Source organism: Cavia porcellus, unplaced genomic scaffold, assembly GCF_034190915.1.
Source record: "Cavia porcellus strain 051 isolate PalLab524CR breed Dunkin Hartley unplaced genomic scaffold, mCavPor4.1 scaffold_25, whole genome shotgun sequence".
Classification (NCBI taxonomy): Eukaryota; Metazoa; Chordata; class Mammalia; order Rodentia; family Caviidae; genus Cavia; species Cavia porcellus.
Window position 1 is genome coordinate 45,464,291 of NW_026947508.1, and position 60,948 is coordinate 45,525,238.

Below are 60,948 nucleotides of genomic sequence, written 5' to 3' on the forward strand. Positions count from 1 at the left end.
GCCTCCCAAGTACTGGGATTATAGGCAATGTACCACCATGCCCAGCCATGATATAATAATAAATACAACATGTTTCATTTTTTGCTATTGTATATATTCCACTTGAGGAAAATCAGGGCTAGCCTCATGAAGAAAGGGGTATATAAGGAAGGTTTTAAAAGATGCTGGATTTTGCTGGGTGAGGTGGCATACATCTATAATCATAGCACCTGGGAAATTGAAGCAAGAGAATCGCTAGGAGTTCAAGGCCAGCCTGAGCTGCATAGTGAAACTCTGTCTCAAAAAGAAAAAAAATAATAAAATTAAAAGATGCTGGATTTTAACAGAAGATAACACCGTGGCAATAGGCCAGGATGGAAAAGCATAGTGAAAACTAAAGCATCGCAGCAGTGTGATGTGGCTGGGGCAGGTGGATGCCTAATGCGACTGGAGTCACAGGGAAGATAACGGAGCCCAAGCCCGTCTGGCAAGCACAGGTCTTAGGTGGATCCCCAGTACCAAAAAAAACAACGGACCCAAAGCAAGGCTTTAATGACATGCTGAGCTTCACAAAGCTATGAATGTGCAGGTCCTCATCCCGCTCCCTTTTCTTTTTGAGTCAAGATCTTTCTGTGCAGTTTAGGCTGGCCTAGAACTCATGGTGATCCTTCCTGCCTCAGCTTACCTCGTCTGGGATTACAAGCATGCACCATCATTCCCAGCTTGAGCTCACTGCTAATGGTAGTGGGGTGGACGATGAATTGATGGTCAGAGCAAGGGCATCATTGGGAAGTCAGTGGCACTGTGTGAAAGAGACAAGGAAGATGGGAAAAGAGCGGGGAAAGGCAAATGCCTGAAATTTTCCTCCCAGAGGATCCAGTAAGGTCATTGATCTAGGCTAGAAAATTAAACAGGGATTGTGGGGATATGTGGAGGACTCTACTATAACACATCTTTGAGGATACATCTAGTAGTGGACACTTCTAGTGGACACCACCACACCTGGTGAATCATATATTAACTGGTAGGACAAAAATAATCAGAAAGGAAATATGTTAGAATTCATCTGTCAACAAAACAGCTATTTTCCACTAAGATAACATATTCACTATAATAATTCTATAGTGATTATAATCACTATAATCAGATATTAGTTTTCAAATTTTGAAATAATTTTTCTCAATTTTTTTGTGCAATTCCCAGTGTAATGGCTACAGATATCACCTACTTCTAAGTTTAATATGCATTACTTTTTCCCATAATTTTCTTAAGTGCAGACAATTTTTAGAAAACAATAAGTTAACTGGGTAGTGGTACATACCTCTAATCAGAGAACTCTGAGACTGAGGCACTGGGTCACAAGTTCAGGGCCAGTCTGGGCAAAGCAGAAAAAAACCTATCTCAAAAAAAGCCTTTTTTTTAATTTTGAAGAAAAAAAACAATAATGGTACAAAATTTCAAAATAAGATTTTTTGGGGGTAGCAATGGTTAGTACATGGTGCATTGTTACTTGCAAAGTAGTTGCTCCTATTACAAGCTACAGGCATGAAAAATTGATCAGGCAGTATAAGCACACACCTTTCTTTCCAACAAACTAACACGTATTAGTAATAAAACTATCTTAACTGTTTCTTCCTCCTCCTCCTTCTCCTTCTCCTTCTCCATCCTCTTCTTCTGGTATGGGGAATCAAACTCAGGACCTTGCACTTGCCAAGCAGGCACTTTGCCACTGAGCTGTATCTCCAGCAATATTTTTTATATTTTTTTCCTTTTCCCTTCATTCTTTTCTCCTTTCCCCCATTCCAGTTTCTCTTTCCTTCTGAATAACGTCCTCCCACTTCACAATATCTATCGTACCTTCTAGACCTATTTACATTTTCAGTTTCTTACACTAGGGAGACAATATAATGTTTATACATGTAAGCCTGATTTATTTCACTTATGAGTATGGTCTCAAGTTGCATTTATTTATCTAGAAATAGCTCCAGTTTATCCTTTTTATAGCTGAGTAGTACTCTATTGTATAAAAATGTCACATCTTTTTTATTCATTCCTTGGTTAATGGGCATTTGGGTTGTTTCCAAGATTTAGCTATTACACATTGTGCTGCAATAAACATTGGTGTACATACATCACTGCAATATGATATTTTTAATTCTTCTGGGAAAATACCCAGAAGTGGAATAACTGGGTCGAATGGTACCTCTGATCCTCGTTTTTTGAGGAATCTCCACACTGATTTCCACAGTGGTTGCACCAGTCTCCATTCCTACCAACAGTGGAGAAGTGTACTTTTTATCCCACCAGCATTTATTATTGATTTATGGATGGTAGCCATTCTTACTGGGGAGAGATGCAATGTCAGTGTTGTTTTAATTTGCATCTCTCGGATGGCAAATGATGTCCAAATTTTTTCATATATTTGCCATTTGTGTTTCTTCATCTGAAAAGTGTGCATTCATCTCAGATGCCTATTTTTGGATTGGGTCTTTGAAGTGAGGGGGGTCTGATTTTTTTTCAATTCTTTATATGTTCTAGCTAGAAGTCCTTTTTCTGAGGAACAGCTGGCTAAAATTTTTTTCCACTCTGTGGGTTGAGATTTTAGTCTGTTGAAGATTTTTGTTTTGATGTGCAAAATCTTTTTAATAAGATGAGATCCCAGTTGTTGATTCTTTGAAGTGTTTCCTGTGCTGTTTGGGTTTTGTTCATGAAGTCTCTGCCTACTTTTACGTCTTCAAGATTTTTATCTACGTTCTCTTTCAGCAGATTTAGTGTTTCTCTTTTAATATGTAGATCTTTTATCCATTTTGACTTTAGTTTAGTTCATGGTGATAGACATGGAACTAGTTTTAGTCTGTGGCATATAGAGAGCCAGTTTTTCCAGCAGCATTTATAGAAGAGGCTATTTTTTCTTCCAGTAAACATGTTTGGCCCCTTTGTCAAAAATGAAGTGGCTTAGTGTGTTCGTAGTTGTATCTGCATTTTCTAATCTGTTCCATTAGTCTTTAGGTCTGTTATTTTTTTTTGTCAGTACCATGCTGATTTTATAGTTTTGTAATATAATTTCAAGTCAGGCATTATGATGCCTCCTACCTTACCTTTGTTGCCCAGGATTGCTTTTGCTCTTGTAGCTCTCTTCTGTTTCCAGGTAAATTTTAGGAATATTTTCCCCAGTTCTTTGAGGTACACTAATAGTATTTTGGTTGAGATTGCATTAAATCAGGGGCTGGGGATTTAGCTCAGCAGCATAAGTGCCTGACTTGCAAGCAGGCAGTTGTGAGTTCAATCCCTGGTACGGATAAAAAAGAAAAAGAAAAAAAAAGAGAGAGAGAGAGAGATTGCATTAAATCTGTATAACAATTTTGGGAGTTTGAGCATTTTCACTATGTTGGTTCTTCCTATATATGAGCAAGGGATATTTTTCCATTTTCTGAATTCCTCTTTGATCTCCTTTTCAAGGTACTGTAATTTTCAATATATAAGTCCTTTACTTCCTTTGTTAGATTGATTCCCAAGTATTTCATTTTTTTTGGAAAGCTATTGTGAAGGATGTGGTTTCCCTAATTTCTCTCTCAGTTAGTTTCTTATTTGTGTATAGAAATGTCACTGATTTTTGAGTACTGACTTTGTATCCAGCTACATTACTGAATTCAGTTGTTACATCTAGAAGTCTTTCCATGGAGTTTTGGGGTCTTCTATGTAGAATACCATTTCATCTGCAAATAATGATAGTTTAATTTCTTCTTTTCCTATCCTTATTCCTTTGATTTCTCTCCCTTGTCTAACTGCTCTGGCTAATGTTTACAGAACTCTAGTGAATAGGAGTGGAGATAGTGGACATCCTTGTCTTGTTCCTGATTTTAGAGAGAAGATTTCAGTTTTTGACCATTTAGTATGATGTTGGCTGTTGGTTTATCATAGATGGCTTTTATCAGACTGAGATAAAGATCCAATTTTCTATAGGATTTTTTATTATAAATGAGTGCTGGACTTTATCAAAAACTGTTTCTAAAAAAAAAACTGCTTCTGCATCTATTGAGATGACCATATGATTTTTAAGTTTGGCTCTGTAGATATGATGTACTGCATTTATTGATTTGCATATGTTGAATCATCCCTGTATTCCTGGAATGAATCTCACTTGGTCATGATGTAGAATCTTCTTGATGATTTGCTGCATTCTGTTTGCTAATATCTTACTGAGGATTTTTATACCTGTGTTCTTTGGGAGACTGGCTTATAGTTCTCTTTTTTGGTTGGCTCTGTCTCTGGTTTTGGTATTAAGGTAATACTTGCCTCCAGGAATGAGTTAGGGAGAACTGATTCACTTTCAATTTTGTTAAACGGTTTTTGGAGTATTGGCATTAAATCTTCACTAAATTTCTCGTAGAATCTAGCAGTGAATCCATTAGGACCTGGGCTTTTCTTCATTGGTAAGTTTTAATTACATTATCAATCTCATTAACTGATATTGGGTTATTTAGACTTTTTATATCTCCTTGCTTTAGTCTTTTTTTGTTTTTGTTTTTTGGTCTTTTTGAGACAAGGTCCTGCTATGCAGTTTATATGCAGTTCAGGCTGGCCTTGAGCTCACTTTGTAGCCCGGCTGGTCTCAAACTCGCAACAGTCCTCCTGCCTCAGCCTCCCAAGTGCTGGGATTACAGGCATGAGCCACCACGCCCGGCTATATTCCTTGCTTTAGCTTTGGCACTTCATACATATGTAGGAATCTGTCCATCTCTTCTGTGTCTTGCACCCTAATAGAGTAAAGGTTTTCAAAACAGGTATTTATGATCTTCTGAATTTTCACAAGATCTGTAGTGATTTCACCCTCTTCATTCACAATGCATGGATTTGAGTCTTTTCCCTTTTTTTGATAAAGTTGCCTAAGAGTTTATTAATTTTACTTATTCTTTCAAACAACCAACTCTTCATTATTCTTTGTATTGTTTTCTTAGTCTCAATTGCATTAACTTTTGCTCTGATCTTTGTAATTTTCCCTCTTGTAAGGGTTTTGGGTTTGTCTTGCTCTTCTTTTTCTAGAAGTTTGAGATGTAACTTTCAGTTGTTTATTTGTGCTTGTTCGTTTTCCTGATGTGAGAATTCACTGCTATAAATTTTTCTCATAGAACTGCTTTCATTGCATTCCATAAATTCCAGTATGTTGTATCTGCATTCTCATTTAGTCATAGCTATTCTTTAATTTTTTCCTTTATTTCATCTGTGACTCACTGGTTGTTCAGGAGGATGTTATTTAATTTCCATGTGTTTATGGAGTTTTATCGTTTCTTTTGCCATTAATTTGCAATTTCAATGTGCTATGGTCAGATAATATGCATGGAATAATTTCAATTCCTTTGCATTTACTTAGCATGTTCTGTGGGCTAGTATATGGTCTATTTAGAGCATCTTCCATGTGCAACTAAAAAGAATATGTATTCTGATGATATTTGGTGAATACTCTGAAAACATCTACTAAGTGCATTTGTTCATAGGTTTGATTCAGTTCTGTTATTTTTTTTTTTTTTTGCTGGTTTTCTGTCTAGTTAATCTGTCTTTTTGTGACAATGGAGTATTGAGGTCTCCTTTTGCAATTGTATTATTGCCTATTTTTCATGTTTATTAATAATTGTCTTATGTAGTTGGGCTCTCCTGTTTTTGGTACATACATACATGGGATTATAATCTCTTCCTCTTGACTTTTCCCCTTAACAAGTATGTAGTGTCCTTCTTTATCTCTTTTGATCATTCTTGGTTTGAAGTTTGCTTGTCTGCAAACAAAACAGCTAACCCCGCTTTTTTGGGGGTGAGGGTTACTGTCACATGGAAGATTGCTTTCCATCCTTTGACTTCCAGTCTATGAATTTCTCTTTGAGTTAAATGTATTTCTTTTGTACAGCATATTGCTGGATCTTGGTTCTTGATCCATTCTGCCAGTCTATATCTTTTGATTGGTGAATTGAGGCCATTTACATTGATGGTTATAACTAATATGTATTGGCTTGTCTTTGTCATGATATTTTTCTGCTGTTGGTTCCACTGCTTTTCTCCTCTATTTAATTGCTTATACCACCTGGTAGTTTCTTTCTGTTGTTGTTCTTGCAATTGTGGACATTTTTATCTCAGTCCAGAATATCTTTCTGTACCCTTTGCAACACTGTTTTGGAGGTCATGATCTACTCAGTTGTTCTTTGTCATGGAAGTATCCTATTTCCCCATTAATTTTGAAAGATAGTTTTGCAGGGTACATCAATCTGTGTTGTAAGTTATTTTCTTTCAGGACTTGAAACATTTCACTCCAAGCTCTTCTTGACTTGAAGGTTTGTGTTGAGAAGTCTACCGTGATTCTAATGGGTTTTCCTTTATAGGTGCTCTATTTCATTTCCCTAATGGCTTTTAATGTTCTGTTCTTGTGCTGATCCTGGAATCCTTATTAATACATGTCTTGGCATAGCTATATTTTGGTTATGGCTGTTTGCTTCATTGATTTGTATGTCAAATTCTTTATCCATGTTTGCAAAGTTTTCTGCCATTATTTCTGTGGAGTGTTTTGTTTTTGGTATTTGTGCTGTTTCTGGCTTTCCCACTGACCCCAATCCATCTTATATTATTCTTCTCTGCTTTGACTTGTAGCTGTTGGACTGATTTCTCATGATCTCTTGCTATTTTTAAGATATTTTTCTTTTTATGTTCACTAGCTGCAATTCTGTCTTCAAGATCTGAAATTCTGTCCTCTCTGTTCAATCTGTTGCATGTACTTTCAGTGGAGGTTTTAATCACTAGATTTTCTGTTTGGATCTGTTTAATAGATTTCATTTCTTTCCTACATTGTGCATTTTTTATTTCCATCATTTGTCTAAGCTCATCTATTCTTTTACTTGTGTCTATTCTAATATCTTTGATTCTAAGCATTATTTCTGTTTGTGCTTGAGAGATTATTTTCGCTGTAGCCTTTTCCACTTGTTTTTTCACTTCTGTTGTTATCATTTCAGGAAATCCCAGTGTTTGACTTCCAATTTCATTTATCTCATTGAGTTCTGGGCTTGTCCTGGGTAGCATGAGGCATCTGGGGTTGCATTTTGCTTCTGTGTCTTGTCATTTTCTACCTTCTTTTTTCTTTTATTTTGTTTTTTATGTTGATGCTTGCCAATTTCTTTTTTTCTTTTCTTTTCTTTTTTTTTTTTTTTTTATCGGTACCAGAGATCGAACTCATGACTGCCTGCTTGCAAGGCAGGTGCTTATGCCGCTGAGCTAAATCCCCAGCCCCAGCCAATTTCTTATGATATATAACTTTATTACTATATTGAAGCTTCTCAAGAGGGAAGGAGATGTTTTTTTCTTCAGGGATGACCTGTAGATGTAGCTGCTTCTTTATAGCTATCCCAAGAACCTACCTTCCTAATTTGTAAAGGATATAAAATTGCTATTTGGCTTAGCTCCCAATCCTTTGGCACTTGGCTATGGAGCTGATTATGAATCCATACGATCACAGTGCTGTCATACACGGAGAAAGCTGTTTATAATATATATGACATCCTGGCTAAAATAGTAGTTAGTAATAACAATAGTTTCAAGTACAGCTTAACAACTGACTAACTATGGTAACCATTAACATGCTACCTCCATTCATAGGAACAGATTATATGGTTATATAATGAAATCAAATATGTACCATGCACTTGTATGCAGTGGTTTTCCCCTTCTGGAGTGATTTTACCCTTGTGCTGTGTAGGTATGGTTAAGATGGGTACGGGACAGGCCAAAGTGATGAATGAGGTCAGATATAGTAGAGTCAAGATTGGAGGTCAAAGGATGATTACCAGAGTTTTGAGAAACTAGAGGACACAGATGAGAAGGAATGAAACAGGATGCAAAGGAATAATCAGAAAGGGCACAATGATAGCTCACTTGAAAGTTTAAATTCAAGAGGTAATTGAGAAAAAAAAGAGAAAGTAGATCAATAGATGGAAACATAAAAGAAAGGTAAGAAACCTAAGCAGTGAGAACAAAGAAGAGAATGACAGTGAAAAAGAAAAAAATTAGAAGAAATAAAGATAAAGGAAACCTGAGACAGTGAGGAAAGAAAGCCATACTCTTCAAACTAATGAAACTGAAAGGGACAGTGTACTTCCTAACTCATTCTGGAGGCTAGCATTACCTTGATTCCACAGCCAGACAAAGACTCAATGAAAAAAGAAAACCAGAGGCCCGTTTCTCTAAGAAACATTGATGTAAAAATCCTCAACAAGATACTGACAAACAGAATACAACACATCATCAGAAGATCATATATCATGACCAAGTAGGCTTTATCACATGGGTGCAAAGATAGTTCAACCTATACAAATCAATAAGTATAATACACCACATAAACAGAAACATGGACAAAAATCACATGATCATCTCAACAGATGCAGGAAAAGCCTTTGACAAAACCCAATGTGCATTCATGATTAAAACTCTGAAGAAATTAGGTATAGAAAGGATCTTACTTTAATCTGACAAAAAGCCATTAAGACAAACCTACTACCAACATCGTATGAAATGGGGAAAAGCTCAAAGTTTTGTCTCTAAAATCAGGAACAAGACAAGATATTCATTATCATCACCCTTGGTCAGTGTAGTACTCAAAACTGAGCCAGATCATTCAGGCAAAAAGAAAGAAAGAAAGAAAGAAAGAAAGAAAGAAAGAAAGAAAGAAAGAAAGAAAGAAAGAAAGAAAGAAAGAAAGAAAGAAAAAAAGAAAGAAAGAAAGAAAGAAAGAAAGAAAGAAAGAAAGAAGAGATACATAGAGTAAAGGAAGTGAAACTATCATTATTTGAAAATGACATGACCCTTTACATAGAAGACCAAAAAGTTTCACCAAAAGATTTCTAGGCCAGGTGTGGTGGTGGATGCCTGTAATCCCAACACTCAAGAGGCTGAAGCAGGAAAATTGTTATGAGTTCGAGGCCAACCTGGGTTAATAGTGAAGCCTTGTCTCAAAAAACAGTAAACAAATAAGTAAGAATCAAAGATCTAGCCTTCTGGTCTTACCACAGGCACTGTTCTTACACTGACTATATAGAAAAAGGAGGAAGAGTAAACCTGCTCCACATATACCTCAGCCCAGGCCTTCTGCCTTATCTGTATTGTGAAGGAGGAAAAAAAAGAATCAAAAATCTAAATGTTAAAACAAAAATTCTTAATCTGATGGAAGATAAAAAAATTGTGAGGACATAAAATAGGTAAGGACTATTTATTTATTCTATTTTTAGTTTTAGTTTTGGTTTTTTGAGACTCCTTTTGTAGAGCCCAGACTGGCCCTGAACTCATGGCAATCCTCCTGCCTCAGTCTCTCAAGTACTAAGATTGTAGGTGTGAGCTACCATATTCAACTCTAAGGAGATTTCAGAAATAACCCCAATTGCACAAGAAATAACATCAAGAATCAACAAATGAGTTATGTCAAATTAAAAAACTTTTGCACAATAAAGGAAACAATAAAGCAAAAAGACAACCAACAGCTTAGGGAAAAATTATGCCAGTATTATTTGCACAGAGGACTAATTTCTTTTTTTTTTTTTTTATTTAAGAGGAAAAAGAGAAAAACACAAAACAAACCAAAGCGGCGTAAGGGTACACGCAATACAGAACTACAAAACAAAACAAAACAAAACAAAACAAAAAACCATAACAGTAAGAAATTACCTGCTAGTAGATTACACACTATTTTCTTGAAAATAGTTCCTCAAATCACAGTATCAAAGAACACAAGGTGGACATTCAAACAGGGAGACTGCAAACAGCTGTGTTCAATGTTCCAAAAACATTGATAAAGTCAGCTATTTAACACCCCCAAACACACTTGCTGTTATATCCGTTAGAGCTCCTTTTCTTTTTTTTTTTTTTCCCCTCTCTTTTTTACAACAAAATTTACACATCTTGGATTTTATTACTCCTTAGTGCTTATTACTTTCTTTGGGGGGGGGGAGAATACAGTCAAATATGGCAAAACAAAGCTGTCAGTCAATACCAAGGATAGACGTAGCACATGGTGTAGAACAGAGTACAAGTTTATCAACAATGGTTATCAACGTTGTCCCTTGTTTCCTTAAAAAGAATTGTCTATCTTATTAGATATTATAAAGTTGGACAAAACAGTAGAGAACAAGACCAATAAAACTTAGGCATTGTAAACATTACAGGACTTCCAAAGAAGACAATAGTCAAACCAGAATGGGTACCTTAGTGAATCTTATTGTCTTCAAAGTAGTTGCCTATGTCTTCAAACTTGATACTATCATATAGAATGGAACAGAGTCTAATCAGTCAAAACAAGATCGTGGGAGTACTACAGGACTTCAAAACAAGTTAATAGGAAATCGAAAAGAGTTACTATTTATATATCCTAATTTTTTTGAATTTTTTCTTTAATTAAGACAAACATAAGAAATGACTAAATAATTTTTTTTGAAACAATAAGGGGGAGATTGAGATAAAACAGGACATAACAATATAACAATAGAGGTCACAGCATGACTGTTTCAATAACCTAGTACTTTACCACCTTATAACCTGACTTAATAGTAGTTACCATAGTGTCTTTTTCCTTGAAATATTTGGGTAAAACTTCATATACTCTAGCTTCAAATATTTTCATATCAAGAAGCCCAGAATAAAGCCTTTCTAATTAATGAGTGAAAACTTTATAAGGCTTCAAGGCCACCTAATGGGGAATCATGATTACCACATATTTTTATATATTTGAATCATTACTTACATTAGGGAAACTATTCGGTATTCACACATGCGAGATTGATTTATTTCACTTATGAGTATGGTCTCAAGCTGTGCCCATTTATTGATAAATATCTCAATGTGATCCTTCTTTATAGCTGAATAATACTCCATTGTATAGAAATACCACAACTTTTTTATCCATTCCTCAGTTGATGGGCACTTGGGTTGTTTCCAAGATCTGGCGATTACAAATTGTGCTGCTATAAACATAGGTGCACATATATCACTGTGGTATGATGCTTTCAGTTCTTCTGGGAATATGCCTAGAAGTGGAATAGCTGGAATAAATGGGATTTCCAGTCCCAACTTTTTGAGAAATCTCCAGACAGATCTCCACAAAGGCTGCACCAGTCTACACTCCCACCAGCAGTGCAGGAGAGTTCCTTTTTCCCCACAGCCTCTCCAGCATTTGTTGTCGGTTTTCTTGATCCTGGCCATTCTTTCAGGGGTGAGATGGTATCTCAGTGTGGTTTTAATTTGCATTTCTCTAATGACCAATGATGATGAGCATTTTTTCATGTATTTATTTGCCATTTGCATTTCTTCATCTGAGAATTGCATATTCATCTCAGATGCCCATTTTTGGATTGGATCTTTGAATTTCGGAGGTCTGAGTTTCTTTAATTCTTTATATGTTTTAGACAAGAGGCCCTTGTCTGAGAGAGAGTTCACTAAAATCTTTTCCCAGTTTGTGGGTTTTCTTTTCACTATGCTGGAGATTTCTTTTGACATGCAGAAACTTTTTAATAAGAAGTGGTCCCAGTTATTGATTCTGGGAAGTATTTCCCGTGCGGTTTGAGTCCTGTTCATGAATTCTTTACCTACTCCTATGTCTCCAAGGTTTCTACCTATTTTGTCTTCCAATAGATTTAGTGTTTCTGTTTTAATATTCAGATCTTTGACCCATTTACATTTTAATTTAGTACATGGTGATAGACATGGGTCTAGCTTTAGTTTTCAGCAAATGGAGAGCCAGTTTTTCCAGCACCATTTATTAAAGAGACTGTCGTTCTTCCAGTGAACCTGCTTGGCTCCTTTATCAAAAATAAGGTGGTTGAGTGTGTTCGTAGTTGTGGTTGTATCTTCTAATCTATTCCACTGATCTTCAGCTCTGTTTTGATTCCAATACCATGTTGATTTTACTACTGTTGCTTTGTAGTATAACTTCAAGTCAGGGATTGTGATGCCTCCTGCTTTGTCTTTGCTGCTTAGAATTGCCTTTGCGATTCTAGGTCTCTTCTGGTTCCAGATGAAATTTAGGAGTGATTTCTCTAGATCTATAAGGTATGTTGATGGTATTTCTATTGGGATTGCATTGAATCTGTATAACAGTTTTGGGAGAATGGCCATTTTCACAATGTTTGTTCTTCCTATCCATGAGCAAGGGATGTCTTTCCATTTTCTGAGATCATCTTCAATTTCCTTTTTCAGTGTATTATAATTTTCACTGTATAAGTCTTTCACTTCTTTCGTAAGAGTAATTCCTAAATATTTCATTTTTTTGCTTGCTAATGTGAATAGTCCAGTTTCTCTTATTTCCCTCTCTGTAATTTTGTTGTTCGTGTATAGGAATGCTATTGATTTCTGAGTATTGATTTTGTATCCAGCCACATTACTGAATTTATTTATTGTATCTAAGAGTATTTCAATGGAGTTTAGGGGGTCTTCTATGTAGAGTATCATGTCATCTGCAAACAATGATAATTTAACTTCTTCTTTTCCTATCTTTACCCCTTTTATTTCTCTTTCTTGCCTAATTGCTCTGGCTAGTACTTCCAGTACTATATTAAATAGGAGTGGTGATAAAGGACATCCTTGTCTTGTACCCGATTTTAAAGTAAAGGCTTTCAATTTTTGGCCATTTAGTATGATGCTGGCTGTTGGTTTGTCATAAATGGCCTTTATTATATTGAGGTAAAGACCATTTATTCCAATTTTCTGTAAAGTTCTTATCATGAATAAGTGTTGGACCTTATCGAAGGCTTTTTCTGCATCTATAGAGATGATCATGTGATTCTTATTTTTGGCTTTATTGATATGGTGGATTACATTTATTGATTTGCGTATGTTGAACCATCCTTGCATTCCTGGGATGAATCCCACCTGGTCATGGTGTATAATCTTCTTGATGATTTGCTGGATCCTATTTGCCAATATTTTATTGAGGATTTTTGCATCTGTGTTCATTAGGGAGATCGGTCTATAGTTCTCTTTTATAGTTGGGTCTTTCTCAGGTTTTGGTACTAGAGTAATATTTGCTTCCAGGAATGACTTAGGAAGGATTGCTTCCCTTTCAATTTCATTGAATAGTTTGAGGAGTGTCGGCATTAGGTCTTCTTTATATTTCTTGTAGAATTCTGCAGTGAATCCATCTGGGCCTGGGCTCTTCTTGGTGGGCAAGGACCCAATTACATTCTCAATTTCATTAGCAGAGATTGGGTTATTCAACAGTTTTATATCCTCTTGATCTAGCTTTGGTACTTCATATGCTTCTAAGAATCTGTCTATTTCTTCTGTGTTATCAAACTTTTGAGAGTAGAGGTTTTCGAAATAGGTGTTGATGATCCTCTGTATTTCTATTGGGTCTGTAGTGATTTCTCCTTTTTCATTTCTTATTGCATGAATTTGAGCTTTTTCTTTCCTTTTTTTAATAAGGTTGGCTAGGGGCTTATCGATTTTATTTATTCTTTCAAAGAACCAACTCTTTGATTCGTTGATTCTTTGGATTGTTTTCTTAGTCTCTATTGCATTGATTTCTGCTCTGATTCTTATAATTTCCTCTCTTCTTTTGGCTTTGGGCTTGACTTGCTCTTCTTTTTCTAGCTGTTTGAGGTGTAGCATCAAGTTATTTACTTGTATTCGTTCTGTTTTCCTGATGTGGGAACCCAGTGCAATAAATTTTCCTCTCAGAACGGCTTTCATTGCATCCCACAGATTCCGGTAAGTTGTATCTGCATTTTCATTTTCTTTTAGGTATTGTTTAATTTCTTCTTTAATTTCTTCTGTGACCCACTGATTACTCAAGAGTGTGTTATTTAGTTTCCATGTGTTTGCGGAATTTTTGCAGTATCCTTTGTCATTAATTTCTAATTTCAGAGCGCTATGATCCGATAATATGCAAGGGATGATTTCAACTCTTTTGCATTTGCTTAAATATGTTCTGTGAGCTAATATATGGTCTATTTTAGAAAATGATCCATGTACTGCTGAGAAGAATGTGTATTCTGATGTTGTTGGGTGGAACATTCTGTATATGTCTATCAAACCCATTTGTTCACAGGTGTGATTCAGTTCTGTTATTTCTTTGCTCATTTTCTGTCTGGTTGATCTGTCCCTTGGTGTCAGTGGTGTATTAAGGTCTCCTGTTACAATTGTGTTACTGATAATTTGAGTTTTCATTTCTGTTAATAATTGTTTTATATAACTGGGTGCTCTGGAGTTTGGTGCGTATATATTTAAGATAGTTATCTCTTCCTCTTGGAGTTTTCCCCTTACGAGTATGTAGTGACCTTCTTTGTCCTTTATGGTCATTGTTGGTTTAAAGTTCACGTTGTCTGCAAACAGAATGGCTACTCCTGCCTTTTTTTGGATTCTTGCTGCATGAAGAATTGTTTTCCATCCTTTGACTTTCAGTCTGTGAGTATCTTTCTGGGTTAGATGGGTTTCCTGTAAACAGCATATGGTTGGATTTTGTTTCTTGATCCATTCTGCTAGTCTGTTTCTTTTGATTGGTGCATTGAGACCATTTACATTAATGGTTATTACTGTTAAATGCTGGTTAATTGTAGGAATGTTATCTCTCTGTTGTTGCATCTTTATCTTTCGGTTCTGTTTAATTATTTGCTTTGCTTAGTGGTTTTTTCCTTTGTGTATCTAAACTGTCTTTCAATATTTTTTGCAGGGTTGGTTTGTTGTTCATGAAGTTCTTCAGCTGTTCTTTGTCAGAGGACTAATTTCTATAGAGTATACTTTTTTTTTTTTTTGAGACAGGTCTTACCATTTAGTTGAGCTTGAACTGACTATGTAACCCAGACTGTGTGATAATCCTCCTGTCTCAGGCTCCTGAGTGTTAGGATTATAGGTATGTCACCATGCCCAGTCTACTTTTTTTTTTTTAATAGAATATATTTCTTAAACTCAGAAAAATCCGACTCCAAAATTAAGGAAAAAAAGAATAAAAACTGTGCAACAGAAATAAACAGGCACTTTGCAGAAGAAGTACAAATGGCCAATGTAAAAATGTGCAGCTTTTTGGGCCATCAGAGAAATACAAATTTAACACTGAACTCCGTTCTATTCCAGAAATGGTCATCACCAAGATTCAAAAAGAAATAAATGTTGGAGAGGCTGAAAGTAAAAGGAATCCTTCTACATCACTATGGGAATCTTAGCTAGTATGATCACTATAGAAATCAGTATGGTGAGTCCTCAAAAAACTAAAACTAGAAATTCCATTTGACCTAGCCATTTCCTTTCTAGGTATCTTTTCAAAAGAACTAAAGATATCATACTGCAGCAATATATGTATATCCATATTTATAGCAGCACAACTCATAATAAGTAAATTTTGGAAAGGACCTATATGTCCACCAACAGATGAATGGATAAAGAAAATGCAGTATTTATATGCAATGGAATACTACCCTGCCATAAAGAAGGATAAATTTGAGTTATCCATAAGAAAATGGATGCATCTTGAGGCCACAATGTTAAGTGAAATAAATCAGACACACAACTTATTTTATATGAGTTATATAAACTTCTTTTATATGAGAAACTTAAAGCACATATAATTTAAAGAGAAAAATGTCATATAGACAATAGGAAACAGAGAGATAGGTCTTTTGCACATGGGAAAAGGAAAAAGGGGATCTAGAGATGGAGAAAGGTGGAAGGATGCAACAGGAAGGAGAATAAGAAGAATTGAGATATGTTGTGTGTACATATCCACCCAGGGCCTTGTGTAGGGTGGGCAAGCTCTCTGCCCCCAGCTGAATGCCCAGTTCTGCAGATCATTTAATCCCTGGCATTAAGTAAACAGAAGTAAGCTAGTTAGGACAGCACTTGGGAGATAGCAAGCACTACGTTAAGTGAGAGATACAATTAGAGTCAAGTGTCACTTAAACATGGGAATACAGTCTAAGAAATATGTCATTAGGTTACTCTGTCATTTGTGAACATCCTAAGGAATAGAACTACACAAGCCCAGAAGCTGTGGCCTACAAAATCTCTAGACCAGCCTGGCAAGCACAAGGTCATGAATTTGATCCCCAGTAACCCCCCAAAAATCTCCAGGTTACTATGAATAGTCTGTTGCTACTACACTGCAAAACTATATGCCTGAGACTACTGAATACAGTGGGCAGTGGTAACACAATGGGCCATGTTTGCGTTTCTAAACATGTTTAAACACAGAGTAAAAGAACACAGTTCTAAGGGTAAAAAAAGAGAACAAGTCTATGGACCACTTACTGAGTGGAGCATGCAAGAAGTTGCAGTAGACAACAAAACAACAAAAACAAAAAAGAGTAAAGAATGGAAGCTGTTTTGGGTGAATCAAATTTGCAATCGGCTTGTCCTGGCCTGCTGAGGAGCTGAGATCCCAGATATGCACCACTATACTGGGGGTTTTCTTTCTTCTTCTTCTTTTTTTTTTTTTTTGGTACTGGAGATCGAACTCATAACTATGTGCTTGCAAAGCAGGCAGTTATATCACTGAGCTAAATCCCCAGCCCTGGGGTTTTTCAATTTATAGATTCTATTGGGATGTGGGGACTTACTGGGGATTGAACATAAGGCTTCGCACCTGGTAGGAAAGAGCTCTACCAGTGAACTGTGTCTCCAGTTTTTTGGGACCCTCAAAAACAGTTAAAAGCACAAACATATTGTATACAATTGTATACATTTTGTATATTGATGTGCAAAGTTCATTTCTTTCTTTATATACTTATTTTATAAATTTTGTTCTTTTTTAAAGTTTTTGTTTTATTTTACTTCTAAAATATTACTGGCAAGCACGAGATTCATGAGTTTGATTCCTAGCACCAAATTAAAAAAAGAAAGAAAGAAAACAAAAACAAACAAACACACATTAGCCTTGGCCCACAAGGGGTCAGGATTATCAGTATTACCATTTCACCCTTCCTCCTCTTACTGCAAGGTCTTCAAGAGCAGTAAGACTAACCTGGGATTTAGTTCAGCCAGCGGCATATGCGCTTGCCTCCCAAGTGCTAGGTAGTGAGTTCAATCCCCAGTACCAAAAAAAAGAGCAGTAAGACGCACAGAGCTCTCACCTCCTGTGACAACGCGGCCTCTGTCTGCAGGGTTTCCTGAGGAACCACCGCCCCCAGCTTTTCCTGCCGCAGCATCGTGCATCATAAATCTCTCCAACATGGTTTGTTTCTCTTTCATCACAGTTTTCCTTGTAAGGAGATACCGGGTGAACATGCCACTACTAAAACGAAAACCTCTCAGTTGTCAATTTCTTCCCCCTGGGAGACAGTTTCAGTATGTGACCCAGTCTGGCTTCAAACTCATGATTCTCTGGCCTCTGCCTCCCAAGCGCAGGGATATCAGGCATGTGACAAGACTTGTTTTCAGTTTAAGGAGCTTGTTGAGATCTGAAGAAAGCGCTGCTGAACCCTTCACTGTGAATTTTCTTAAGGAGTTTCTTTTTCTTCTTCAGTTGACTTTTTTTCTTGCCTCTTCTTCAGCTATGAATTCTTGTCCGAGTTCTAACAACTGCTGATTACTCATTTCCTCAGAACCATCTCCATGGGCCCCTCAGCCTGATCCTCTCCTAAAGCCACAGTAGGGTTGTGTTCATTGCCACCACCATAGCCATATTGATTTTTGCAACCTTCTCATCCTTGATAAGTTCTTTCAAATCACAGATGAACCTCCTGAATGTCTACCTCCCAATACCATTCATTCACACTTCGTGACATTGTCCCAGCCCAAGTAAGGTTCTTGACACAATCACAGATGTCATTCTTTCACTATGCAGTTCAGGGTAGCTTGAACTCACTTTGTAGTCCAGGCTGGCCTTGAATTTGCAATCATCCTTTTGCCTCAACCTCCCAAGTGCTGGGATTCCAGGCGTGCACCATCATCTCCAGTTTGTTTTTGTCTTTGAGACAGTTTCTCAAACTGCTCAGGCTGGCTGCCAATTTGTGATCCTCCAGCCCCACCTCCTGGGATTACACGAATGTGCCACCACACCTGGTTCCCTAATAATGACTCTTGAATATTTTTGTTTTTATATTATTATTAATTTATGGTGTTAGGGTCGAACCTAGGGTCTCACAATTCTAGCTAAGTTCTCTATCACCAAGCTACATCCACAGCTTTACTTTTGGGGACAGCAATTTGTTAATTTGCAAAGACTGGCTTTTAATTTTAAGATCCTCCTACCTCACCCTTTTGAGTAGCTGGGATTATAGGCATGTCCACCGCATCTGACTTGTTTCTTATTTTTGCAGTTCTGGAGCTCAATCTCAGGATCATACATGATAGGCGAGCATTCTATCCCTGAGCCACACTTCTGGCCTTAACTCTTAAACCAACCAGTGCTACCAGTAAATTTGCCATACATAGTCAGATCTAACCTTTTTTTTTTTTTTAAAGATAGGAACTTGCTATGTTGTCCAAAATAGCTATAAACCCATGGTCAAGTGATCTTCCTGCCTCAGCCTCATGAACGGGATACAGATCTGTGTCACCCTGCCTGGTTTCTGAATGACATTTTTTTTTCCTCTTAATGACTTTTCATTTCCAGGTCCATTGCCTGATGTGGTCTCCAAACAGCAACAGCTGCAATGGATTTTGTATGCTTAGGGGTTTTAATGAGCAAACTACCACAAGGCAAAATTACAGAGAAAATAATGCGACTCAGAGATGTGATGCCAGTGTGGAGGCAGGGGGCAGTGAAAATTTGAGGCTGGCCTAGGCATCTTACCAAGACGCTGTCTCAAAAAAATATAATGTTTTTAAGGCTTGGGGTTGTAGCTCAATGTAGAGCACTTGCCTAGCACGTGAGAGGCCCTGGGTTCAACTCCCCGTACTGGAAAAAGAGAGAAGGAGTAGAGGAGAGGGAGATGAGCCTGCTGCTCGTGCAGCATGGCAAACCTGTTTTACAGGAAACGTTCTTTATAGGTAGGTGTATACTTTAAAATAATAAAAGAATAATACATTAAATGCCTAAACCAATAACATAATTGTTTATTATCGTTGTCAAGTGTTATGTAGGGCATCTAATTGTATTGCTACACACTTACGTGGCAGCACAATAGGTTTATTTATACTGCCACTCCCACTGCTGAGCTACAATACTGTCATGGCTAAGAAATCACTGAGAGAAAAATTTTAGCTCCATTATAAGCTTGTTTTGTTTTGTTTTTTGAGACAAAGTTTTGCTTTGTTAATGCAGGCTGGCCTCAAACTCACAGCAATCCTCCTGCCTCAGCCTCCTGAGAACTGGGATTACAGGAAAGCAGAACCACACCCAACTCCATTATAATCTTACAGTACATGTGGTCTGTTGTTGACGGAAATATTATTACAATGATTATTGTGTTATTGCAATCTTATTAGCATCATCATCCAGGCCACATGTATCATTCTTTAAGCTACGTTAAAATTGTAGCTGTTACTCCATTCATCCCTAAGGGATAATGCTGAGGCTAGGAACATGGCTCAGTTGTTCAGCCCTTGCCTAGCATGCCCAAGGTCCTGGGTTCAGTCTCCAGGACTGGAAAGAAAAAGCCTCTTCCTGCAGAAATAATGATCAGTAGCTACCTTATTTTTCTAAAATTATCACTTCCATACTTTCTTTTGACACGTATGGGTTAGATGCTATTTCCTTATTAAGTCCCTATAGATTCTGATACAGAATCTCATGCTCTGTGGCTACTTAAAAAGTGTTGTATAATGAGGGGGCTGAGGCAGGAAGATCGCTGCAAACTCAGGGCCAGCTTGGGCTACCAGTGAGATTAAATTCAGCCTGAAGTACATAGCCAGATCCGGTCTTTAAAAATAAAAATGTGACTTACAACTGACTTAAATTTCTGCAAAAGGAGAAAGGAACTGATATTTCAACACTGTTCCTTACCTTACCAGTTGGTATCACTGGGCTCAGGAACATTCAATAGTTCTGTCACCAGACACAGAGATCTAAAGGTACTTTTGTGAGGTGGTGCTTTCTCTCTCTCTCTGACTCTGTCTGTCTGCTCTCTCAGTCTCTCTCTACATACATGCACACGCACACACGCACACACACACGATTTGTAAGTGAAAAAGAAAGAAAAATGTAGAATAAAAGCCTGAGTTTCTAATTGTCTTTTTATACCACCCCCTACTACACATTGAACTGTCTAAAGGCAGGCAGGGATCCTGTCCATCATTACTGGTTCTCCACATCTGCTAGCATACAACTAAAGCAGATTTTCTTTAATTTTCTTTTATTTTATTTTATTTTTGAGACAGAGTCTTGCTATGCAATTTAGACTGCCCTTGAATTCACTACGTAGCCCAGGCTGGCCTCAAACTCAGTGATCCTCCTGCCTCAGCCTTCTGAGTGCTAGGATTACAGGCATGTGTCACCAAACTTGGCAGGTATTGAGGATTAAACCTAGCCCCCTTTGCACTTTTTTGAGACCAGATTTTACTAAATCACTAAACTGCTCAGGCTGGGATCAAATTTGTGATCCTCCTGCTTAAACATTCCAGAGTGCTAGGATTACAGGCATGTGCCACAACATCTGGCTTTCTTTATTTCTTATTTTATTTATTTAGGCTTTTTGAGATGGTGTGTTGCTATGTAACTCAGGCTGACCTTGAACTCTTTGTGGTCTTCCTGCTTTAGCCTCCCAAATGCAGGGATTACAGGTGTGCACCACTGCTCTTGGCTTTATTTTTTGGTGTTTCTTGAGACAAAGTCTCAGTATGTAGTTCAGGTTAGTTTCAAAAAAACTAAAATCAAACCTGCAATTCTCCCGCCTCAACATCCCAGAATGCTGAGGTTATAGATGTGTGCCACCCTATTCTGCTTCAAGCCTTTATGATAGTGTTAAGTACCGGAGGGAAAACAAATTGTAAAACTGTGTGCAATGTCACACATCTGTAATCCCAGCACTTTTGGGAGGCTGAGGCGAAAAGATCACCATGAGTTTGACGCCAGCCTTGGATGACAGAAGATGACCCAGTCTCAAATTTAAAAAAATTGCAAAGCTAAAATGTTATTTTTAAAATGGAATTTGAGTGCTTTTTTTTTTTTGACAGTGCTGGAGGCTGACCCCAGGGTCTTGTGCATTCTAGCCAAGTAGGCAAGTGATCTGTCACTGAGCCATACGCCAGCTCTAAGATTTTGTAGAATTGGTGTTTCTAAAGTAAATTTTTTTTTGAGACAGTCTCAGCACGTTCAAAGTAAACGCTCACTCTTAGACCCAGCCTGATTTCACCCAGTAAGAGCTCTTAAGACTCCTTTCTGATTCTTACTCAAGTGAACTACTCTCTTCTGAATCTCTAAAAATCTCACATGTGCTCACCTTTTTGTCTTCCTAGCTGGTCTCTGGGCTCCAGGAAAAAAAGCCAGATCCTTCCTATTGCCTAGCATACAGCCTGGCATTAAAAAAAATAAAAATCAGCAAATGGTGAATAAAAGAAAAGGAGTCAAGGTCACAACTTGCCTGCCGGCTAGATGAATATAATTCATTTTCCATGCTTCTTTCCTTTGAGTGTGTTGTTGGAGCTGTTCAGTGAACAAGGAGAAAGCGTGTTCTACCTGAGCCAAGGTGCCAGGCCTCACACAAAAGGACGGATGATTCAGCTTCATCAGACTGCGACAGGGAAAAGTGTAGGGTCTGAGAGCACAGGGGAGGTGGCAGACCCACACTGGAAGGTTAGAGAAATGAAACTAAACCCCAAAAGGACATGAGAACAATAATTAGCCTGATGAGATGTAGAAGGTAGGAATGGGGAAGATTTCTTCAGAAGCTGAACATGTGGACAGGCCCCATGCGGATGGATCTGCCTTCCAGGTAACAAAAACAGTATGGGCAGCCTAGAGTTTAGTTTGTGGAGGAGATTGAAGAGGTAGTCAGACTTGTGAACTATTTGAAGATTGTGTTAAGGACAGTACCGGGGAGCCTCTGAAGGTTTTAAACAGAATTATATGACTAGATTTATATTTGTAAAGGTAAATCCCTTGGTTGTGCAAATAGTGGGTTGGATGGGGACAATAGCCAATGCTAGGCGATTCACCGTCTATAGCAGAAGGCGTGTTGACAGGCGCGTTGACACCGGACAGTGGCTTTACAGGTAGGAATGTAAAGAAAGATAATCTGAGACACACAAGTGGATTATCTCTGCTGTGTTGTAGGGTAGGAAAGGAGTGACTGGAGAGACAGGGAAGGTTTATTAATGAGCTTGGACTTTATTCCGAAGGGATAAAAGGGGAAGGCGGGTAACAATTTAACCGTGGGATTGATCCATTCTGACTGAGACAGGTTTATAAACAGAACAGAGCCTTAGCAGAAGGTGGTAAGACTGTCCAGTGTACAGTAGAGAGGCGAGGCTCAGACGGTGAACTGCTTAGAACAGCCTTCGTGGGGAAGCAAGGGGACCGCCGAAGGGCTTCGGAGTCAGGTAGGAGGAGACACCGCCTGGCGCAGACCCCGCGCGCCGCGGCCGGGGCGGCAGGAGCGCGGAGCCGTGGGCGGGGCCCGAGCACGCAGGGCGGGATGACGCAGGGCCCCGCCGGCCTCGTTCTGGCCGCTGCCGCCGCCGCCGCGCTGAGGCGGAGTAGGATGAGGCCCGCGGCCGTGGCTCCGGCGTCGGCTGGGGCAGCAGCAGCTGAGGCAGCAGCTGAGGCAGCCGCGACGGCCGCGCCCCCCCCTCCTGACCTGGATTAGGCCCAGCGGCTCCGTGGCCGCCGCAGCCCCGCGGGGGGGCGGGGTGGGGAAGCGCCTCGTCTCCCCGCCCCCGCCCCCCCCCCAGCAGGCTCGCCGGAGGCCACTGCCGCGACCCCGGCGGAGCCTGCGGCCCAGCCTTGAGTCCCCGTCCCCGGGGGCTGGCATGAGCAACCGCTTCGCCGTACCAGGGGGCGGGGGAACCGCCGCCTGAGACTAGGCCTGCTGCCGACCCCACCTCGCCGAGCGAGCCTGACCGCGGAGCGTGCGAAAGACCCGGTCACTGCTTTCTTCCTTCCCTAGATCACGGCCCTGCCCCGAAGATGGGGAACTGCCTCAAATCCCCCACCTCGGATGACATCTCCCTGCTTCACGAGTCTCAGTCAGACCGGGCTAGCTTTGGCGAGGGCACGGAGCCGGATCAGGAGCCGCCGCCGCCATATCAGGTAGGGAGGGTGTGTGTCTGCGGGGAGAGACGGGAGAGGCCGCCCTGCAGAGCAGGAGGGGGTTTCGAGTTGTCTCTGCCTCGGGCCTTGTCGAGGCCTATCCTGGGGGTCGCCGACCTCTTGAGGTCTGGGCCTGAGGGCGGCGAGTCGCGGATTCCCGAATGGGGCTGATCCTTCACCTCCTTCGGACGCCGTTTGGGCATAATACTCTGTCCTTGAGTTCGGGAAATCAGTGTGTGATCACATTCGCCAGTGTCTGTCTGGTGGTTCATATGTGGAGTTCGAGAGTGACATTTTCTTGCCTTTTTGTCTCAATCCCATGAGTTCCTTTCTGCATCACCAGTTGGATTATAGGTTCAGAGTAGCTGGCCAACCCCCCATTTATATTTTCATATACGTGTCTTCCTCACCCCTACCTATGGTAGATGTCGTTCCCTCTTCTTGGGAGACATCGCCAACTGGAGATTTTTAGTTATAGCGACATCAACTTACTTGTTTTATGAATATATTGATTTTAGCTCCTCCTTCTTTTGCTCCACCCCTGTGACACACCTTTTAAACGAACTGATGTAAAACTTGATTATCTTGAACTTTGGAAACCTCGCCGCCTCACTTGGGAAATGCCGTCTGTTACTGGTGGTTCTTGCTTTTTATCAGTTTCATTGGGTTTCCTTGTTCTTTGTACAACAACTAGTGGTCCCAGATGTGTTACAGAATTAGAGCAAAGACATCTTGAAAACTCAGTATAGCTGTAATCTATGATACATCTAAAAATCTTAATTATTTTTTCAATTTTAAATGATAATGAAGCCAGATGTAATGGCACAAGCCTGTAATCCCAGCACTCAGCAGAGGAAGGAGAATTGTCTTGAGTCCAAGGCCAACCTAGGCTACGTAGTAAGTTCAAGGCCATGCTGCACCCTGTCTCAAACAAACAAAAATTATAATGGAAATTTTTTTCTAGAAGGGCTTGAATGACTGTACTGGGTTTTCTTCCTGAAGAGTTTAGTTTTCTAACTGGGTAGTCTCCTTTGTTGTTTCATGTGATGACATCATTATCTAAGTGTTTTCTTTTGTCATTCCTGTGTAAACCAGTTTCATCACACCAGAAAAACCTGATCACATAGGCTGTTTTTCTGAATAAAATCCTTCATCCGGGCATGGTTGTACATGCTCTTAAGCTTAGCACTCAGGAAGCTGAGACAGGAGAATCGTTACAAGTTTGAGAGCCATCTGGGTTACAAAATGAGCTCAAGATCAGCATGAAGTGCTTAGTGAGACCCTGTCTCAGAAAAACAAAAAAATAAAATAAACCCTTCAAAGTCCTCTCACATTTATGGGTAAAGTCCAGTCTTAATTGTGGCACACAGAAATCTTCTTGGCTCCTCCCACATTGGGTATTCCAGGCTTGTCAAATACATCAGATTGTTCGCACATCTGCCTTAGCTCCAGTTGCCCTCAGCTTGGAGCGCTTCCCCTGAGGCCGCCCAGTTGAATATCTAATCCTCTTTAAGGACTCAGCTCTTGGTTGTATCTGAAGTCCTGATACTACTTCCCTTCCACCTGGAATTCCTGGATGTGTTGCTCTCCAGTTATATAAACTGTACCCATAACACTTTAATGTCTTCCTTTAATTAGATGTGTTAGTGTGTCTCATTCTTTTTCTTTTCTTTTTTTTTTTTTTTTTTTTTTTAAAGCAGGATTGCACTATGCAATTTAGACTGGCTTTCAACCCTCTGCAGAGATTAGGCTAGCCTCAAACTCTCAGCAATCCTCCTGCCTGAGCCTCCCAAGTATTGGGATTACAGGCTTATGCCAGTTTGTCTCATTCTTGAGGTGTTCTTTTCCTTCCCATGTACAGATGTTTTGTATTTACAGCATATGGCTCATAGAGGTGCTCGGTAACTGGGATAGTGAAATATAGGAGCATCATTTTCAAAGGCCATCACTTGCAGTGATTCATGTGGTTTCTGGCATGTAAAAACACCTAAATGTTGAATGCATTAATTTGAATTCAGTATTACTACATTTTCATTCCTATTTTTCTTTAGAACATGTGGATGTCATAGGGGTAATCTAGTGCCATGCCAAATCTGGATAGTATGTTTTTTGAGTTAAGCGAATAAACTATATTTCATTTTGTCCTCCCTCCTATGTAAACAAAAATATGCTTCAGTTCATGAGCACTTTTTTTTTGTCTTTTTGAGACAGGGTCTTGCTATGTGGTTCAGGCTGGCCTTGGGTTTACTTTGTAGCAAAGGCTGGTCTTGAACTTGCAATGATCCCCCTGCCTCAGCCTCCCAAGCGCTAGGATTAATAGGAGTGCACCACCATGCCTGACTATGAGCACATTTTTTAGAAGTATGAATTTTTAATTTTATGATCTTTGCTCCTTAGCCTTTCCAGGCAAATGTCTTTTTCTTATCCTTATGATAATTGTTATATTAAAGAAAACTTTGGGATTTATGGGATTATTGTATTTGCTCTTTCCAAAAGGGCAAGATAATAGTAAGCATTTTCTGGCACTGTGAGCACTTTTTTGGAATGTATTATTTTTGATAGTGGAAATTTTTTGTGGCTGGCCCTTCCTGAGGAGCATGACCCAAATAATGATAGGCAAATTTAGTATAAATTTTAAGAAAATACTTACTTTAAGAGATGAGAGCATAAAAAGAACCTACCACGGTTTTTTTCTTGGTCTTTTGAGATGAGATTTTACTGTGCAGTTCAGACTGGCCTTGAACTAACTTTGTAACCCAGGCTGGCCTCAAACTCACAGTGATCCTCCTGCCTCAGCCTCCCAAGTGCTGGGAGATGTATACTACCACACATGGCAAAAAAAGAAACTTACAGAAAAATATTGTCTCCACTAAAGGAAATAAGATGATCTGAAAAGCACCAATCTAAGGTAAATGATTTATAATATTTTCAGTTGTCAAAAGTAATTTTTTCAAGAAGTACTATATACGTCATAAGTGCCTGCCTTGCAAGCACAATGTCGTGAGTTCAATCCCCGGCACCAAAAAAAAAAAAAAGAAGTAGTATATAATTAACAGAGCCACAATAATATTGGCTCACTTAGTATAGACAGCTAGGGCTTCAAACAGGAAATAGTTGATTATGAAGGTAAAGGAACACTTTCTGCAGTGAGTAGTTAAAGCTTTTGTGTTTATATTGTACAATGAACATATATGCGACGAGCTCTATAAAACACAATTCCAGTTATTTTAGCAAGATCTGATGGAATTGTTTTTGTTTTATTTGTGCTGAAAAGTCCAGAGCTAAGGGTATAACTTAGGGATAGGTTATATAATTAGTATGTACAAAGCCCTGAGCTCAGTCTTCAGTACCAGAGAAACAAAAAACAACCAAAACTAAATAAGCCCTGTATCAGTATGATCAACATTTGTAGGAAGTACTACATATTTCTTTCCTTGGTTTCTTTAGTAATCTCGCAACTGGTTACCCTGCTTTTACCTTCCTCTATCTATAACACGTTCTCAACACACCAGCCAATGATGCTGGTAAAATACATCATGACACTTGGTTCAACCTTTTGTGGATCTCTGTGTAATGAGAGGGAATAATTCCTTATAGTGTTCCATAAACCCACATAATCTGTGTTCCCTTTCTACACATATTTGTCACTATTACCAATTATTTTCCTTGCTGGCTTCCTTCCAACCTCACTGGTTTCCTTGTTCTCAAATACTCCAGGGCCTTTGCATTGTTTGTTCCTATGCCTGTGGTACTTGCGAGTCACCGTAGTTGACTGATTCCCTCACTTCCTTCAAGTCTATTTCTTTGGCATTTGTTTTCCTTACGTTTTTGAGTTTTTTTCAGGTCTGGGGGAAAGTTTTCTTTTTGGAGGGTGTAATTCTAGGGATTGAACCCAAGTCCTGGCACATGCTAGGCTGATGCTTTGTACTGAGATACATCCCTGCCTCAAGTATTTTCTCAAATGTCACCTTCTTAAATCTTTAACCATGCTATTTAAAATTGCAGCCTGCTCTGCTCTGGAATTGCCTCTTAACCCCTATTCAACGTTTTTCTCTATATAATTTATTGCTTTTAAAGTACATTTACATTGTTGGAGACAGGGTCTTGTTATGTAGCTCAGGTTGATCTTAAATTCATCCATCCTTCAGCCAGGCCTGGTCGCACAGACCTGTAATCCCAGCACTCATGGGACTCAGGTGGGAGGAATGCACGGGTGAGTTTGAGGCCAGCCTAAACCACACATAACTTGTTTCCAAAAAACAGCAAAAATTTTGCTTTGTTTTTTGAGACAAAGTCTGGCTATGTAATTCAGGCTGGCCTCCAACATGCTGTATAGCCTAGGCTGACCTCCAAAGCAGCAGTCCTCCTGCCTCAACCTCCCAAGTAATGGGATTATAGGTGTGCTCCACCACACTTGGCTCAAAAAAATTTTTTTGAAAGGAAAAAAATTCATCCCTTTTACTATTTTACCCCGTAATCCTACCAAATGCTAGGATTATAAGCATGTGCCACCACAACCCATCCAGCAATGTCTAATGTTTATTATCTGTCTGCTACTACTTGCAAAGGAAGAAAGGAGAAGTTTTAGAAGTTATTGCTTCCTAGCAAGGGTGTGATGGTACACACTTACAATCCTATGTGCTTAGGAAGCTGAGGCAGGCTGATCACAAGTTCCAGGCCAGTTTGGGCAATTCAGTGAAACTCTAAAAATAAAACTAGAAAAAAAGGCTGGGAATCTAGTTCCATAGTAGAGCAACCCTGGGTTAAAAAAATAGTTGTTTCTAAGTGTCTAAAACAAAATAATGCTTGACACATAAGGGCTTCAATAATTTGGTTGAATGAATGGATTTCTTTAAATGAATTAATATGTTTTGAAGTAGATGCTGTGGAATTTTATAGAAATTACGCATATTCTTTTAAAAATCAAATGCCAAATAATATTAAATATGACTTAATGTAAAATAATTGGTGCTGCCTATGGTGGTACATGCCTATAATCCCAGCTGTTGGAGGCTGAGGCAGGAAGATCATAAGTTTCTGGCCAACCTGGTCAAAAAATAAAATTAAATAAAGTCCTACATGTATATTGCTCCAACATACTTATTTTGTGGCAATGTATTTAAATGTTTATTCTTAAAATGTTGGGCAGAGATGGGGTAGGAGTGTGCTGGGGGTAGGGAGATTAAGACAGTTCTTAAATTAGAAAGTAGGATTAAAGATTTGGGACACTTTATTCAAGTGTACTTCCTGAGTGTTTTGAAGGAGTATAAAGGAAATCTGCCCATCTAAGGCAATGTTGAAAGGGTAGTGAGAGGGGATGTCATGAAAGGCTGGGAGGTGAAAGTCATTAGACAAGAAGGCAGATCATCACTCTAGCTCAGTGGTGTAAGAGGAGAGGCCTGTTATGTGCTAATTTGAGAGTGATACTCTGTTTAAGGAGTTTGATATTCTTTGAACAAACCACTTTCTAGTATTTGTATCTGGTTGTATGCAAAGATTGGGAGTCTTTCAGTTTTATCCCTTGTGATGGTTCACTTCAGCGCTTTTTTGAATTTTGATCTTTTCATAGGCCAGTGATACATGATTATAATTTTTTATAAAGCTAGTCAGTGAGCAACAGCAAGCCTCAGCTTCCTGTCAGCCATTCCACCAAGGATAAACAACTGGCACACTCCCAGGATGCTGTGTTGTTAAGCTGTGTTTGCTGGGTTGGGCCCCATCTTAAATTGAGGATCATTTGTAGTTTGAAATTTACCAATCTTCTTATGCCTTATTCTTTTTAATATATTTGGAAGTTTAAAATAAGAAAGTAAGTTATTAATAGAGCAGTGAGTGCAAGTATAGTTTTGGGCTCAGTATTAATGTCTAATTTTTCTAATATCTTACAAAATTCAAATAACCCACAGGGTTTTTACAAACATTAGTATTTACCATTTTTTAAAATTACTTTAATTCATTTGCTTATCTTGATCTTACTAAAGAAATTCTTTAACTTTGATAAGTTCCTGTAAAGGGTGGGGATATAGTACAGTGGTAGAGCAGTTGCTTAGTATGGGCAAAGTCCTGCCTCAAAAAAAATTAGTTATTTTCTGTTGTTTTAAATGTAGTTTTATCTCTACTTCAAGAAGTTGTCTTCTCATTAAGGTACAGATCATCTCCAACTTTGTTAGTAAAACCTACTCTCACCATTTTTTTCCTTATCACTTCTGGTTTGTCAAGTGCTATTTTTATTTATAACATTCATCTTGATCATTTTATTAATTAGCTGTTGGCAGTCTGATAATTTTGGTTTCTCCGGATCAGTTTCCTCAAAAATGGGAACGATAAATTTCTCAGAGTAGAATGGTGCATATGGTTACTATAGACACCCAGTGAAGATGTGATGATTGCGTAGCTTAAATCTATGCCTTCCCTCATGTACTGTCACCACCATAATTGAAGTCTTCATTAGTTCCTACAACAGTAACCTAATGTCTTCTTTCTCCATTCCCTGACAGGTAAATCCTGTCTCAGATTGGATCCATTGCCTCTTAATCCTTAATTACTCTTCATGATTAATCACCAGGAGATCTAAGCATTCAAAGTTACAATCTGACTCTAAATACTTTTCTAGATTTTTGTAGCTGTGTGCTTTATTATACAACCTATCATTAGCTGAAAAATTTACTTATAAATAACTAGTCTTTTTCTCTGCTCATTCTAATCTCTTTGCCCAAAACATTCTTTTTATCGTTTCTATTCTGAATTGGTACTGTTCATGGTCCAGTGCTTCACCTTGAGTGTGGTGAATCCTCATGAATTCTGATCTCTGCAAAATAAACATTTTTTAAGTGATGCTGGAGATCAAACCCAGTATCATGCACATACTAAGTGAGCATAATACCACTGAGCTACATCCCCAGCCCCAAACTTTAATTAAAAAGAATTCTTTTAGCACTTTATTTACCTTTCGTAGAACATTTTACCCTTCCTATGTTTTAACTATTGATGACAGTGTTACTTTACTGACAGAATCCAAGTCTAATTCATTTCTGCATTGCTAAAACTCTGCTTTTCACATAGTAGGTGCCTATACTCCAGTGAATATGAAAATCACAAATTGTGTTTCCCTAAAAGAATGTACTGGGCATGGTGGTGGACTCCTATAAACTCAGCTACAGTACTTGGAATCCCAACCAGAAGAACGGCAAATTCGAAGCCAGCCTTAGTGAGACTGTATCTCAAAATTAAAAAATAAAGTGGCTAGGGATGTACCTTGGTGGTAGTGTACCTACTTACCTACCATGTGTGAGGCCCTTAGGTTGAGTTCCCTTACTGAAAAAGAAATACAGCATTGTGATTGTTTGCTTCTACAGAAAATATTCTCGAGAGTTCTGTGCTTTCATGTTCGGATTATTCTAATTTATAAAGTAGATGAGTTATAGGAAAGTTAATCTTTTTCTACTTTTGCTTTGCTTGAATTTGGTTTTGTTCAATGAAGTTCAGCTTCTCTGGTTATCTTTGCATAAATGAGCAACATTATTTCTTTGTGTGACCATTGTTGTATTTGTTCATTTTTATTCCTGATTTCAAACTGGGTTCTTTAATTAATTAAAACTTTCTTTGGCATTCAGAATACATACTCTTTAGGAGTAGGATAGTCTGTGTGTCAACTAAGTTTAATTCTAGAGCAAATTATAGGGTAATGTGAGAAGATAGTGAACTAATTTGGTACTTAAGATAGGCGATCTTGATTTTCTTAACAATTTTTAGGTAATTTTGGAAACCTGTTAAAGAATTTAGATCCTGTCTGTCTGTCTCTCTTCTTTGGTTTTCTGAGACAGTCTCCATATGTAGTTGAGCTAGCTTTGAACTCCTTTGAACTCACTATGTATCCTAGGCTGAACTGAACTTGTGTAATGTACCATCACAGCAGGCAGATCTTTGCATTTTTTAATATAATTCCTTGAGGTAGGATGGGTTCTTTTTTCTTTTTTTTAAAATCTTTTTATCGGGACCAGGGATCGAACTCACGACTGCCTGCTTGCAAGGCAGGTGCTTATGCCGCTGAGCTAAATCCCCAGCCCCTTTCTTTTTTTTTTTTTTTTTAAAGAACTTATTTTGTTTCTTCTAGAAAGAAGATTGTCACAGAATGGCTACTATAGGTTCTCCATGACTTTTTTCCTTCAAAAAAACCTTCTGTTCAGACTGACTTTGAACTCAGTATGTAGCCCAGGCTGACCTTGAACTCCTGGTGATCTTTCTGCCTCAGTCTCCTTACTGCTATGATTGCAGTTATGCACTACTATGCCTGGCTGTTTTTATTTACTGTGACTCAGCCAAAGTAAATTCTGGAAATAGAGTCAATGGAAGAGGACTGTAGATACAGTCAGAATTAGAGAAATGTTACATTCTTATCTTGACTTCTGAGTATAGTTTTGGTGTATTTCTTCAAATACAGAGTTAGGGATGATATAAATATTTCTGTCCTGCATACAAATAGGTTATTCAAAATAGACTACAAATGGACAGTTATTGTTCAGTGAGTATTTAGTTTCCAGATTTCAAGTTGAAAAGATCTGGAGATATGGATAGTGATGATGGTTGTACAACATACAAATATGTTTAATGTTACCAAACTGTGTATTTAATAATTAAAGTGAATTTTATGTGTAGCATTCATTTTGAAACAAAATATGGCAAAGATAGACTGTAAAATGTCCAGAAGTTGATTCCTCACCAGTAGTATTTAATACTGAATTAACAAATACATATGACATGTTTAATATGTTTGGAATTTCAGATTTTTGCAGTTGTGACTTAAAGTAACAAGTGACATGGTGACTCAAATCTGAGTGGAAATGTGAGTGGAAGATGTAAGGAAAAGGTGACTTACAGATAGCCAAAGTGTGATTTTAAGGGCAGAAAAGATTACCAAATGAAATTGGAAAGTAAAGTGGTAAAGGATATTTTTTCTTAGGAAATCAGTCATGCTAGGTTTTTATTGTTAGTTGTTTGTTTTTGTGAGACGGAGATTCACTATGCAGTTCACACTGGCCTCAAACTCACTTTACAGCCCTGACTGGCCTTGAACTCACAGTGATTCTCCTGTCTTGTCTTCCAAATGCTGGGATTACAAACGTGTACCACCATACCTGGCCAGACATGCTAGTTTTTAATTACCTGTGTTTTTTTTTGTTTGTTTGTTTGGTTTTTTTTTTTTTTTTTTTTTTTTTTTGAGACGAGGTCTCATTATGTAGTTCAGGCTGGCTTTGAGTTCACTTTGTAGCCCAGTCTGATCTCGAACTCTCAATGATCCTCCCACCTCAGCCTCCTAAGTGCTGGGATTACAGACGTGAGCCACCACGCCCAGCTTTATCGTTTGTTATTTTTTTAAATTTTTGGAAGAGTTACTTATTTTAACTAAGAATACAAGTAAATCTCATAGGAATTATGCATACTTGTCCTTTTTTAAAATTTTGTTTTAGAGCAAAATATATTTATTGAGAGAAAGAAAACTTCTATCCGAAAAAGACAGAAGGGGCCCAAGTGGGTTGCCAAGTATCTTGCCTTTTCCAGCAATTTTTCCAGAGCAAAACCATGAGGTGAGGTAGATGCTTGTGGGAAAAAATAGGAACTCACAAGGCAGGCGGATATGAGGTAGGATAGAACTATGGTCAACCAGTAAGATAACGAGTGTAATTACTCAGCAAGTCACATAGCAAGCTGGAACAGAGCCTTTGTCTTTAGGGGTTTGGAGTAGTGGCTTTTGGCTTCCTCAAGGTGATAATATGAAGGTGATACCTATTTATATTTAGGGTATGGTTGCATTTCTTTTGTCTTTTGTCTTGAGAATTGGCCTGCAGTTGAGGTGTCTGTCTCCCCCAAGATTGCAAGATACCTGATACATACCTGTCTTTTAATTAAATAGCCAGCCTGGAGTGTGCTCTCTGATGCCAGATGAGTAATTACATTGTTACTTAATCCAGAGAGCATACCGATCTGAAATGTGGGAATGAAGGAAGCATCCCTCCAAGTATATTTCCCAAATTACTAAAATTTTCTGAATACTGATTAAAAAACCAGGATACACCAGGCATGGTGGTACATACCTGTAATCCTAGCACGTGGCAGGCTGAGGCAAGAAGATCACCACAAATTCAAGGCCAGTCTGGGTTAGTGTGTTCAAATCCATCCTGAACTACAAAGCAAGACCCTGTCTCAAGACATCAACAAAACAAAAACAGGATACTTGATGCTTATATCTTCTGTCAGCTAGTTTGTGTTGGGCAGGGGAAAGGAGAAATGAGTCCCTTCCCTTCAAGGAGCAGACAGTTAAGTGGACAAGAGTAATATACGTATGTAAAATGATTAGTAGCTCATTGTGAAACAGTACATAATCAAGTATTAAGTTGTTTGGTATAGACTTTTGAAAATGGGATCAATTAGTGATAGGGCAGTAAATCACAAGTTTTACTTTTTACTTCTGAAGCTTTCAAATGAAGTCTTACACCATGGAACCTCAATATAAGAGACTGAATAAAAACAACAGAAGTATCCTGATGAATGAGTAGGAAGCTTAAAGCTGAAAGAATAATCAGCAAGTGGTGGGAGTGAAGAGTCCAGAGTTGGCATGGTAGTGCATGCCTGTCAGCCCAGCACTTGGGGGAGACTGTGGCAAGAGGCCCATCTTACCTGACTGCATAATGTGACACTGTCTCCAAAAAAAAGTTTAAGAAATTGTATGATCTTGTACAGTTAATTAATAGATATTGTGAAATGGGAAGAAATTGTTCAGAAGGAAAGAGAAACTGGAATGGGGAAAAGGAGAAAGGAAAGAAAGAAAAAGGAAAATATACACAAGCTGGTTAAGATAGTTATACAGCTAGTTTCCCTTAGTTCATGAAAAGAAAGATTTGTGCAGTTTATTTGGACAGTTTTTCATGCCTATATTTGGTACTCTAACCACTTTGAAGATAATAATATGCAATGTATGAACTATTGTTACTCTCCTGTTACCTTGTTTTTTAAAATAAAAAAACTTGTACAGTTAAGTGAAATACATATATGTATATACTCTTACATTGTTACTTTTATATATAGTAAAAAGTAGGTCTTTAATGACATAACTAAAAGTTAACTATACAGCCCAGTGAATCATTTCCAGTGAAGACTCCCATTTGCCTCTCCCAGCAGTTAGTGCCCTTTTCTCAATGGTAACTACTATTCTGATTTTCTTTTACTTTTGTTTGTTTGTGACAAGATCTTGCTGTGTATTCCAGTCTGACTTTGAACTCACTGTGTAGCCCCAGGCTGGCCTTTGAGCTCATGAGAATGCTGCCTCAGCCTCCTCAGTTCTAGATCACAAGCATGATCTAATTTCTTATTACCTGAGTCAGGGATGTAGCTCAGTGTGCAGGCCCTGAGTTCAACCCCCAGTACCACAAAAACAAACAAAAAACTGAAACCATATCATTTTCAGGGAAAGGGATAGATCAAGAAATCTTCCCAAGTGAAATAAACCAGACTTAGACAAGTGTCATGTTTTCTCCTCTAAGTGAAATCTAGCAGAAAAAATAAATTTTGAAAATAAGATGAGATGCCAGGTATGGAGGCAAATGCCTGTAATCCCAACACTTTGGAAGGTGAAGCAGGAGAATCACTTTGAATTTGAGATCAACCTGGACTACATAAACAGCCAGCACTATATAGCAAGGCCCTGTCTCAAAAAATCCCCAAAAATGTAAAAAGAGAAAAAGAAATTAAGATAGGCTGAGCCAGGAGACCAGTCTGGGCTACAAAGTGAACCTAAGGCCAGCCTGAATCACATAGCAAGACCTTGTCTCAAAAAGACAGGAGGGGGGAAAAAAAAGATAGGCTGTTAGATAGGAGAAGGGCATCAGCAAGAGGGTGGGGAAGGTAAGGAGAGTGATAGGAGAAACATGACCAAAGTATGTATGCATGTATGAAAATGCCATAATGGAACCCAACTACACTGAAATTCGTATGTACTAATAAATTATACATATATTGGGAAAAGTAATCTAAACATACAGTTCTGTATCTTGCTTCTTGTATTTACTGTATCTTGAAGATGTTTCCCTATTAGTACTCAAAAAGTTGCTTTGTTTTTCAGGATAATATAGTACTCATTATATGTATCATTATTTAGCTTATGGGCCTTTAGGTTGTTACTGTTCTTTTCTCCTCCTTTTCCTTTTTTTTTTTTTTTCGTTTTCTTGTGTGTTGACATTGAACTCAGGACTTTGACACTGAGCTGTATTCTCAGATCTATTATTTTTTAATTTTGAGACACAGTCTCACTAAATGGCTTGGGTTTGGCTCAAATTTGTGATTTCCTGCCTCAGCCTCCCAGAGTGCTGAGATTACAGGTATGCATTGCCACACTGCCAACGTATTTTTAAAAAATTTTACTTTAAAGAGAATGAAACTAAACATAACAAAACAGAGCAAAGCAGATCAGAAGAAAACAATGTAAGTAAAACAGATTTCAAAGCAAGACAACGGGAGATAATCACTGCCTATCGTATTATCTCTTGTTTTCTTCTAAGTAGTTATCCAGATCTTCGCACACAATGAATTCATACAAAACGAAATTGCATTAAACTGATCAGAACAGAATGATAAAGGCTTTTTAGGCCTTCAAAACCAGACAGTAGAGAAATCAACAATGGCTACCATAATATCTGTCGTCCTCTTCAAAATAGCTGTCCATATCTTTATGTATGTTGAAATTAAACAGTACAGCCGGGCATGGTGGCTCACGCCTGTATTCCTAGCACTCGGGAGGCTGAGGCAGGAGGATCATTGTGAGTTCAAGACCAGCCTGGGCTACAAAGTGAGCTCAAGGCCAGCCTGAACTGCATAGTGAGACCCTGTCTCAAAAAGAAAATTAAACAATACAAAGCAGACTAAAATCACTCTAAACAAAGAATAATAGTATTGCTGGATTTCACAGCATGACACTACAGAATCAGCACTGGTTACCATAGTGTGTCTTTTTCTTCAAAGTAGCTGTTTATTTCATCATGAATTATATAGTCGATTCCCATAAACTGTTTCAGAAAAGTTCTATGCATGTATGAGTCTCTACATGTATACTTACCCTTTCTGTATTAGAGGAAAAAACCAAACCAAACAAAACAAATTCCTAGAAAAACACAAAACAAAAAAAGACAAATAATAATAGCAAAGAGCCCAAAATACTGACAATATAGGCCTTCAAAACAAGGTGGTAGCAGCATAGCTAGGGTTGTTATTTTACATAATGATCTTCAAGAGTTCCTCAGATCACCATATAATAATATGCACAACTGTGCCAATCCTATGACTGTTAACTTTTTGTTCCACGACAGAATTTGTAGCACAATCATCTTAGCTATCCTGTGTGTTTATATAATTTTAGATATTTTTTCTTTTCCTTTTTTCTTTTTCCTCATTTTCCCTGAGATATTATTTTTTCCCTTTTAACAGATTCTTATCCTTTCACTATATTTATTGAGTATTTTGTATCTTACATACTATTACAATTTCTTACACTAGGGAAGACTATACGGTGTTTACAAATGTGAGTTTGATTTTTATTTCACTTATGAATATGGTCTCAAATTGCATCCATTTATTTATAAATATCTCAGTGTGATCATTCTTTATAGCTGAGTAGTACCCCATTGTATACAGATCAGTGAAACATAGAGAACTCCAAATAACCCTAACCAAAATAAAACTACACCCAGACATATAATAATCAACATCCCAGAAATCCAACATAAGATCAGAATATTAAAAGCTTCTAGAGAGAAAAGACAGATCACCTATAAAGGAAAGCCTGTCATGATCACAGCAGACTTCTCAACACAAACAATGAAGTTAAGAAGAACGTGAAGTATTTCAGGTCCTAAAGGAAAACTACTTCCAACCTAGACTGATGTACCCTGCAAGTGTCCTTCAAAATGGATGGAGAAATAAGATACATCCACAACAAAGAATAGCTGAAGAACTTCATGACCACCAAACCAACCCTGCAAAAATACCAACTCCTCTATTTTAACAAGATGAAAAGACAAACAGAATATAGGGACCAAGTCCAGATTATGTGCATGCAGAGAGCTCGGTGATAGTTCTATTAATCCTGACATCAGTCTTACTAGATTAAGAAAAGTTGCAGATTAGCACTGAGACATGGAGTCATGGAGATGTGGCCTAGACTACTGTTCTCTGACTGTGTTCCCATCCTTTGTTTATTGGCTACTAAGAACTGAGCATCTTTTTGCTCTGCCACACCCTTCTTCTAGGATGTTACTGCCAGGATGTTAGTGTGTTGAGCAACCAACCAGGCCCTAAAAACCCCTTGAACCATGAGCTAAATTAAACCTCTCCTTTAAATCATTGTATCAGGCATTGCAGCCCAGCGGCAGGAAAGCTAATACAGTGGTCTACTTTGTGGTCTGCATGTGGATACTGAATATTTGTGTTAAGGAGCTGGTGCACAACAGGTGGGAAAGTTCGGACACTGCATGTTTCAGTAGTGTAAAATATCACTCAGAAAGTCACCCCACATCCCCACTCCCCTGTATCAGGGGTTGAATCCAGGGAGCTTTCAGTCAAATTAGAATACCATTTCAGGTTTAAATAGATTTATTCCATCTGAAGGGTAAGGAGACCTCTCACTAGGGCAATAACTATTTTGGGTTTAGAAACTTTCTAAGAAGTCGTAATTGCCTAATTTCCAAAAGATTGCAGATTTCTACCATTGTGTTTCAAACATGGAACCTGTAACTGTTACTTGAAGTCGGAAAATTTAGCTTAAATTTTAAATCTGTTTGCAGAACAATGTAAGGGGCCTTCAAGTTAACTAGTTTTTCAACTGTGGTGGGCCAGCAATGTCACTAATGCCATTAGGTACCATATGCCAAATATATGGTGTGAACATCAAACAATACAAAGGCATAGCGGCACTGATACTAGAGACAAGATGGGAGAACCTTTGATTATAGTCTTTCAGCTTTCTTAAGATAATATCAAAAAATCATGCATTAACAAAATCAAAACCTCTTTTATCCTCTTGAGTTTAACAGTCCAAAATCCAATAGGTTTTTCCGTTTCAAATAATTTTTTACTTTCTGTGGTAGCCATTTAAGTTCAGGTCAGTGTTTCTTAACTCTTTCTTTAGACTCTTTAGAAAATATAAACCATAATTCCTCCTAGAATGATACATAGAATTTTTGTGCACTTTCAAAGAATTTATGTGATTAATTGTGGACCCCTACCAATTAACAACTACTGATTTATCTCAGACATCTATTCTTAAGCTTTTTTCTTTGCCTTTTCCAGTATGTTTTGTCTACCACAACAACTTAGCCTGTTTATGTCATACTTCTTTAGTGATTACTCAGGGCTTTTCTTATTTTATATAAAGGCCAACTTTTAAATACATTATAACTGTATAACTCTTGGGTATTTGACTCACATCGCAAGCTAGGTGGCTATTTATTTATTGGTACTGGGAATTGAACTCAGGCCCTTGCACTTGCCAGGCAGGAGCTTACGCCACTGAGCTTTATACCCGGCCCCACATGACTATTTTGTAACACCAGAGTGAACCATATTTTCATGACTTCTGGTATAGATTTTTGTCACTTGATTTTATAATTCTAATGAGTGATTTGTTTACTCAAACATTTTGAAATTTGTTAATGATCTGTGTTTCCTTTTATTTTGTAGTATAATACTTTTAAAGTATAAAAAAAGTTGATTTATACTGACATGCATACTTTTTGCATTCCAAATTGCATTTATTGAAAGCAAACATTTTGGGTAACTAATGGTCATACACAATAATTCCTTCTTGCAAAGAACCCTAAAACAATATTAATTTAATTAGCTCTTTGTATTTTTTTAAGTGGGGTTAGTTCATGCTACAGTACATAAATAAGTTAAGGAAGCAGCAGCAGAAAAGATCACATTCCTTTTATTTGCAATATCCAGATAGTAAAATTCATAGAAACAGGTCGTTGCCAGGTACAAAAAATAGGAATGGCTGGTAATACTCAATAAATACAAGGTTTTATTTTGGAGTGATGAAAAGGTTTTTGAAAAGAAACCAGTGATGGTTGTACAGCCTTGTAAATGTACTAAATTACTTTCTTTAAAAAAAAAAAAAAATGGAGTCAGACTCAGCTGTAGAAGTGATGTCCTCAGCAAAATTAAAAATACATATGAATTGTCTCTTAGCTGGTTTTTTTTTTTAAGAGTAACCAAGTTTTATTAAAGGTAGAAAAAAGAAACAGGTTCTGCAGAGTGAGTTTGGGTCAAGTAAAAGTAGGAAAGGAAGTACACGACAGCATAAGGCAGGGTGCCATGGGAGAGAACACATGGTTTGTCTCTTAACTATTGATGTTTTCATTTTCTGTCCAGCTTGTAAATTGAATTTTCTAATACAAGCTTTCACATGACACCATCTTCACAAAGCTTTCCATTTTTATTATAAAAATAATAATCACATTAAATATGATTTCATAGAAATAAGACTAATTTTACTATTCTAATCAAATGGTTAACATTTTAATGTTTCCTTATGATGTTCTTCCAAATGCAAACATTCTTTAACAAACATGTAAGGGCACCTATATATAATATATTGTAGTTTGGTTTGGTTGTAAGACAGGGTCTTGCTAAGTAGTTCTGGCTAGACTTGAACTCACAATGTAGCACAAACTGTCCTCAGATTCATGGCAATCCTGCCTTAGCCTCCTAAGTGCTGGGAATACAGGCATGTACCACCATGTGCAGCTATTGTTTGTAAGTATTTTTCTCTTGTTGCCTCGTCAAGGGCTATAATGTTTAAAAGTCATTGATATATTATCATACTAGTTATTTATTTCAGCTAGTTATTTGTTTCAAATATTTTATTTCTGGTGGTGGTAGAAGTGATACTAGAGATAGAGAGGATAATAGAGTGTTTCTCATCTAGAAATTGTGCCAGGCAGCTTTTTGTGAGAGTGCAGACAGCTTCCATTTGAAAAACTGGTATTACAAGTGGTTGATGGGCAGAGATCCTTGTTTAAAACAGTTTTTACATTTGGGTCCTAAAATCGATGACTCCCTAATAATGTTTTACATACGTTTCTTCTAATGTTGGGGTTAGATTGAGAAGCCTTTCTTTCTGTTAGCATTACCAGAGGATTTATAGATAACTAAGTTTGAGAGAAAATATTTTCCTTAGTCTTTTTTACAGTGCTAGGGATCAAATCCAAGACATACTAGGGAAATCCTCTACCCATGTGCTATACCATCAACGTTAAAGCAAGACTGATTCTAGGTTTACACTTCCTGACTCAGAGTTGCTGATTCTTATTGCATTCTGAATCCTCCAGTAGAAAAATATCAGCATCATATTGTTAAGTCCAGTGCATAACCACTATCCTTGTATAGTGCATTGAGAAATAGGAACCATCTGTTAGAAGATGCAGAAGCTAATCTGACTAGAAAGTGTAAAAAAAAAATTCTACTTTATTGGGTTTTTCAAGTTCCGTGTTGGTTTCAAATGAGTTTTCCTCTCAGATTTTGGTTCATTTAACCTCAACCTAAGATATTTCACTGAGTTTCTGGGAAAAAATCATAATAAATTTGTAGTTGATGTTTTTTCAGAACAATTTTTTTTTTATCGGTACCGAGGATCGAACTCACAACCACCTGCTTGCAAGGCAGGTGCTTATGCCGCTGAGCTAAATCCCCAACCCCTTTCAGAACAATTTTTAACTGGTTTACTTGCATATTCACATATAAAGTGAAACTGGATCCTGTCTTTTTTTAATATGGTAGCAGGCTTTTATTAAAGAAAGGAAGGAGAATAAATAAACTCTGAGAGAATCCAGTAATACATTCTTATAATTTTGGGTTAGGTATAATCTTAGGATCTTGAAAATACAAATGACCATACTATAAGTTGGGTATCATCAAAGTTAAAAACAAATCCTTCCCAGTTTGAGGGTGCCTAGTATGCATGAGGCCCTGGGTTTGAACCTCAGCACTGGGGAAAAGAGAAAAGAGAAGAGGTATATTTCAAAGAACACCATCAAGAAAGTTAAAAAAAAAAAAAGCCAGGTGTGGTGCGCACCTGCAATTGAAACACTTTGGGAGGATGGCACGTTTAAGATCATCCTAACTTAGTTCTAGGAGCAAGGTCCCAAGTTCCCCTTCCTTCCACAGAAAAGAGGGGATGTAGCTCAGCAGAAAAGGACCTTGGTTGAAATCCCCATTACCACCCTCCCACCCCCACCCCTAGTGCAAAGATAACCCATACAAGACAACAAATGTTTTTAATTCCTTAGACCCACCCTCACTCATTTTGAGATAGGGTCTTACTGAGTTGCCAGGCTGGGCTTCTGGGATTGAAATTGAGATTCCCCCTGCCTTGGCCTGCCAGAGTGCTGGGTTTACAGGCATGTGCCATCACACTCAGCTAGTAAATCATTCCTTCAGTAGAGTCCTGGTGGCTGGCATGTAACATTCTTTTGAATAAACTTAATCTTTAGAGAGGATAACAAGTATACCAAAAGATGCTTTAGTTAGCATCATTTGCTATCAGGGAAATGCAAATCAAAACTGCGAGGTCATTTCATACCTCCTAAATGGCTAAAATTAAAGTAACAGACAGATAAGTCTGGCAATGATGTAGAGAAATTAGAACCTTCATCCACTGGCTGGTGAGAATGCAAGATTGTAAAGGTGCTTTAGAAAACAGTTTGGCTTTCTTCAAAAGACTGCATTAGCTGGGCCTGAAGTCAGTCATCTGACTGTAATCTTAGCTATTCGAGAGTAGAGGTATAGGGCTTGCAACTTCAAGGCCAGCCTAGGCAATATAGTGAAACTACCGTATGTCAGAATAAAAAACAAAAAGGGCTCAGTGGTAGAGTGCTTGCTTACCATGTGTGGGGTCCAAAGTTCAGTCCCTAGTACCATTAAAAAAAAAAAAGATTGAAGAGGTTGTGCTCCTAAGTGATAAACACTAGAGAAATGAAATTATACACAAACCTGTGAGTGAATTTTCATAACACAGTTATTTATAATAACCCCAAAGTGGAAAAGCCCAAATGTCTTCTCTGTGGCTACATAAAATATGGCCTGTTCGTATGAATATTCAGCAATAGAAACAGATGTGTTTATGATACATAGTAGAGCATGGGTGAGCTTTGAAAACATATCAAGTGAAAGGCTGGTCACAAAAGACAATGTATTTGTATAATTCCATTCCTATGAAATGTCCAGAGTAGGCCAATGTATGGTACAAAAGGCAGATTAGTGGTTGCCTAGGGCTAGTGATTTTGGGAGGAAATAACCAACTGGTCATCTGTATAGTTTGTTTAGGGGAGATGACAATGTTCTAAACTCCAGCTGAGTCAGTTGGTACACCTCTAATCCCAACCACTCAGGAGTTAGGCCATCCTGGGAAAGACCCTATCTCAAAAGTTAAAATTTAAAAAAAAAAAATCAGTATTAGAGCATTACCTAGAATGTACAAGTTCTGAGTTCTGGCCTCACCCACAAGAAAAGGAAAAAGATAAAAATTTACTGAAGTTGTCTAACAGTTGCATTATTCTTTGAATATCCTAGCACCCACTAAATTGTATATTTTAAATAAGTGAATTTTATATTTTATGTGAATTATGTAAAAGTTAAATGTAGGCCTTTTGCCTTTTACTGATTCTTTATTGCCTCAATGAGATCTATTTTTTAAAAACATTTTTGTTGTTGTTGTTTTTTAATGAGATAAGGTCTCACTATGTAGTTGAGACTGGCTTTGAATTCACTGGATAGCCCAGACGGGCCTTGAACTTGAAGTGTACTTCCTGCCTCAGCTGCCCAAGTATTGGGATGACAGGTGTGCACCAACACACCCGTCTCAGTATTTTTTAAATAAAAAATTTTAATTATGTACATTTAGCTTCCTAAACTGTTAGTATCCAAGAAATACACCTTCTAAAGAATTATTTTTCAATAATAATTATAATTACTATTATTATTTTTCTGTTAATAACAGAAGCTCAGCAGTGTGTGGAAGTTAATTTTTGTTAGTGATGTTAGCCATATTTGGGTGGGGCATGGGATTCTTAAAGAATTAACTTTCAGCATTATAAGACTCATAAAGTGGTTCCAATAATAATTTACCTCCTAAGTCAAAGGAGTATATCAGCCTGCGTACACACTGGACAGCTATACCAGTGGCAAGCAATTCTTTGTGTCAGAAGACAAAACCATACTCTGTGAATCAAATTGCCTTTTATTTGTGAATATGGATTGGAGCAGCTTCCATTGTACAAAATAGAATGAGAGCTTCCATAGGGCAATAGCAGAACAGTGTTATACAAATAAAAAACAGACAATAGGAAACAGAATAGGGAAAGAATGATTAGTCTTTGGGTTTTTCAGTTACTCTTCGGGGTTTAAAAAGCGAGAGAACTTCCATATTCTAGATAAAACTGGCTTGCTTGGGGATTTGGATAATTATCATCTGATTTGTCAAAAGGTCAGATAAAAAAACTTTGGTTTTTTTTGCCTTAGTGGTATGAAACTTAAGCGTGAGTGACTGCATTTTGGCTTGGTCTTTTGGGCTTAGTGCAGGATTCCCACCCAAAGAATGGAGCCCCTGGGTCAGTAAGAAGATGCTATTGCCCTTCTGCCTACTAGTTTGTTGAATAGGATGGAAAAGGTAATCTAATTTAAGGAAGAACATGGTGGTGCTTAGGAGACTCTTGTTTTAGGTAAAATTACCACCGAGAAGACTGGTATATTTTAATGATACACATGAATTATCACAAAGCTATGCAAGGGCCAAGGGAGTTAACCTGTGTGTCTTACCCAGGGACTTAAGGGTTTTGTTTTGTGGGCTTTCCTAATGTTTGATTTTTCCAACATTTCTAATTTGTCTTCAACCCCATCGTGTTCATCAGCTCACTTTTATTGGCAGCTCCACAACCTTTGAGGTCAGTTAATTCAGTTTCCCAACTTTATTTTATTTGTCTAGTTTTCCCATTTTAAATGGCGGGGGGGGGGGGATCTGGTTAACGCATCTTTATCAGCTGGCTAACCTATGGGTCCATTCAGCTTATGCCTGACCCAGAAGTTGTCAGATTATGGAAATTTTAGGGATAAAGGGAGCTATGGGTGAGATAATTACAGTTGTTTCAACTTGTTTCTGTCTCTGTTCTCCTACTAAAAGGTGTTTAAGCTTCATAAGGTCTTATCTGTTTTGGTCACCATCATATATATCCTTTTTGCCTAAAGTCGTGTGGTTGAGTGTTAATTGAAGATAATTGTGTCTATCTTCAATGTAACCCCAATTTTAAATGTCTTAAAATGTCAGACAAATGAATAATTTTATCTAATGACTCGCACATGCCCACTGCCTTGATTAACATTTCTCCCTCAATTAGAATACTATATAGATCCCTGTGTATAAAATGTTCAGCAAATACTTATGTAATGAAAAGAAATAATTTTTATAGTGTGACGAAAAGAAATTAATTTAAGGCAAGCAAATAAATCCCAGCCACCTCTCTGGAAGCAGTACTCTTTTTCAAATATTTTGGCCATCTAGTTTGTAAACTTTCTTATCAAATGTAAAATTATATCATTTCTCAGTGCCATGAATGTGATGCTAGCTTGTATTTCTCTGTATGTGTCTTGTCCAGGGGCCACATATAGAGTAGTGGCATCTTTGGGGCTTTGTGACAGTCATGATTAATGGAATATCAAAACCAAAATATACATTGAAACCAACTGTTTCAAGTCCTCCTTTTTATGGCCTTTCCTGTAAGTCTGGCTTCCCAGTAGGAGACCAGCTGGGAAGGGCTGGGTTGCCAGCCCCAGCTTTTAAGCCTGTAAGGAAAAAAAAATCAGAAAAGCTGCCTTTTACTTCTTCCTGGATGAAAAGATACAGCTTTTGGTGATAAACTGCATTCTTTAGCAGTGAGTTTATGTTTCCTTCACCACAAACCAGACTTGTTTCTAGCCTTAGCATTTCAGACCCTTTCCTACTACATTGTTTTAATTTCTGAAGTCATGTTCCCTAGACTAAATACAGCATTTAATGAAGTGCCTTTCAAATGGACACATTCTGTATTTTCGTCAGTTTCTTCCTTAGTTTGTAAACTCTTAAGATCAGGCTTCAATGTTTTGTTTGTTTTTGTCCTTTTGAAGCAAGGTCTTGCTATGCCCTTCAGACTGGCCTTGAGCTAGCTTTGTAGCCCAGGTTAGTGTCAAACTTGCAGCAATGCTCCTACCTCAGCCTCCTAACTGCTGGGATCCAGACATGCTTCTTCATGCCTGGCTTCCAGTATATTCTTTTTTTTTTTTTTTTTTTTTTAAGAGAAAAAGAGCAAACCAGAAAAAAAGAGTGAAAATAACTTAGCTATAAAAAAAGGATGAGGGCTGGGAATTTAGCTCAGTGGCATAAGCGCCTGCCTTGCAAGCAGACAGTCGTGAGTTCAGTCCCTGGTGCCGATTAAAAGGAAAAAGACAAAAAAAAGGATGATCTTGAGGCTTTTATAGGTAAGTGAAGGCAACTTGAGACTATCCTCATAAATGAAATCAATTAGACCCAATATATTTTTGGTGACAGTTACCATTATAAGGTGCTTTTTTTTTTATACCAGGGATCAAACTCACAACCTTGTACTTTGCTAGGTGCTTATGCCACTGAGCTAAATCCTAAGCCCTCTACGTGCTATATTACATGTTAACAAATAGCTAGAAATTCTGTATTATGTGATAACATATAGCTGTAACCCTCAGAGTGCTGGGATTACAGGTATATAACACTGCTTCTGGTTCTGCATATTTTATAATCCTGTGTTCCCTTTATATTCTATCCTCTTCCATGATGTCTTCTTTCTCTACGGAGTTTTTTGTTGTTGTTGTTTGGATTTTGGTTTTGGAGGGAGTAGTTTTGGTTTTTTTTGGAGCAGGGTACTTGAGACAGGGTCTTACAGGGTCATAGTTCAGACTGGCCTTGAAATCACCTGTAGCCTAGGCTAGTAGCATTCTTCATGCCTCAGCCTCCCACAAACTGGGATTACAGGCATGTATCACCATTTCCAGCTTTCTTTCTTTCATTCTTTCTTTTTGGTACCAGAGATGAAACTCACAATCTCATGCTTACCAGGCAAGTGCTTGAGCCATTGAGCTAAATCCCCAGCCCTATTTCCAACTTTCTGTACTGCACATTTTAATTTTTTAAAATTGTTACCAGGGATCAAACTCATGACCACGTGCTTGCAAGGCAGGTGCTTATGCTGCTAAGCTAAATCCCCAGCCCCTGTACATTTTAATTTTAAATTACTTAAGGTAAATGCTTTAAATTCACTTTTTATTTTTGGTATCAGGAATCGAACTCAGGACCTTGTGCTTGCCAGACAGGTGCTTGTGCTCACTGAGCTATATCTCTGCTGAATTCACTTTTTAAAATGTTGTTTTGCATGCAGACTTATTTGGAGAACTAAAGAAACCATTGAGAAGAATATTGTTTAAATTTATTTGAAATACGTTTACCTCTGAATTCCATTTAAATCAGAATTTACACTCAGAAGGCAATACTTGTTACTAAAGATGAGAATATGATAGTTAAGAGTATAAGACACTTAAAGAAGGCAATGGATGAAGGGAAAGAAGTCAGAGGAATTGAGAAGGATAAGATGCCCTAGATGAGTAGTGATATCATTGGTATTGGAGACCCTATATAGTATGGTGAATGTTCTGCTTTTCTTGGTTATTCCTTAAAGATAGACAGACATTAAGGCCTAAGAGACTACATGGCTAAAGTCTCATACTTGTTCAGGTGTCAGGACTTTCTACTATACTTACTCACAGCCACTAACCAAGGTCAGCAAACTAGTGTTGTCACTTAGAGACAAAATGTTGGGTGTATTTATACCATTTCCTTTTTGGATTTTTATTGTGGCTTAAGCCAAATCATTAATCCAGGCTAACCTTGAACTTAATACATAGCACAATGTGGCCTTTAGCTCATGGCAATCCTCCTGCCTCAACTTTGTGAGTGCTGGGATTACAGGTGTGTGCCACCACGTACAGCTATGTTTCTATGTTTACAGTTTCTGATGTTATGTAACATAGGAACATAAAGCTTTGATTTAGATCATTCTGTTTATCAGTCATGTTTGAATCCCAACTATGAACTAAAATGCTGTGCTGAGTAGATAGTATATACCGGAAAGCAAAACAGCCTATGCTATCACCAAATTTTGTTTAGTGGTTAGGAGGAAAACGTTTTTTAAAAATGACACAGATGAGGGATTGGAGTATAGCTCAGTGATATGGTACTTGCTTAGCATGCTCAGACCCTGGGTTTGATCTTTAACACCACAGAACATCACTTTTTTAGCTCAAGCATAAAATGATTGCAGCTGAGTGTACTCAGTTGAATCACAGATTATTCTTGCTGTGATATCCATCCAAAGATGTTTCCATTCAGGAGTGGCTGATTCTCACGAAAATTTTTTTGTTTCTACTGGTGTTTGCTGCTATAATCAAACACCCACTTGAAGGCCAGCATTTGTATCAGCAGTTTTAGTACATTGGTGATTATATTATACATCGGAAATGACTAATTGGTAAATATTATTTTTCCATCAATTGACAAAATCACATTTAGTATTTATATTTTGGGTGTGGGGGTGGCAGAAATAAGTGGCATTATTATCAGTCACTCTTAGAGAATATACTTGAAAGCAGATCCAAACACTCCTCACTGTTAAGACACGTATACAAAATTGGGTAGGATTCCAGGAAATGTTTAATATAATGAAATGAAAAGAAACACTGAGGTAAGCTGATGGGTGACTATATTTTTAGCTATTAGTAAGTAGACCATTTCTTTATTCATTTGTTTGGTGAGTTTTCTTACTGGACTCCTATCATATATCAGAGACTATTAGGTTTAAATGCTAAGGAGTCATCAAGGAGCACATGCACAATTCTTGTTCTCCTAGATCTTACAGTCTGATGCGGAAGATAAATATTCCAAGTGTAAGTAAGTGTAATTCTGGACACATGCTGTAAAGAAAACTTACTTGGGTGACAGTGCGTAATAGAGTGGTTAGGGAAAGTTTTTGAGAAAGTAAGAGTTCAGCTGAGCTCTGAAGAAAGAAAGGTACTGTTGAAGCAGAGTGTCACAAGGAGTCTCATACAGAGTATGGTAGGTGCTGCAACTGTAGGGGTGATTCTTTAAAGAATCTGAGAGACAGACAGTGGGGCTGTGAAGCAGGGTTTTCGATGTAGTCTGTACAAGGTCTGGAAGGTCTTGCTACGAAGGAGTTTGGCCTCTATCCGAAGAGCAGTGAGAAACTTTCAAAGGGATTTATTTGGCCGGGGGTGGAGAAGACTCATGTTGAAAGGATTGCTCAGACTTCTGGTTGGAAAGCAAATAGAGGTTTTGCTAGCTAGTACAGTCATGCCTTGGTACTTGACTGATTTGAAATTCATCAAATTTGGTACATGGTTCATTTTGATATGAAAGTCTTGTCCCGTTACTCAGTGTTTGTTGGTTTTTATGGATAGGCTATATAGCTTGTTGATGCTGATTGCCTTGTGACTGGCTACCTTTTCTAGCCAAAACAGTTTGGTAATTGTAGTTTTTGGTAGTTGTAGTTTAGACCTCCTAGAATAATAACGAATACCAAGATATAAATTAGAAGAACTGTCAGATGGGGTCTGGAGTTTAACAGGGTAATCTAGACTAAATATACATGGTGTGATCCAAAAATACAATGTGCTTAAATAAAAAAATTATTACCAAGTTTGTGAATCATTTATATCTAGATAATTTCAACTGTTAACATGGACCTAATTACTAGGTAAAGAATATAGGACGAGAGAGAAAATTGTCCTAAGAAATATTTAAAAGGTAGTGAAGCACAAGCTTATGAAGCAGTCTGAGAAGTAGAAAGGTTGTCATAGATTGCCCAAGACGTTTAGACCAACACTTTAAAAATACAACTAAGATGATCTGGACATGTTATCTCTGTAGCTATCCACATTTGCCTTTGTTAAATTTCTGTTTTTCTGTACTTGTTTTACTGCTTTGTTAATCTATGTGGGAGATTTAGTGGAATCTGGATTTGAGTATGACCTCCTATCTTGAGGGCCTGGAGGACATTAAAGAAGATTTTATCTGTATTAGTTTACTAGAGCTGCAGTATTAAAATACTACAGACTAAGTGACTTAGCAACAGAAATTTATTTTCTCACAGTTGTGGAAACTAAAATCCAAACTCGATGTTTAATTTCTGAGGCCTCTCAGGAGCAGCGAGGCAAAAGCTTGAGAAGCAGTCTTACTATGGCTTGGAAATAGCTGTTGTTTCACTGTGTCCTCATGTGGTTGCCCACCCATGGATTATTCTGTGTCCTCACATCTTCTAAGACAATGGTTATATTAGGTTAAAGCATATCTTTATGGACTATGTTTAACTTTAATTACTTTTTAAAGACTCTATCTTCAGATTCAGTCACATTCTCAAATACTAAGGACTTGAACTTCAACATGAAATATTCTGAGGGTAAGATAGTTTAATCCATAGCTATATCTTCTTGCAAGTTCTTTGCTTTAAACTAAATAATGTTCAAAATACTAGTTTCTTCAAGAATCTTTAAATTTACTGTGAGGAAAGCAATAAAACCAAATGCTGGATAAACACTGTTAAGTGGGAAGCTTGCTGGAGCAATGTAGCATAGTGATAGAGCCCTTGCCTAGCATTTTCAAGGCACCCTGGGTTCATGCCTGGCAGGGAAGCATTTCTAATGAAAACTGTCAAACTTAAAGGACAAGAATGAATGCAAACATCATCTATCATTCTATATGATCAGAAAAGCATGTCTGTGTATCTTTTATCACCAGCTCCATACATAGGGACTAGAACATATGCTAATCGAAATTTTTAGTTTTTACTTGTTTTCACATGGCAGTGAAACGCAATAGCTGATAAACTAGGAGCAAGCCGTATCAGTGGCATTGGGGATCCTCAGGACAATCCCCATATTTGGTAATTCAGCAGGAAGACCCATAGGACTCAGCATAATCACAATGACAGTTTTGATAGTACAGTAAAAGTATAAAAAAGCAAAATTGGTGAAAGGGCAAGGTGTGTAGGCATACCCTTCTAGAGGTCCTCTCCTAGTTAAGTCACATAGGACTCTTCCTGCAACATATATCTGCCAGGAATACTCAAGTACCCACTGCCTACCACATAACAAAATTTCAGCTTCTCAGAAGGAAAGCAGGTTTTCAGCATAAATCTTGTTTATACAAAGATTCAAGGCCCATTGAACCATCAGTTAGAGAATGGTAGGTTTTATATATCTGATCTTCTAGCTTCTTCTAACAAGTGAAGCAAAACTCAAAGTGCTAACCTCCCCCCACCAAAAAAATAAAAAAAGCTTTGTAGTTATTAAACAACTGACAACTCAGTTACAACAAACTACTTTTTAAAAGAATGATGGAGATTGAAATTTTAAATTAGGTATATGAGATGAGAAGATTAAGGGCACATCCATCCTTAAAATATCAAGAAGTTAAGTCTTCATAATTTCTTTCCTTGTATGACTTTCTGGAAAGCTGCTTGTAAACTGAACTTAGATTGTTGGATCTACTAGATAGATAGATAGATAGATAGATAGATAGATAGATAGATAGGCATACACGCAAGCATGCTGGCTCATGTATGTAACCCCAGTACCTGGAAGGCTGAACCCCAGTACCAGTTCAAGGCCAGTTTGGGCTACACAGCAAGACCACATCAATCAAAAAAGAGATTGTTGAATGTAGAAGATACTTAAGAGATTTTCTTTTGCTTAACAAAAAATACTCAATTAGAAAATACACTTATAATGTGAATTAAAAGATAGTTTTGTTTTTGTTTTGTTTTGTTTTGTCTTTTTCATGTTTATCGGTACCAGGGATCGAACTCATGACTGCCTGCTTGCAAGGCAGGCGCTTATGCCGCTGAGCTAAATCCCCAGCCCCTAAAAGATAGTTTTTAAGGCAAGTGCACACCTATGATCTTTTATGGTAGTGCACACTTATGATCTTAGCTATTGGAGAAGTTAAGGCAGGAAGATCCCTGTGAGTTTGAGACCAGCTTGGCTCCATGAGCAAGTTTAAGGCCAACCTGTAGTGCGTAGTGAGACTGTCTCAAAAAACAGAAAAAGCAGCTTTTACTACCTGTTAATATCACTCCTCAGACTTTTGGCTAAGATCAGTATGTTCATAAAGTAGAGCTTTGCTTTTCTGTTTTCTGTGTTCTTTATACATATATAAAAACAACACTGAAATCTTGTTTCGTTTTGGTTTCCTTTTGGAGCCAGGGTCTTGCTATGTAGCCCAGTCCAGTCTTGAACTCACTGTGTAGCTCAGGGTGGCCTCAATTCACTACAGTCCTGCCACAGGATCCTGAGTGCTGGAGATTACAGGGGTGTGCCACCATACATGCCCCAGAAATCTAACTTTTGAAAAACTTGTTGTAGATCATTTGCTCTAAAAATAATTAAGCCCATTTTGGCTTTTAGATATTCAAGGATTTAGAAATCTGTTGTTACCAATAGTCTTACACAATTTTGACCCCATGTGACTTTAGATATGTCACCTTTGTGTAGATGATAGCTCATCAAAATTGGTCAGATAGGACTAGGACTAAGAATCAAGAAGATAATATAGGTAAAAATGGTCATCAGAGGGTTGAGGAACACAGTGCTGACATTAGTCACAACAAAAGTCAGAGTTTCCTGTATTTACAGAGAAGCAAAAAAAAGGACTATAAAGCACAGGACAGTAGCACTTTTCCTAGTTTATGTGACAGAGAATCATTGTACAGTGGGGAGAAAACAAAAGATTAGAAAATTTATAAATGTTGACATATGAAAGTCTTCATATATAACATGATTTGTGTCAGTAACAATTTAAAGTGAGTGCTAAAAACTTTTCTGTTTTTTGAAACTAGGTCTCCTGCATAGTTCAGGCTGGCTTTAAACTCACAGGAATCCTGCGCCTCAGCCTCCTGAGTGCTGAGATCATGCACATGCACCACCATTCCTAGCTCAAAAATGTTAAGACACTTGCCTTAAGTTGTTAGCTCAGTGAGTAATACAGTGATTGCTTAGCCTGGGTGATACTTGAGTCCACTCCCCAGCACCAAAGATAAAAATTAAAAAGATATTAACAACTTGACTTCAATTTACCACAGAAAGTAACAGGCCAAATCTCAAAAGTGTTTTGTTTTGGTTTGAGACAAAGTTAGTTTTACTATATATTTAGGAGGCTAATTTTGAACTTTTAGTAGTCTTCCTGTCTCAGCCTCTACAGTGCTAGGATTAGAGGCATACACCACTACACCTGGCTCTCAGGTTTTATAATTTAATTCTTCAGACTGAAAATCTCATCTTTTTTTTTTTTTTTTTTGGTGGTTTTATTTTTTTATTTTGGGCACCAGAGTCTCACTAGGTAGCCTAGGCTGACCATGAATTTACAGCCATCCTACCTCAGCCTCCAGAGTGCTAGGATTACAGGAGTGCACCACCACACTCAGATAATCCCATCTCTTAAGATTTAGTGTGTTTCTCACTGTTCCATTGATCCCTAAGGTTCTGCAAAGGTGACCAAAGTGGGTGTATGGCAGTAGGCATCCTTATCCCTTTTAGGTCACACGCCCTGTCCCATTCCACCAAAGTAACTCAGTTATAAATGTCATGATATTAAAGCAAGGTGAAAAATTGTGATTTTAAATATCGTTTCTTTGAACAAAGTTACTTAGTTTTTAAGCTTCTTTTTTCATTTTCATTTTTATCAGTATGTTCACATTACTTGAGTATTCCATTCATCGTAGGGAATTGGTATGTATACATAACACAGCTTAATACTTCCATCCTTTTCCTTTCCCCTCTCCTTTTGTCTCTCTTTTCCCTTCATCTCTTGATCTCCTTCCCTTTTGCAGAAGATATGTCTTTCATTTTGCTTTTTATTTCTATTTTGGGGTTTCTCATAAGAAAACATGACATTTAAACTATGAAATGTATCTTGATTTTTTTTTCACTTAATGCTATAGTGTCATTGTGGATACATTTTCATACAAATGTCTCTCCTTTATAGCAGAGTACTCCGTTATATATAAATACATTTTCTTTCTCCATGTATCTTATTATTTATGATAGACATAAAGACTGCTTCCAAGATTTAGCCTACTGTATGACAAATTGCTGCTATAAACATGGGTATGCATGTATTGCTGTAATTTGATGTGTTTGACCCTTTCAAGACATTACATAGAAGGAAAATACATAACTAGGTCAAATGAAATTTCTAGTTCGATTTTTTGAGTGATTTCCACCATGCTTGTACTTGTTTACATTTCTACCAGCAGGTTAGAAGGGTTCTTTTTCCCCTCAGTTTCATCAGCATTTGTTATTGGAGTTGGTTTCTTGATGACAGCCATTCTTGCTGGAGTAAGATACAGTCTCATTCAGTATTTAGTTTGCATTTCTCCAATGGTCAGTGATGTTGACCATTTCTTTGTGTACTCACTGTTCATTTGTACCTCTTCTATCAAGTGTCTATTGATTTCTGTTGCCCATAGTTTGGGTCTTTTATTTTGGAGGATCTAGTTTTTTAGAGTTCTTCATGTATATTTTACTACTCTGAGGAGTAGCTGGCAAATCTCTCCGTTCTGTAGGTTGTCTCTTCACTCTATCAGTTGTTTCCTTGGCTGTGTAGAAGCTTTTAAAATTTGATACGATCCATTGTTGCTTCTTGATGTTAGTTATTTCTTGTGCAACCAGAGAAAGTTATTGTTTATGCCTATGTATTCAACAATTTTACCTACTTTATCTTCCAGCAGATTAAATGTCTGTTTTTTAATGCCAAGCACATTTATTAGAAAAGAAGTTATGAAATATCTTCTTTCCTTAAGAAATTAAAAAATAAATAAAACCAAAAGTGAATAGAAGGAAATAATAAAGATCAGAAAATTCAATCCCTTATCAAAATAACAACATCGTTTTTAATAAAAATTAACATTTTGATTCTTACGTTTCTGTAGAAGTACAAAAGACTCAGGATAGTCTAAACAATTTTTAAAGGAACAAAATTAGAGCTCCAACCCTCCCCAATCCCACAGTTAATCACAAAGTTACACCAATCATGACAAAACATCATTGACATCAAGATAGACAAACCACCACAGTACCAGTATGAAGTCCCAAAATAGGTAGTCACATAACAGACAATTGATTTCTGGCAAAGATGCAAGAGCAATTAAGTGGAGAAAGGATTGTGCCTTCAATAAATATACTGGAACAACTGGATATCCACATGCAAAAAACCCCAAACCTCAAAAACATCAAAAATTTCTTAAGACATCCAAGAAGTACAACAAACTCTTCTATTTTAAAACGTGTTTCTGAGCTCTGGTAACACTTTGACATTCTTCCAAGGTTAAAGTGTGAACTACCTGGAGTAGCCCACATAAGTTCCAGTAGAAGGAAAGACAAAAGATGTGATTAAAGCTTTATTTTTCTACCAGTAAGAGTAATCAGTAATTTACAGTAGCATTTCCTTTTTAAAATTCTTTAATTTTAGAAGTTACTGAACATACAAAGATCTCTAGGATGAAAAATCCTTTTTTTTTTTTTTTCTGTACAACGGCTTGAACCCAAGAGTTCTTACATGCTAGATGCTTTTTTTTTTGATGACTTTTTGAAAGGAGGCTAAGGAAAATCGCCATGAGTTTGAGGCCAGCCAGTTCTACATAGAGAGTTAAAGGCCATTCTGAACTACACAGGAAGACCCTAGCCTCAAAAAAAAAAAAAAAAAAAAAAAGAGAGAGAGAGAGAGAAAAGAAAAAGAAAAAAAAAAAAAAAACATCATTTCAGCTGAGTATGGTGGTGCACTCTTGTAATTCCAGCACTCGGGAGACTGAGACAGGAGGATTGCCATGAGTTCAAGGCCAGCCTGGGCTAATAACAAGTTCAAAGCCAGCCCACACTACATAATGGGACCATACCTTAAAAACAAAAAAATCATTTCAGTGTATTCTTTTCAAGACAGAATCGAAACTAACATATAATATCTTCATGCATCTTTATGCATGTTTTGCAGGGAGAGTATTCAAATTGCAGTATTTTTGGCAACTCTAGGCAAGTTTTGTGCTATAAAATGGAAGTTGATATTAAATCCTCTTTTAAGTTTTATTTTCACCATAGTCCGTTGCAGCTAATTTTGAAATGCTGTTCTACAGTTATATAATAATAGAGCTGTGATAATATTAGGTGACACATATTGACTGAAGCTCTATGTGTTTGATAAAATGCCAAGGACAACACTTAAAATTCCCATTTAATTATCAACCCTACTACTTTACACATGGAGAAACTGAGGCTAAATATTTGCCTGGTAATCCTAAAATCTTGAGAAAGTGAATATCTAAGGCAAGAATTCTTACAACTGTATTTATGATTATTGATAACTAAAGGATCATTCAAGTTTTGGTCATGCTATATCTGCACCACAAAAGAAATTTTGCAAGTTTATTACAACCATACCTCGTCTTTAAAAACATAATATGAATTTTAAACTTATTTTCTTATTAAGTTTTTCTTTTTTTTTTGTACTGGAAATCAAACTCACAACTGTGTGCTTGCCAGGCAGGCACTTATACCATTGAGCTAAATCCCCCGCCATAAAATTATTTTCTGTGTGGCAAGAAAAATAAGTCTGTGTTGACCAGTGCTATATTGATACCACAATTTCTTGTAGCACACAGAACATCAACTTATCCAGTTGCTTGATTACATGCAGATCTATTTATATTGACTTATCTTTGGTATATCAAGAATAAATATATCTGAATTATATAGTCTTTGTGGGGAAATACTTCAGTTAACATTTAATACCAATTTTTAAGCTTGTGTTTATATCTTTTATTAAGTAGGTTATATATGTGAGTGTGTGTGCATGCGCGTGCACGTGTGTTTATTCCAGAAGCCTAATCTCCTAGACTTCTCCTCAAGGCCATTTCCCTCCCAACTCCGGCCATAATAAATACGTAAATAAATAAAAAAAGTAATTTCTTATTTCGCTTTTGATATTTAGGAACAAGTTCCAGTTCCAGTCTATCATCCAACCCCTAGCCAGACTCGGCTAGCGACTCAGCTGACTGAAGAGGAACAGATTAGAATAGCTCAAAGAATAGGCCTTATACAGCATCTGCCTAAAGGAGTTTATGACCCTGGAAGAGATGGATCAGAAAAAAAGATCCGGGAGTAAGTTTTAATAAGTTTATTTCATGGGTCTGTTTTCAGACATTAGCTTTTGAAAAATGTCTCTTTTCTTATGTATAGTGATACCTTGGCTGTCGATCTGAAACCTTTCCAAATCTGTGTTCAGACACTGAAAAGCTTGAGAACTGAAGATGTTTTTTCCATAAGAAATAATGCAAAACCAAATAATTGATTCTGTGGTCCAAAATTACACTTATAAATTCGTTTTTTCCAGGATTTTAAACACATTTCACAATGATTTCTTTAACTTTGTCATGGTTCTCACAGTTTTCTTCTTAGCTTTACTGCTGGTGTCACTAACTTTATTTGGAGCCACAGTTACCATATTTTACACAATTGAGTACCAAAAAAAAGCACTGTGAGGAATGCTTATTGAATGCAGTAACCCAGCACTGTATGTTATCTAGGCAAGAACAGCACTTACGTTGAAGCATCACACATCTTTGTGTCCACAGCAAGACTGGACACATAACTCACTCTCAGCCTAATCAGGCTTTTTCAAGTTGGATTTCTGGTTTAACTGTCAAACCAAATTACAAATACTAAGCACATTTTTTTCAAACTTTGCTGTTGGAGTAATGGAAAGTTCAAGCGTGAAGCCATTCAGCAACTGACATGTTACTGTTCTTTGGAAGTCTCTGACATTTACTGTACTGAAACACCTCAGTGAACACAAAAGAATGTTTTTAAATGCACTAATAAAAAAATTTGTATATAAAAACAGCTAGCAGAATGGTGTGAATTCTGATTATTATGTACACTTCTTGTCCATGTAAGTAATTGATGATAGCAAAAAAACCATTTACATATATGAATGTGAACTAGAACCAGCATAACTAGTGACCATGTCAATTTTGGAATGTCACTGGTAATATTTCAAGGACCTATAGCCATAGGGATTGATCCCAAAATGTGTACTACCACTCCCTCAGCTTAAAGCTTAGTACACAAGGTATTCATCACAGTCTTGTTTGGAGGCTGGGAGGGAATGCATGCTACATAACTGTCCAGCAGTGGAATAAGTTGTGATATGGGAATACTTCACTAGGTAATGCAGCCATTGCAGTTCTTAAGTTTTTAGTGATACAAGAGAAATCTGTTTCTTGTAAAATGTTTTATTAAGCTCGATGAGTTAAAGATAAAATATTGCTTATATGGAGTTTTATCCCCAAAGCTCATCATTGTCTTTGAGATTCGCTAATAAGGGATACAGTGTCCTTTTGAGAATGGCTTACTCAGCACAGGCATAATTTGATTTACTGTGTTAATGTTTGACACTCTACCAATGTATTTTGTGTTAGTACTTAAAATTGTAGTTTGTCTAGAATACTGATTTCTAAAATGAAAATTCAAAACCGAGTTGATGAAAATAGCTTTAACTTAAAGGAGCCCCGTAAGTAAGCTGCAGTTAAGGTTCTATTTTTACATGTTTTTAAAATAAAAATTATATTACTCCAGGTTTGTAATAAAAACTCAGTATAAAGAAACAAAGTTGTTCTGATACCTTTCTACTTAAAGCATCATACATTCCTGTAGGGTTCTGCTGTAATATGTAGCTGTTTTACAAACAGCAATAAACTTGACCTTAATGTAGTCCATTTCTCTTTACTCTGTTGATTGCTCTTAAGCCCAGAAAATTCTGAGGTGATTAAAACAAGAATATAGGTGGATAAACACTAGGAAAAATTTTCTTTTGCATGCTGTAGTAATAAGATTACGGGCAAATTGTTCTAGTATGTTCAGAGTACTATCATCTTTGAGTGTTGTGGATAGGCCACTTATGTAAAAATGCTTCCTGATTTCTCTCCCTTGCTTCCTTCACAGGTGTGTGATCTGTATGATGGACTTTGTTTACGGAGACCCAATTCGATTTCTGCCGTGCATGCACATCTATCACCTGGACTGTATAGATGACTGGTTAATGAGATCCTTCACGTGCCCCTCCTGCATGGAGCCAGTTGATGCAGCACTGCTTTCATCCTATGAGACTAATTGAGCCAGGGTCTCTTGTCTGACTTCAAGTGAACCATCATTTCTGGTGGTTTTGATCTTTTGTCACTGAGCCCAAAGAGCCAGGGATTAGGAATTAAGATCATGCACAAAAGTTTCCTTAAAATTCCTGGATGGCTGCAGATGTTGAGGAAAGTATGTAATATTTTAGAAACTTAGGGGGGGAAAGTAGGATGGTATTTTTATGTAAAGCCTTGACCCAGTGTTTAAAAGATAATTGTATTTAGATCTTGTTATTGCTCCAGTACATAGGAATTGTGTAAAGTGTTACAGCAACTATTCATGTTTAAATTGTGTATGTTGAAGATTAGGAAAAAGATAGTGATTATTTTTCCTAAATGAAATAACTCTTCTCCCTTCCACCCAGATTCTTTTCTGAAGTTACCGGCATTTGGGTCAAGGTTTTATTAAAAGCTACATTTTATAACACTGGCACAAAAAAGTAGTTTTAAGCTTGTTTGCACAGTTCTTTTTTCCATTGGAAATGGAATTCATTGCCTTAGGTCTTTTAAAATAGTGTTTTATTGTTGGGGCTGGCTCTGTGCTTGCAATCCAGTTTATTTATATCCTGTTGTAAGTGCTATATTCTGTTTGCAGTTAGGAAATGCAGAATTCAAAGTGATCTCCTAGCTTGTAAGCAAACTGAGATGCACTATTCCTTTTCTATAAAAAATGCATCAAGAAACCAACTCCAACAAATTGATTTAATAGTGCCCTTTCTTATGTGTTTATCTAACTGTTTTGGTTGTTAAAATGGTGATAATTGAAAGTCAAGGTAAATTTTAAATATGGAGATTCTGATTTTTTGAGCTTGAATTATGCTACCATGTTTATGTGAAAATGAAGGTGGTACCATGGTGGAACGTAAAAAGTAGTAGTTCTCAGTTGTAGTAGTTTTGATTTACTGTTTTCTCTGACCTCCTTCCTTGTCTTGACCCAATAGCAAAAGGATACTGCATCTCCCATTACTGTTGTGCTGAGGTTTATTGAAGTTATATAAACACATCTCAGTCTGTGTCTCTTAGAAAGGTATCTATTAAGTCCTGCGGGGTGACTGATAGACTAAGCAAAGAATAAAGGTAAATGTGTTTCATGTTTTGCACACAAATGCAGAGTTTGTATAACCACATGACTTCATGGTTGTGATCTCAAGGAATTTCTCATTTAATTTTTCTTGCAGTTAATGTAAGAATACTCTAAATCTCTAAGCTTCTGAAGTGTTAGAGGTAGAGATGGTCTAGTAAATATGTAGTAGTAATGTTTTATCCACTTGGCATGTGTTTCTTTTTCCTTGTGTACTCAAAGGTGACTTACTCATTCATCTCAGTGATATGACAGCTAAAAATCGTTCATTAGCAAAACGAGAAACAGTCTCTGCCTAACAAACAAATATTTCTTATTATTTTATATTGAGTTGAATACTTGACTCAACACTTTTCTACACACAAGACAAGTTTCTGGAAGGTTCTTCGTAATTGCATTATAGGGTAATTTAGTATGTCCTAAGTACTTATTTGACACTCAACTATATTATGCATATGTTGGTTAATTTCCTTCTGAGCCCCATGATGGAATGACTCAAAGATGAATTTGAGGAAAATTGAAAGAAACTAAGTATCAGATTCTGTTAAACTGTTACATGTATCTTGCTTAAATTTCTGTTCATTAATTTATATCTACCCAATTACATAAAGCAAATTTGGAGGAAACAGCAGAATTTGTGCAATATTTTCAGTGATACTTTTTTATTGTGTTTTCTACTTAAACATGGTGTCTATATCAGGTATTATAGTAAGAATTTCTTTTTTTTTTTCTAGATCTTCAAAATTGGTAAATGAACTTCCATGTTGCAGTTAGTCTTTATTATAAGACTTCTTTCATAGAAGTTTGGTAATTTTGAAGGAAGCAGTATAAAACAGAATGCTTTTTTTCAGCACTTTGTATTCTTTAACTTTGTTCTCTACATACTCTGTTAAGAATCATAAATTTCAGCTTTTACAATGTTAAATAAAGTTATAATATAGTTGTGAAGGGATAAATTTAGAATTGATTGTAAGCCTATCACTCAACTTACCTAATCTTTTAGGAAAAATGTCATATATAAATGTCTAGGTATATATGCCTCAGAGAAGTATTTTTTATTGCTTGTCATTTAACATCATCTGATCATATACTTAGATGTCTAATAGTGTTAAATTTCTAAAACCAAATAGTTGGAACCTATTAAGATAACAGGCAAGATGTGTTCAACCTTGGCTGTGGGATTTGAAATGTCTGAAAGTCTAACAGAGTGGGGAGGCACTACAAGCATCTTACTCTTTTCAATGTAAAACCTAGCAGGTTAAAATACTTTTCCATTCACATGGATTTTTCTTTTTTAATTCTGTGAAGACTTATCCTCTACTGTTACGGTCTACCTTGTGATATAAGTCTACCTTGTGTATGGTTTTACAGAGTAGTAAGCATTAATTAGGGTTCTCTGCATA

The 60,948-nt window shown here is 37.4% G+C and overlaps 1 protein-coding gene and 1 non-coding gene across 2 annotated transcripts; both read left to right on the forward strand.

Moving 5' to 3' along the window:
• The first annotated feature begins 8,999 nt into the window (after nucleotides 1–8,999).
• Nucleotides 9,000–9,130, forward strand: LOC111754896 (small nucleolar RNA SNORA51). Its single transcript, XR_002789568.1, has one exon. It is a non-coding gene; the product is annotated as a small nucleolar RNA SNORA51 (small nucleolar RNA).
• Nucleotides 9,131–22,742: 13,612 nt separating this feature from the next.
• Rnf11 (ring finger protein 11) lies at nucleotides 22,743–60,179 on the forward strand. The gene is made up of 3 exons (XM_003463057.5): nucleotides 22,743–23,113; nucleotides 56,265–56,434; nucleotides 58,277–60,179. The coding sequence occupies exons 1-3, from the start codon at nucleotides 22,991–22,993 to the stop codon at nucleotides 58,446–58,448; spliced, it is 465 nt and encodes a 154-aa protein (XP_003463105.1). The 5' UTR covers nucleotides 22,743–22,990; the 3' UTR covers nucleotides 58,449–60,179.
• The last annotated feature ends 769 nt before the right edge of the window (nucleotides 60,180–60,948 follow it).

What these genes read in the sequence shown, in the direction of transcription:
- Rnf11 (XM_003463057.5), top strand. Translation starts at nt 22,991, where the DNA reads ATGGGGAACTGCCTCAAATCCCCCACCTCGGATGACATCTCCCTGCTT. An exon ending in AGCCGCCGCCGCCATATCAG is followed by an intron (nt 23,114 to 56,264) that starts GTAGGGAGGGTG and finishes TTTGATATTTAG; the next exon opens with GAACAAGTTCCAGTTCCAGT. An exon ending in TCAGAAAAAAAGATCCGGGA is followed by an intron (nt 56,435 to 58,276) that starts GTAAGTTTTAAT and finishes CTTCCTTCACAG; the next exon opens with GTGTGTGATCTGTATGATGG.